Source organism: Aquila chrysaetos, chromosome W (assembly GCF_900496995.4).
Source record: "Aquila chrysaetos chrysaetos chromosome W, bAquChr1.4, whole genome shotgun sequence".
Classification (NCBI taxonomy): domain Eukaryota; kingdom Metazoa; phylum Chordata; class Aves; order Accipitriformes; family Accipitridae; genus Aquila; species Aquila chrysaetos.
Window position 1 is genome coordinate 7,453,992 of NC_054457.1, and position 61,302 is coordinate 7,515,293.

Sequence of the window (61,302 nt, forward strand, 5' to 3'; positions counted from 1 at the left end):
GCTTAAACAATAGTCTAATTGGATAAAGTCTTCTAATCACGCGAATAGTTTCCTCCACCTGCATGCTGTCTTGCACTCTGTCTTCAGTCACATCGCCCTCCTGTTATCAGTCACGTACGCCCGACCTTGTTCTACTTCTTGTGCATTCTTCAGCAAGCTCATAATAATTGTGCCTTTGTGCAGTTAGCAAACTTACAACAACAGATGTGCCTTGTGCAGTTTCCTTCGTCCTCCCACAATTTCTCCCACAAATTCTCCCACAATTCCCCCTCCCTAAGCTCATCTAAACAGTCTCGCTCGCAATAGGCGAGTATAATACATAAGTGTGCATAGTTTGTTTAACTATTCTATCTAACATACTGTTCAAAAGCGCCAAAGCACAAGGAATGATCATACAGACAACGGCCAAAATACACAGACTTCCAATGATGGAGAAACCCCATTTTTTCAACCAGCCAAACCAATCCTCAGGAATACCTGAAATCCCTATCAGTTTTTACAGCATCTTGGAGTTGTCGAATGATCTCGGCTTGTTGTCTGATGGTTTTCAGTGTCTCGGTGTTGTTTGTAAAGCCTAAACAACAAAATTCTGGAAAAAGGGTGTTGTTTTGTTTGCATCGTACCTCAAATTGAGCCAGTAGAAAATCTATGGGTAGAAGTAGTGCTTGTAATTGATTTGTTGTCGTTTCCTGAAGCGCTGTTAATGCGTCGATGGCTCGAGCAGTGGCGTTTCCTTGTTTTAAAACCAAACAGGCTAAAGCTTGAATATTCATTCTGTTTATCCAAGGTCCTACTTGGAGTAACTGATGAGAGTGTCATGTATAAAAAATCAGTGGGTAAACGGACGTTGGGGTCACAAGAGCTGTCCAATTTCGTTACCTGTACAGTTCCTTTTTCTCGACGTGTCACGTTGATTAATTGTGCTTCTGTAGGTGCCCAGGCTTTCAATTGTCCTTTGGAACAGAGTCCTCCTCGCAGTTTTGGGGTTATCGCTTTGTAGGCTGTTAATCCTTATTGGTTCCTTGTACATCTGGTCAGATCCATTTGGCCGGTACCCATCTGGGTCCTGAGTCTGTTTGGACACAGGCGTATCCTCGCCCCCATTGTAAAATGGGTACCGGGCCTTGCCATTCCATCGTGATTGGATCTCAATACCGAACTGGTGCTTCCAGCGTACGGTCAGATAGCAATGCGGTAGAAAAATGTCGCTGTGCCGCGGTGTGATGCTGAGATGGATCTGAGTCGCCTCGTGGCATATGATTTATTACCACGCAGGCCTTGGCTAACAGTTCATTTTGATAGCTTACAGGTACCTTCTCCCCCTCCCTAAGACGGTCTAACTGTGTCTTTAGGGTTTGATGGGCTCGTTCAATGATTGCTTGTCCTGTAGAATTGTAGGGTATTCCGGTTATATGTGAGATGCCCCACTTATTCAGAAATTCGCGAACTCGAGAACTAACATAATTGGGGCCATTATCTGTTTTTATCTCTTGGGGAATCCCTAAGACACTGATGGCGTGACAAAGATGTCGTATGGTGGCTGTGGCGTTACTCTTAGTTTCGGCAGTAGGGCAAATATAGCCGCTGCAAGTATCTATAGTAACGTGTAAATACTTCCGGGGTTTGAAAGGTTCATAGACTGTGATGTCTGTTTGCCAAATTTGATTTGGTAGTAGACCTCGGGGGTTAATTCCCCATGTCCAAGAGTTAGTTTGACGACAGTGTGGACAAGAAGCGACCACTGCTTGAGCATCAGACAGGGGTAGTCGGAATTGTCTTGCTAGTGCTTTAGCTCCTTGATGAAAAAATTCATGAGAAAGTTTGGCTTGTTGTAAAATGGGGATACCTACTGTCTGAATGAGGGTTCCTGCCGCTTTGTCTGCATGAGCATTTCCCCCCGTCAAAGCGCCTGGTATTTGTGTGTGACTGTTAATATGTGCAAAAAATACAAGTTCTTGTCTTTTCTCTAATTGTCGTGGTTTAACCCCACTCAGCAACTAAGCACCACGCAGCCGCTCACTCACTCCCCCCCCACCCAGTGGGATGGGGGAGAAAATTGGGAAAAGAAGCAAATCCACGGGTTGAGATAAGAACGGTTTAATAGAACAGAAAAGAAGAAACGAATAATGATAATGATAACACTAATAAAATGACAACAGCAATAATGAAAGGATTGGAATGTACAAATGATACACAGTGTAATTGCTCACCACCCACCGACCGGCACCCAGCTAGTCCCCGAGCGGCGATTCCCCGCCCCCACTTCCCAGTTCCTATACTGGATGGGACGTCACATGGTATGGAATACCCTGTTGGCCAGTTTGGGTCAGGTGCCCTGGCTGTGTCCTGTGCCAACTTCTTGTGCCCCTCCAGCTTTCTCGCTGGCTGGGCATGAGAAGCTGAAAAATCCTTGACATTAGTCTAAACACTACTAGCAGCAACTGAAAACATCGGTGTTATCAACATTCTTCACATACTGAACTCAAAACATAGCACCGTACCAGCTACTAGGAAGACAGTTAACTCTATTCCAGCTGAAACTAGGACACTAATACTGACAAAAGTTCCCGAGCAGGTCCAGTCCCCCCCGGCAAACTTTGTTTACATTGTTGTGTTTAAGTTATACACATATTCACTATCTGTTACAATATTTAGAGGGATGGTAGGCCAAGTCGTTAAAGCAGTTAACACAGCATGTAATTCTAAAATTTGTACAGATCCTTGGCTTTTCCAAGGTCTGGTATGCCATTGATTGTCCAAAAACCAGGCTATAGCTGCCTGTTGAGTCGTTCCAGAGGCATCTGTAAACACAGTGAGGCCTTGGAGGGGTTTCTCTGAAATGGGTGTTTGTGGTTTGAAGGTTGATGATAATAGACTCTTAATGAGAGGGTCACCCCTAGCCGGGATAATTTGCCCCATAAAATCTGCTAAGGCCGCTTGTAAACACATATCAAACATTAGTAACTGTTCAAAATTACGGGGACTAACAGATGTTGAAATAAATTTAGGATCTCTTCCTGATAACTGCTGCGTTCGTCGTCATCCTCGAGAGATTGCATCTGCCAATGCTACTAAAAATTGTGGTGCAGCTTGTTTGGGATAACTGGTATACAGCCATAACAAAGGACATACCCGTGAATCAATAAATTGATATATTAGTCCGTTTGCTCCTTCTCGTTGCATAGTTATATGCAATTCTAATGGGATTTCTGGGGTATAACGGCTGAGACTCTTGTGAGCTAGTTTAGTAGTTATCTGTTGTAACACAGCCTTTTGTGTGTCTGTCAATGTGCGAGGAGCTGCGGCATCTGGGGTTCCTGCTAAATCTGCTAACAAGGGTTGTAACTCCTTGTGTGTTATGGGAATGAATTGTCTTAACCACTGTAGGTTACCAACCAACACCTGTAGGTCGTGTAAGGTTGACACTTGGTGTTCAATTTGTAGTTTTTGAGGCTGGACTGCTCGTTTCTGAATGAGTGTTCCCAAATATTTCACTGGAACAGTTGTTTGTACTTTTTCAGGTGCTACTTCTAGACCATGCTCCTTAAGAGTTTGAACCAAGTGTTTTAAGATTGTGTTAATGTCTCCCTCCCCGCATAGCAAAATATCATCCATATAATGATAGAGAACCCAATTTTGATGTGTATCTCGAAACTGACGCAACGCGCGAGAAACAAACCACTGACACAGAGTTGGGGAATTTTTCATCCCCTGTGGTAACACCGTCCAATGATAGCGCTGTACTGGTTCTTGATTGTTGATCGTCGGGATCGTCATCGCAAATCTGGGTTGATCGTCCGGATGGAGTGGAATAGAAAAGAAACAATCTTTTATGTCAATTACAGCAACTGACCAGTCTTGGGGTAACATGGACGGCCAGGGCAGGCCTGGTTGCAATGGTCCCATGTCTTCAAGAACAGCATTGACTGCCCTAAGATCATGCAAAAGACGCCAGGCACCTGACTTCTTTTGGATGACAAACACAGGGCAATTCCATGGACTGGTGGTTGGGACTAAATGTCCTTTTTCTACTTCTCGTTGTACTAATATCTGTAATTGAGACAATTTTTCCTGAGGAAGGGGCCACTGGTCAACCCACACCGGCTGTTGGGTCTTCCAATTCATGGCTATGGCTGGCGGGAATTGGCCAGCGGCCCCTACGAAAAATGGGGATCAGTGTTCAATTGTGGATCAGAAACTATGCGAAGCGATAGACCTTGCATAGCATCTCGTCCCAACAGAGGTAAAGGAAGCCCTTTTAACACAAATGGTCTGATCACAGTTGACGGGTGATGATCTCTATCTCCCAATATTTGAATTTGGATGGGTAAAATACTTTTTCGGGTACCTTGACTGCCACCAACCCCAGTCACGGAGACGCTAATCTCTTCCAAGGGCCATATTTTGGGCCAAATTTCTTGGGGAATCACAGTGACATCAGCCCCAGAGTCTAAAAGGGCTCGAATTTGAATGCTCTGTCCCCATTGTTCGCCCACTGGTTGTAAAAGACATCCAATCATAGGATGTGTTGACATATCCAATACTAAATGAGCCATAAAAGTATCTTCTGGAATATACATTGGTATTTCAGTGAGGGGAACTATAGTGGCTTGTATCCTGTCATTTGTTTCATTGTACATTCCCGGAATAATATCAACCCCCCATTTATGAGCCCCATTGCCCACTAGAATGCCACCCACATTCTCTCCTGATCCTCCTCCCTTCAAAGTTATCGTTGTGGGTTGGCCCACCCAAACCCCTGTGGTTGTTCTTAAAGGCCGTCGGTTGTGATCTTCCAGGGCAGGAGCTCGTCCTTTTGCTGTCCAATCGTCAGTGATTCTCGGCATTCTACGGGATATGCTTGACAGGACGGATTGTTCTCCGGCAGCCCCGCCCGCCCCGTGCTGGGACCGCCCCTGTAGTTTCCCTGATGTTCCCCGGCCCGTGTCATGCGACATTGCTTTGCAAGATGCCCTAACTTCCCACAGCGGAAACAACTCCTTTGTTGGTCTGAATTTGGTGTCCTGCCCAGATTGGCTCTAGACACTGAAGGACGCTGGCTTCTAATGTGACCGCTTCCCCCACAACCAAAACAGATGTTTTTCCTCGGGTTGTTATTTGTGCGAAGTACAGCTGTAACTGCTGCAACCACAGGTGCCACTGCGGTTTGAGCTTCTGCTTCTAACACCCGTTTAATCATATCTGCTACTGAAGCTTTTGCTGGCAATTGCGATAAAATTTGCCTTGTCTGGTCATTTGCTTGTGTACGAGCTAATTCTTTCACAAGAACTGGCTTAACCTCGTCCGGTATGTCTGCTACCTCCACTGCCTTTTGCAAACGCTCTAAGAAATCCTGATATGGTTCATTAAGTCTCTGAATAACCTTTGTATACGGGACTCTTTTCTTTTCAAACTTACTGACCTTCATAAATGCATTTCTAGCACACTTTGAAGAAGCTGTTATCACCCGACCTTGCAAACAGGCCTGATTTTGAGGGGATGCATGATCTCCGGTCCCCGTTAACTGCACCATAGAGATCCCTGCTAAATCGTGTCCCGGAGTAAGAGCGTCCAAAACAACCGCTTCTGCTTCCTCTTTAAACGCCTGCTCCCAGAGGCACATCAAAGGTGCCGTAAGTGCTGCACGCGCCAGCTGTCTCGAATCAAAGGGCAGTAATGGCTGAGCATAAATCACATCTAACAGAGCTCGTGTCCTTGGGCTATTCAATCCATCATCTCTACAGCTCGTCTGCCATTCCTTTACTAATTTGTAATCTAATGGTTGCCATCTAGGTCCATCTTGCGTGATTAACAACGGACATGCTAATACTCCCCCTTCACCTGAAGGTTTGAAATCCACACCCTCTAGAACACAATTTTTTGCTATTAACTTCCAATCCGTAAACACCGGAGGTTGTGCCGCACAATCTACAATGCTTTGAGCATGCTGTACTGTCTGTTCAACAGTCGCCACTAAATTTTTAAATTTCGTCAAAACCTCCGTTACGTCAGTGATCTGATTCTGTTTTGCATTCGGTGGACTCTCCTCATCCGAGTCTGGCAATGGAACTGCTTCTGCTTGCAATTTCTTTCTAATGCAACGTTCTTTTTCATCCGAATCTACCTCCCTCATAGACAGCGGAGGTGCACTAGGACCCATGGTCATACTACTCGCTGGCGGGACATACTTAGAGGGCTCCTCTGCCTCATGTGAAAACAATCCTGGCGGGGGAAGGGGTGGATAGCCAAAAAAAGAATCCTCTGGTTGCCCGCGAGAGACTGGAAACGCCAAGGCATCCGGAGCATCCTCCGCTCTTTCCAGTCTCTCTACTTGTTTTCCCAACATCTCCTCACCTCCGACTCCAGTAACACCTTTACTCTCTTTGTCAGCCTGTACCTCTAACAAATCAAGCACCTCTCTACTCGCCTCTCCGCGCAACACCGCTGTAGCCGCCATCCAAACCGCCTTTGCCTCTCTCCCCTTCCTCAATACGGTCAACACTGAACCAAGAGCTGCGAGCTTATCCGCAGCTCCTTTCTTTCCGCTCACTCCTCCACCAACTCCTCGCGTGCAGCCTGCAGCTGCGACACGTCAAATATCTCTCCCGGCTTTACTATGAAGCCCCGTTGTATCATCCACTGGACGAGACTCGTGACTGGAGCCGTATGCCTCCACAGTCCACATCCCTGCCTACCGCCTTTAATACCTTAATAATTGTTCCGATGGATGCCATCGTCACCGGCAGGATTGCCCCGAGGGCTCTCTTCCAATCGCCTGGCCAGACAAAACACTCGCACACTCTGCGTCCGTGTCGGGGTCACCACTTGTCGCACTTTCTCTGCTGCGACAATCTAGGGAAAACGACACATCGCCAGGGACTCGCCCTGGGGAGAAAACGGACCAACACAGATACTGTGGATCAAACGATTTCTCCGTTTATTAACTGCGCAACACTCGGTTATATATGTTTCTAGTATCTACTCACGCATAAGCCATTTGTTGATTGGTTAACATGTGCCGTTCACGCGCTTAAACAATAGTCTAATTGGATAAAGTCTTCTAATCATGCGAATAGTTTCCTCCACCTGCATGCTGTCTTGCACTCTGTCTTCAGTCACATCGCCCTCCTGTTATCAGTCACGTACGCCCGACCTTGTTCTACTTCTTGTGCATTCTTCAGCAAGCTCATAATAATTGTGCCTTTGTGCAGTTAGCAAACTTACAACAACAGATGTGCCTTGTGCAGTTTCCTTCGTCCTCCCACAATTTCTCCCACAAATTCTCCCACACCCATGAATAGTCCTGTCACAGGGCGAACAAGAGCTAAACAGAGCGAAGTTATTCAAGCTCCTCTTCGTCAGGTGTTTGGGACTAAGGGTGTGGCAACTATTAAAGTACCCTTTTCTATTGTGGATTTAAATAATTGGAAAGTAGCAGCTGGGAGCTATTGAGAAAACCCTGATCAAACAGCCCACACTTTTGAAACAATGATTCAGATTCAGGAACCTGATTGGAAAGATATACAAGTAATAATGGATGTACTTTTTGATAGTGCAGAAAAAGATATGATCTGGAGGGCTGCTAGAACCCAGGTTGTGGGAACATATTTAGCTAACGGTCGCAAGAGCATTCCAGACGCCTTTAGAAGGCCTTGAACAGAATAAACAAGAAGACAAAAAAAAGAAAGATACCAATTAGAAGAACACAGGTGCGCATTCCACGATAAAGGGAACTTGGCACAAAGAACCTCAATTCGGCAGTTTATCTTGACCAATTAGACTGAGACAAGTTTCGCATGTTTTAGTTAGTATAACCAATTATGTCTTATGTTTATGCGCGTGTACAGTTTTGATATAACCAATCATTAAGTGTAACTAGGCGTGTGGACACTATATTCTTGCATGCAGCAACCAATCAGAGCTTTTAAGGAACTTAGAGAATAGTATAAGAATAATCAGCTATGACTAATAAACTGGCGACTTTGATCATCATATTGGTGTCCTGTCTTCCGTCCCCGCATGGAATATCTCTACACCAGGTAGAAGCACAAGTAGCTTCTGGAGTATTACAGGGAACGGTGGAACAAAATTTTCCATCTACAGATCCCAGATGGGATCCTAATAATTTGGCTCAGAGAAGACTGCTAGATCAATATCAAAAATGGGTTCTATTCGGAATCAGAAATGCTATGCCTAAGGTGATTAACATGTCTAAATTATATGAAATTAAACAAGATAGAAAAGAGTCTCCCACTGAATTTCTAAGCAGATTAAAAGATGCTGCTAGGAAATATACTACTATGGATCCTGAGTCTGAAGAAGGAAAAGCTCAATTGGCTCCTTTATTTATAGGACAATCTTCTGATGATATCAGAAGGAAATTACAAAAATTACAAGGAGCAGATTCTCGAGATTGGGGGAAATTATTAGAAGTTGCTTGGGTGGCATATAGAAATAGAGATGAATTACAGAGTAAAATGAATGCCAGGTTAATAGCTGCTCGGGAAGTAGGAGCTGGTGTGGGACGAGGCAGAGGAGTTATTCCTCGAGGAAGGGGATGTGGTCGAAGAATGGGACGAGGGAGAGGAACTGGGTTGGGGTCACCAGTGGGATTAAACCAGCCCCTGGGACCGAATCAGTGTGCATACTGTAAACAAGAAGGACACTGGAAAGGGGAGTATCCCCTGAGACCTACAAGGTCACAAGTGATCCCAATCTCGACCGCACAATCTCAGCAAGTTCCCCCTTTCTTGGGAAAGTTGAGTGAAAGTATCTGACAGGGACCGGAGGGGAGTCTCCCAGCAGAACCTCTGGGTACAGCTAACCTGGGAGAACAGAAAATTGAATTTTGAGTTGACACCGGAACCACCTTTTCAGTTTCAAACACCTTAGAGGGGGAATTAAGTTCTGAAGAAATTAGTGGTGTTGGTGCGACAGGTGAACGAGAGACTAGACCCTTCTTTAAACCTTTGACAATGAAATGAGGAAAGCAATGGGTCACTCGTCGGTTTCTATATTTGCCAAATTCTTCTAAACCCCTGTTAGGGAGAGACCTACTTGAGATATTAGAAGCAGAAATTCAATTTAAAAATGGTGAGATTAAAATTCTAATTCCGGAAACTAAACGTATCGAAGCAGTGGCTTTGTTGTTACAGGACGGTCACCGCAAGCAGAGGATCATACCAGTCAAAGTAAATAATGCTGTAATTCCAATCGTCTGAGCTGGGGAAGTTCCTGGTAAATCCAAAAGAGCAGAGCCTGTGAGAATTGATTTAAAGCCAGGATTGAGTCTGGAAAATCCTGAGACTGGGAGAAAAACACAATATACATGGATAGTCTTGCCTCAAGGCTTTAAGAACAGCCCTACCATTTTTTGGAAATCAATTGGCATGAGAATTAGGGATTTGGAAGAAAGAAAATAATCAAGGAATCTTGTTGCAATATGTGGATGGTCTGTTAATTGCAGCTGAGACAGAAGAACAATGCACAAAGTTAACTATTAGCCTTTTGAACTTTTTGGGAATCAGTGGATATTGAGTGTCAAAAGAGTAAGCCCAAATAACCCAGAAAGAAGTAACTTATTTGAGTTTTGAAATCCTAAAGGACGGAGACAATTAGGAACTGAGAGAAAGGAGGCAATTTGTCATCTCCCTGAACCTAAGACTCTAAAAGAATTGTGAGCCTTTCTGGGAATGGTTGGGTGGCATCGCCTGTGGATTGCAAATTATGGCCTGCTGGTCCGACCTTTATATGAGCAGCTCAAAACCTCAAACAATGGATTTATAGATTGGACTGATGCCGGGAAAGCTACTTTCAAAGAACTAAAACAGGCTCTAATGGGGGCGCCAGCCCTAGGCCTGCCAGATCTCACAAAGACATTTGAACTCTTTACTCATGAAAGAAAAGGTATAGCTCTAGGTGTCCTGGTCCAATATCTGGGACCAAGTCAGCAAGCTGTGGCCTACTTCTCAAAGCAATTAGACAATGTGAGTCTGGGATGGCCTGGTTGTCTGAGAGCCGTCGCTGCAACTGTGCTATTGATCCAGGAAGCTCGCAAGTTCACCCTAGGACAGAGAATTACAGTGTATGTTCCCCACATGATGATCACTGTGCTCGAACAGAAAGGGGGGCATTGGTTATCCCCTAGTAGAATGCTGAAATACCAAGTGGTGTTGCTGGAGCAAGATGATGTTTACTTAAAAACTACTACCATCGTTAACCCTGCTGTGTTTTTAACAACTGATCAAGTTGAAGGAGAACCGGAACATGACCGCCTGCAGACAATTGAAGAAGTCTACTCCAGCCGACCGGATCTCCGAGATACACCACTGGAAGAAACGGATTGGGAACTATATACTGATGGAAGCAGTTTCATCCGTGAAGGAAAACGTCTATCAGGATATGCAGTAACCACTACTGAGAAGGTAATTGAATCACGAGCTTTACCTTCAGAAGTGTCTGCCCAAAAGGCTGAATTGATAGCTCTTACTCGAGCACTGGAACTAAGTCAAGGAAAGTGAGTCAACATTTGGACAGACTCAAAGTATGCTTTTGGAGTAGTACATGCGCATGGAGCAATATGGAAAAAAAGAGGACTGTTATCTGCACAAGGAACCACCATTCAGCATGCAGAACAAATACTGAAATTATTAGAAGCCATTCAAAAGCCAACAGCAGTCGTAATAATGCACTGTAAAGCACATCGGTCAGGTAGGACTGTCGCTGAAACAGGTAACCGATTGGCTGATAGAGCTGCTAAAGAGGCTGCAGAAAAAGGCATCCTAGCACTAGTTCCAGAGAAAAGTATAAATTTGCCTAAAGAAGCTCCAAATTATAATGAAAAAGATGAAGAATTAATTATTAAATTGCAGGCTTACAAAAATGAAACAGGATGGGCTGTAACACCGACAGGTCAAATAATAGTCCCACCCGCAATAATGAGAGAAATTGCCTGGGTGGAACATAACAAAGTACATTGAGGAACAGAAAACCTTGTTAAACATTTACAAAAGTGTATTTTGAATAGAGATATGACAAAAATTATTAGAACAATTACAAGTAGATGTGAAATTTGTATACGTAATAATCCCAAAACTGATAATAAAATCATTTTTGGAATTACTAAGCAAGGAAATTCTTCAGGAGAATATTGGCAAATTGATTTTACAGAACTGCCTCGAAAAGAAGGATATTGACATATCCTAGTTCTAGTTGATACCTTTACTGGGTGGCCTGAGGCTTTCCCTTGTCACACCAACAAAGCAAGAGAAGTAGTTATCATCATTGTTATAATCTGTGTTGCTTTTAGCTGTCTTAAATGACCTGTGACACGATCTATGTTCAAGTGAGACTACTAAAAGAATTAGTAGCCTCAAACAGAAAGGGGGGAATTGATAGCATATGTCCATATATTCTGTATGGTATGTCTAAATATTTTGATGGTTTTAATATTTTGTACCAGCCGTGGAAACTGGTTTGCTGCTAGGTGACTGTAAAAGTGAGATTTGGTAAATAATTATTAGAAATCTTGTACTAACACTATGATTAAAACAATAGACAAAAGTACAGCCAAGCAATTAACTAGTAGAGGTAGTTCCTCATAAGGTTTGCAGTTCTTGGCTCTTATGACTAGATGTTCCTGTACGCTAGAGGAGAGCAATGTTGAAACTGACCACATGTGACTGAAGCTACGTTAAGCTTCAAGATCAAAGAACAAGGACAAGAACAAAGACTTCAAGGACAGCCAGCAAGAACTTCAAATGGGTCGGTGGTCATAAAAGCAGCCCTTCGACTCAAATGAATTCTTCATTGTGCATGATCGGATGTAGGCAGTACTAAGATAATCAGTTACAATCATTTTTATGTATATGTATACTAATCTGATTAATATGCAATTAGTTATTCTATATAACCTGTTAGTGCTAAAGCTGTGGCATGCACGCTAGGTGGAACTATCCCCCGTGCATCCAGCACTGCAATAAAGAATGCCTGCTTTCTAAAACTCCAAAACGAGTCTTAGAAAGTTTCTTCAACCGGCTTTTCGGTATCAAAAGTGTGACTCAAATATATCCCGAGACCCCAGAACCGGCTGCTGACACAAATAAACCCCGCGCTGCTTTGTTGTTGGAAATCGATCCGGGGGAGGGGAACGGGACGCTGACTCATCAGTTCTGAACACGTGGGGTTTGCAACGCCGCCCGAAATCCGGGCGAGAGCCTTTAACTCGTGGCAGCCGAACTGGCCTCCTCAACGGTGGTAGCTCTCGCGGATACCCCGCCTGGTCCACACCTGCGGGAGGTAGCGGTGCGAGGCGCGGCGGCCCGGGCACCCCTCGGGACGGCGGAGCAGCGGCCGCCTGGCGGGCCGCACTCCTCCCACTCCCGGCGGCGGGCGGTGCTAGGCCCCGGCGGCGCCAGGCCCCGGTTGCGCCGATGTTGCTATGGCGACGGGCGGTGCGAGGCCGCGAGGCGGCGCTGTGAACCGCTCTGGGTCACGACCATCGTGGTGGTGCGTGTGGGGTTGAAACTGAAAGTGAAGGGCTCGGGCCGCGGCGAAGCGGGACTCAGTCGCTGGCTTCTTCCCATGAGCGCCTGAGCCACCCCGGCCCGAGCATGTCGGATAGTTTCGACCGAGCTCCAGGTGCTGGCCGGGGCCAGGGTCGAGGAGGCGCTGCTCCCCTCAGTGGTGCGGACTTATCGGAGAGTAGTGGTGGGGCCTGCTTCGGGGGTAGTGATTCCTACAGCTTAGGCTCGGCTGAGCAGCAGCAGAAAACAGGCGGCCTCTTCCCGCAGCAGGAACCGTTACGGCCTCCGAAGACGGCGCCGCTGGGCACCGGAAACGCAGGTACTAGCCGCCATGCAGCGGCCCCCTCCCCGCCCTTCCAGAAGCCCCCGATGCCGAAGGTGTCGGGGAGCGGCCCCCTAAAGCCCGCCCCGCTCCCCTCTCTCTTGCGCGCACCGCCCTGCTCCTGCTTCGCTTGCTGATCCAACCCCCCCCCCCCCCCCCCCCCCTCGCTGTCCCACTGAGAGTGGAGCCCTGGGGTTTCCCTTCCCACCTCCCTTCGGCCTGGTCACGGGGATGCGTCCTTTCTCCCATCTCCCGCACCTAGGGGCTGAGAGGTCACCGTGGCCTTGAGGGCCAGCGCTCTCGCATCCCGGGCGCCTGCCTGGCTCCTCTCGGCACCGCATAGAGATGAGCCGCGTAGGGGTGCTGGCAACTGCACTTTTCCTTAGATGAGCGGTCATGTTTCTGGGCTATGGACCTGTGCTCAAGTAATGGTGTGATGTTGTGTCGCAGCCTGCTTGCAACACCTCTCTGTCCGTCCCTCCCTTTCTGTGCCCATACATCTGTATATGTGTGTTTTATCTATTTGTTAATCTGACCACAGATGGTCTTGGTCTTCCCCTTATTGAAGAACTCTTTAACTCTGGTCTAAAGGTTTGCCAAAAAATAAACCCAATCCAACAGTAACATAAAGTGTTGTTTGTTGGTTAGCTTTTTCAGGTAGATATCAGATTCTGTTTTCAATAAATTTAGGAGCTAATCTATAAAGATAGACTTGGAAAATGTGGTTTAAAAAACACCTTCATTGGATTTTTTTGCAAATGGTGTACGAGAACAATGATAGTTAAGTGTCTTTCAGGATTATGTTAAAAATTAGTGATGTCTTCCATTTATTGACCTTCAAAGTCTTGCCTTTGCATCTGAAATCTATGAAAACCCTACAAAACCAGCAAGTATATCATAAGATTTACTAGTTTCTCAGGTTAGCTCTTTTAGAAAACATGTTTTCATGGGGGGGAGAGGGCTCTTCCCCCCCCTTTTTTTTTTTTGGTCACCTTCACATGAACATTGTGTTCACTTTCTGTCATGTAGAAAGGCATCTAGAGTTTGCTAAAGTGAAAACTTTATCCATATTTAAGAAAAAACCAATATATTTGAAGTATACTTGAAAATATATTTATAGTATAAGTAAAAGTATATTTAAAGTCCAAAAAGTGATGTGTTCTGTGTGTACTCTGTGTGAGTACATACTAATTTAGTGATTTCTAAGAAAAACTCTTAACAAACTTTTCAGAACACCTGCAACAGGCAAGAATTCCATCTGGATCACAAGATAAAGTTTCAGTTCCTGATTCTGGACCGGAAATGGCTGGATCTCAGGTGGCTGTGGCTCCTGTGGTAAAGTCAAAGTTGTCTGTTAAAGCACCTGAGTTTTATCCATCAGGATACAACCAGAACTTCAATCAGAACTTCACAGTAAGTGTTTATCTTCTCTTCTTAGTGTATGCCAATTTACTTATATTCAAATTAACAATGTTTTCTTGAGATCTTGTGTATCAGATAACTCGAATGCTGCATTTGCCAAAGAGATTCCAAAAATTTGGATGATAACCTCCAGAGACACAGTCAGAATGTTAAGTGATAATGAGTGAATATTATGCTGTGCTGGGAGCCTTTAGTGTGGGATATTTTGCTAAAGCTTGCTGCAGATAACATTCCTTGTTGATTACACCCAACATCAGAGTAAGCTGTCTTTTTGGTGACTGCCTCTGTTGTAGTTATATCTGCACTGCATTTTAAGTAAAAGCTTAGCTGCACTTTTATTCAGATTTCACAGGCTTTTGAAGCAAGTGTGGGAGAAAGCTTGAACTTTAGCTTTTCTAAGCCCAGGCTTTACTTTTCCTAAATTTACTGTGCCATGGGTATGATTGGCCATGACTGCCTGACTTTATGTACCATCGTGTGTCTTTTAATTCCTTCAGTGATATTGTATCACCAAAGGGCAAAAAAGTAGGGTTGGGCTCATTCCTAGCAGTTAACCTACCCACATATGTAATATGAAATATATTTGCAGCCAGACTAAGGGTAATCTCAGATCAATATTGTAGATTCATCACATAATAAAAGTTGGTGGTACTTATTTTCTGCTCCCCTTGTCTTCCATATTATTGCTACAGTAATTCTACTCCAGGGAAGATCTATGTGAATTCTTGGAATATCCTTTTGTTATGCAAGCAGACAAACTCTGGTACTATATATAAATAGGTGGGAACTATTATTTTTACAAATCCAATCAAATGATAATAAACAATTATACTGAAACAAATACATTTTGAGTAACTTGCAGAAAAATACTTGATTTGAATGTTAAACATGGTGGTTTGGTGTTCTGAAGTTTTTTCCTTACCAGTAGAATTGATGTTATCTGGATGTTACCAGTTTTGCCATCTTACTGAATAAAATAACTGTCTTGTATATTGGCTGTGGGCTTGTATTATCCAACTGTTGACAAATGCCAATATGAATGTGCTTCAGTGAATGGATAATCTAGGGGAAAAAAAACCTACTTTGACCCAGTACATCACATGTTTTCTATAAATAAAGAAAAAATGCCATTTGGAATGGCATGCATGTGCATATGTATAATTACAAAGTTTTGAGGCCAGCAATGTTGCTTTTCAGCTGTTTTGCAAAAACACAGAAGCATGTGGGAGTTCCTGGTTGCTATGTTGTAGGAATATGTTATAAATATAAGTGACTCATCTATTAATGAAAATAACTCTTAAAATGCTAGTAAAACCTAGAAGATTTATTTGAAAGTATGTTGCAGGGACCCTAATCTAATCAGAGTATACTAGGCATAGAATAATGATGTTTCAGACTTTTTAGTCCTTCGTTATTACAAAGTTTGGGGTTTGTTTTTGGTTTTTTGTTTGTTTGTTTTTTACTTTAATGACTGAATTAATTTCATAAACTGGGTCCACCTGCAATAAAAATAAGGAATTTAGCACACTTTACTATTACACAGATTTTCACCATGAGTTTTAAAATTTGAATCAAAACAAAGTTTTGAGAAACTTCTGGTTTTCTGACTTATAAATGAAAGCTAAAAAGTATTAATTCTAATGTTCCCTGGAATTTTTAGATCTGAAAACTTACATTGGTTTTGCTATTTATTAAGCATTTCTTGTTTTAGAAATAATGTACAGTCAAACAAGGAATCAACACATTACTGTAATTACTATGCGTGTCTGTATAACACTTGATTATTAGATTAGTTAATCTCCAGTTAGTTCTGATACTCAAAACTATCAGTTACCTGTGAAGATACTTTAAGGGGTACTGATTCAAAGAAACTAACACAATAGTTTGATTAACTATTGAGTAGGTATTCTTTATTGGCAGCGCTGGGTGCAGGGGGGGATTGCTCCACCTATCGTGCACACCTTCGGGTCTAATTGTGCAGGTTAAGTACAGGTTCTACATACATATTCACTAGATTTCCGAGAAATGTTATACATATTCATTAGTTTTCCGGGAAACTACTAGCATATGCAAATATCCTTTACGCAGGCGCATTGAAGGTCTCTGGTGGTCTTCAGGAGTCCTCTGGTGGTCTTCCATAGTCTTCCTCACTTGTCCGCTATTTGACCCTCCTCAGGTGCTTCTGCGCAGTATGGTCCTTTACATGTTTTGATACATCACTGCTTGTTAGTGCTAAGCTAAATTATCTACAAGGACGGGAACAAAGGCAGGAGTTCTTATCTTTTCCGGCCCTATCTATTCAAGCAAGGCCTCTACTTGTGCCTTCTTAGCAAGATCGTAAATTCATCAAACATTCAATTAAGTTTTGTGATCGCTCATGGTTCCTTCTTGCTCATCATTCCCAAGTACCAGTCTCTGACAGGCTTAATCCTTGACAAACACCAGTCCTTGGTATGTAAAGTTACAGAGAGACAATCATTAAGCAATAAGCAGTTCATTCTCTATATCAGTACAGCATCCAAGGCATACTAGAATTTTCAGAAAAACTTTACCAGGACTTTGGGGAGGAAAGACCTCCATGGGATTCTCTGTTTGCATATAGCTGTCCATCCCATAGGAAGTTGTGGATGTCTGCAGCAGAATTGGTGACTAGATTTAGGTTTGGATTGCCTGTAGAAAATGTCAGACTTGTTCTCTGGCATGGGTATATGAGAATAATATGGCTGTCACTCCATCAGAAGGGCATAATGTTCTCACTTCATAGTTTTTAGGAGTGAGATTTGTATTATCTTAGGTGGAATCATCCCCCTGCCCCTTTTTTTTTTTTTTTTTTCCTCACCTAATTTAAAGGAGGCTAAGCAGCCTCAGTGGTGGGTTTTATACTTTTAGCCAAGCATGAAGGTGCCACTTAACCTCATGCAACATGAATGGGTGATTTTGTACATGCAATAGTCTTTGTGCTTAATTTTGCAATAACTTTATTGTTGAGTACGTATAATCTGAAGGGGAAAAAAAAAAAAAAAAAAAAAAAAAGCTTGTTCCTAAAAAGTCTGAAGAAATCAAATCAATGATAAATTATTGGTGACTAAGTTCCTAAGTGGAAATGTTGTGAATACTTCTTGGGTATAGGAAAGTGGTAATTAGCACAGGTACTGAAACAGACCCTGAGAGCAGATTTGGATCATGGATCTTTTCTATAGACTTTCTGGTTTTTATCTTTATGTAAATCAGAGGGATTTTAGTACCTACTTAGCCTTTGCATTGTTATGTCTTTAAACTCATGAAGTGACTCTTAGTAGAAGAGAGGCAAATCTATTACCTTTAAGTTAGTGACTATTGTGTTTTGTTGTGAATAATCCAGGATCCAGTCCTATAGCTATCAAACATAAAGGAGAAGGATTAGACAGTGTTGGCCTGACTGAGAAAACATTGAAATGAATGGAAAATTTCTAGTTGACTTTCATGGCTTTGAATCATAAATTTGTAATGAATGTGTAAACTTATAGCCTCCTGTTAGCCAACTATTGTTTAAAAATAACCAAGAGGAATTTGCTTTACTTTCCCTTAGTTGATACAGTATGTGGTGCTGGTCTTCTCTGTTAAATCTTAAAATCTGCCAATGAGAAACATGAGTGGTTTATGTGTAGAAGTTACTGGACTAAATCTAATTAGTTTTTAAAGTATTGAGTGTTACTAATTTAGCAATATACAACATATAATAATGTTTGAATTATTAATTTCTCTCCCATTTGTTCTGTTCCCTGGCATAGTTACTAAAACCTAGACCACCTTTGGAGTTGCCTATTTGGTATAGGTAGATTAATGTGGTGCTGAGTTTAGTTTCTGTGTTTAGCCTTTTAATTACAAAATGGGAAGAAGAGTATGAATACAGGGACACCAATATACCAAATGGGATTGGAGCCCCTTCCAGAACAAGGACACTTTCCTCCAAGATTGAATTTTTATCAGTTGAGGATGAGAGGAAGATACCTTCCTCTCTGCTAAATGAGGATCCCATAACAACCTGATGGCTGTCAGAAAGAGCAGCTTCTCTTACTAGCTACAGCAATTGCATCCCTTGCAACCTGGCTGGAGAGTTTTCAGACAGGTTGTTTGAAGAGATGCTAGTTCAGCTGTATGTGACTAAGCTGCAGTTGTTGCAAAATAATGTCATAGTTCTGTGGAACAAAATAGTTTAACTTTATTGTACAGAGCTTTTACTGGGCTATTTGAAATTGCCTAGTAAAAGTTGATTTCCTTTAGAGAAATAGAATATTTAGCAAGTTACACAGAGGCCTGTTAGCTTTTATTCTTTGGCTTCATAAGCTCCAAACCGTTAGAATCGTAGAATAATTTAGGTTGGAAAGGACCTCTGAAGTTCCTCTGGTCCAATCCCCAACTCAAAGCAAAACCAACTTGGATCAGGTTGTTGAAAGCTTTATCCTTATCAGTAGTAACAATTTGCCACCATTTCCTTAAACTCGTATTTTTTTTCCTATTTCTGGTAGGCCACATTAAGTAACTTTGTCTTCAGTATTATTTACTGGGCAAATATTCTACTTTAATTAAACATCATATGAAATCTTTCTAGTTTTTCTAATGTTATATTGATGTGTCCCTTATTAGCTTAAGTTGTATACCCTTACAACGTGGGTCTTTGAAGAATTTTGGAAAATCTGCATTTTCCCCACACACATTCTTCACAGGTGGTGAAATTAATGTCAGTACTTGATTTTCAGCAATGCGTATCTGTCTGTCTCCACAGTTTGTATCCAGGGCTTTTATCTTTCACAGATCCATGTTGCTTCACAGTACAAGAGAGACTGAGGCATTTTGAAGATAAAGTAAAGGATATCCCCTCATTAAGGGAGGGATGGTGGGGAGAGGGAGAATATAATTATAAACCTTATCAATGTATTTATGTCCACTAAGTAAAGAAAAATTGGTTTATCATTTTTAGCTCAATTTTTCATTACAGTAGATATATTTTAAATCTTTTTCATGTTAAATAGTAGATCAGTTGAGAATTCTGATATCCTGTATGTTACCCTTATTTCTTGAATCACTAATTATAAGTCAGTTCTTTAGCAATCCCTCTTCAGGCTCCTGCTTGCACTTCTGAGATCTCATATGTGATACTTTTCACAATCTTTTGTATAGTGTGACAAAGTGAATTATTTGTACTGTGTTATTACTAGTTACATCACAAAGTATGTTGCTTCCTATGCCATACTAGCATTGTAATCATCCAGCATTGACTTTAGAGACTGTTATGTACATTCATTTTTGAATGGACAAAATTAGCAGCCTTCTGTTCCATCAGCAGGTGCATAAACATTGATAAAGTGGTATTGTTCTAGCTCCTCCTTTCTTTAGGGACCAGGTGTGTTTTACTGTCTGTTTTTTAACTTTAGTAACTGCAAATTAATGCAATACCATTTGAATAGTTTCATTTCATGCCTTGTAGTCTTTCATCCATTGCCAAGAGATGCAAATTTGCTGATTTTAAAAGATCAGTTTTCCTGGCTGTATTTTATACATGGGAACACTACACTGTATTGTATTTCTGTAATTTCTCCCTCTCCTGCATATTTTGGAGCACTTTTGTGCTCTATGTAAGCTCAAAATATTTTGTTTCCAATTTTCAATTATTTTTCCTTCTACAGTTCATGTATCTGCAGCACAGTCTGCACATCAGGAAAGGGTGTTGAGCCTCAGTTTGGTAGTTTTATTCTTAACAGGTATACTTACTTGTTAGTTTGTTAGTTAATCTTACACTCAACTTGGCAAACTGATTTCTTTTTTAATCTGTCTTTTTGTCCTTGTTTTGGCTGGGAGAGAGTGAATTTTCTTCTTAGTAGCTGGTACAGTGTGTTTTGGATTTAGTGTGAGAAGAATGTTGATAACACACTGATGTTTTCAGTTGTTGCTAAGTAGTGCTTAGTCTAAGTGAAGGATTTTTCAGTTTCCCATGCTCTGCCAGCAAGCAGGTGTACAAGAAGCTGGGAGGGAACGTAGCCAGGACAGCTGACCCAAACTAGCCAAAGGGGTATTCCATACCATAGAACATCATGCCCAGTATATAAACTGGGGGGTGTTGGCCGGGAGAGGCAGATCACTGCTCAGGCATCAGTCAGTGGGTGGTGAACAATTGCATTGTGCATCACTTGGTTTCTTTCTTGGGGTTTATTTTTTTCTTTGAATTTTATTATATTCCTTTTCATTACCATTATTATTATATTTTTTTATTATTATTATTATTGTTAGTATTACATTTTATTTTACTTTAGTTATTAAATCGTTCTTATCTCAACCCACGAGTTTTACCTTTTTTTTCCCCTGATTCTCTCCCCCATCCCACTGGGTGGGGGGGAGTGAGCGAGTGGCTGCGTGGTGCCTAGTTGCTGGCTGGGCTTAAACCGTGACACATTTGACGTGTTTTGCTGGGAGACCCTAATCTCTATAAAAACATGTTACCTAGTTCTTAAGGTGATAGGACTACTGGAGCTTTCTGATGCATTGAGGTCTATGCTCCTTAAAAATGTTTAAGTGAACCATGTAATAAAGATCACTATCAAGTATGCAGAGTGTCAGGAGTTACTCAAGACTAAGGGCTATATGGTTACTTCTGGAGATAGTAAGTGTAACAACTTTATTTTAGGTTCCTTTTAAATAGCTGGTATATTCTTTTACTGCTATAGGATTCTTCCTTTGAAGATGGATATGATGGCTATCTGACTTTGGCAGAATATGTACAAGACTTCCTAAATCACCTCACCGAGCAACCAGGTTGTTTTGAAACTGAAATAGAGCAGTTTGCTGAAACACTGAATGGCTGGGTCACTGCAGATGAAACTTTGCAAGAACTTGTTGAACTCATATATCAGCAGGTAGCCTGTGTATTCTGTCTTATAACATGGATGTTATGCCTCTGTTACCTAGTGTCCAAGATATGCATATTAGTAGTATTTGTTATATCATTGTACCTACATAGTATTTTAATGGTTTGAATTTTTCTTTTTAGACTGAAACGTATAGGGAAAGATTTTTCTCAATAAACTGAAATGATAGCTCAAGTGTGGGATACTTAGGTAGTTGATAAATTTCCCCTATTTACTCTGTTTCCTTTGCTGTGTATTTGAATCTTCCAGGTCACATACTAGAGTTGAAATTACAGCAGTTAATTAAAGGATTTATATTTGAATTGCTGGATTTATATAGTAGAGACTGAAGAAACTCTTAAGCAATGTCAGTTGTACATTTTTATTCTATCCTACAAAAAAATTCTTCATAATACTTGGATATTTTTCATTCCTTGGTATTTAAAAAAAAATAAATTTATACCTACTGTACACGTCACCCTTTGGAAAATGCTCTTTTACTGACAGGCTTTGTTATTCATTTGAAATTATACCTATTTCAGAACAGCATAATTGGAAAAAAGGAAAGCTAGTCTGCTGGTAACTAGGTCCAGTCCCATTGATGGGCATGGAAATGAAGACAGAGACCTTGAACTGAACTCTGTACTAATTGGGGGAGCCATTGGAAAGAACAGCTTAATCTGTGTTGCTAAGCAAATGAGCTGCTGTTATGGTCTTCTGGGCTTGCTGCAGAGAATGAAGTCACACTTGTGCTTGCTATTTATTACATTGGGTCTCTCTTGCTTTCCTGAGTTGCTTTCAAATTCTACCTTGAAGAATGTAAACTTTATTTACCTTTTAAGTGCAGATACTTGCAGAATTTTTTTACTGTGAAATAATCTGGGGTATGTAGAAGCTGTGTGAATGGTTGGTCATTGTACAGAACTGTAGAGTATTAAGTTTCTTATTATAATACAGAATTGATGCACATTTAATTCAGAACAGTTTAGTTAGACGTTAAGATTACCTGTGCTGTGTTTGGCAGCAGCATTTTCCCATCCTTTATTTGGACACATGGAGAATAGTTAATAAAAGATGAAAATATTCCATATAACTTCATTGGAAGAAAAAAAGATGAATTTATCCTATTTATAACTTCATATATGTTAAATAAATTGACTCTCATTTAATGGAAGTCTTTTTAATGTTGCCTCTTCTTCTCTCCCCCTATTTAAAACAAGTCCAATGTTAGGGTTGGCTGTGCCTTCCTTAACTGAGAAGCATTGAGTGTTATCAGTCTGAAATATAACAGTTTTATGTGAAAAATAAAACTTAGCTCAGTGCAAAATGCTGTTCTAGTATCCAAAAGCATATGATTTTAGCTTTGTTGTATGTCAGGGATATGATAGTGTTTGAGTGTCAGTCAACTATGCTTATTAATTCTTCTGTCTTGAGCTTCTGCTCAAGTATTTGTTTCCTCATCCTGGTTTATCACAAAACTTCAATTAAAATTGCTGAAGTGTGTTTATAAGCATCTGCTTCAGTGATGTTTGAGCAGATTTACAGATGTTAGATTTGTGAAGGAAAAAGGCTAAAATGAAAGAAACTCAAGTCCTGTACAGTCTTTCCTTCATCTGGGTATTGGGTATCTTAGCCTGTCTATAAGAATTAATTATCTACTACTTCCCCCGTTCTTCCTAATCCATTTATGTCTCAACAGAGTGAAGTGCCAGTTCTCTTGTTTTCGAAAAGCTGAACACTCTGACTTCATGGCTTAAGAATCTTGACTGTTGTCTAGTTAATACAGTGGATTGTTGCTGTTACAGCAACTAAAATTTCTCAAGATACGTATTGGTAGACTAGCCTTCATGCTTAGATTGTGACTTTTTTTGAGTTGGAAATAAGATGGGATTACCAAGCAACAATAATTCGGGGAAGGCATTATTGCACTATAATGATTGGTTATTAAGATGATATGAGGTGGTTTTCTTTGGTCTCTGTGTGCTATGCCAGGTCATAATACCCCAAATTGAATTGTTTCAGTATATGATGCAACCACAAATACAGACCAGCTAATTGGGAAGATAATGGTTTAGAAAAACACAGATGAGGTTTGAAGAAGTTGTGGGTTTTGGTTGTGTGGTGTTTTGGTGGATTTTTTGTAGGTTTGTTTTGTTTTGTTTTGTGGTGGTTTTTAGTGGGCTTGTTTTGTTTTGTTTTAGGAAAGAGAAGTGTAATTTAAGTGATGTATTTTGCCTTATTAAAAGGGGGGCACCTCTTCTAGTCCAAGCAACTGATTGAACCAAAGCACCAAAAAGCTCATTAGCTATTTCACATGCCTCTTTACTGGAAACTGAAGTCGATTTGGCTATCTTAATAATTTAAATTTGTTGTATCTTCCAAAGATACCTCAGTTCTTTCCAGCAACATTATGCACATAGTACAGTTACATTGAGTGTATATTTTCCTCTGCCTGTAGAAGGTAACTAGCTATAATGCATTGACATGCTAACAGCAAGATGCTTTTTTCAAACATGTTAGAAGCAGAAGCATGCAAGCACATCTATAGCACTGATAGATGATCAAGATGTAAAAGGAATGTTCAAAGATGATAAAGCCAAAGGATAAGTTTAATGAATTCTTAGTATCCCTGGGGTTTTTTTGGCAGAGCTGATCGAGTTACTTAGACCAGAGCCTCTTTTCACTGAAGTTGTATTTGAGAAATAATCTCAAATTCAAGTCTTATTAGAAGAGAGTTCAAAACAAATGAACAGTAATAAATTGCCAAAATAAAGGGATGTTCTGCTTTAAGTTCTAACAGAGGTTGAACGTAGACACTAATGAATTCCCAATTACTTTTTCCACCTCTTGGAATTTTCAAGTATCAGATTTAAAGCAAAATATTTTTTCAGAGAGTGTGTAACTTATGTTGTGGAATTTCATTGCCACCACCTGTTTTTAGATGATAAAAGTATAAATGTTCAACGGTAACAGTATTTGCTTTAGAAAAAAGGACCCATCAAGAGCTATTAACTGTAATGATACAGTTTTAATATCTCAATCAGGAGTTTGCTATTCTGCAGTTTGTTGGAGCATGTACAAGAGAAAGTATTTATCCTTACTTGCCATGTTCTTGTGCTCTTTCCCTGGGCATTTGCTATTGCCAAAAATAGATTCTGGGATAAAAAGCACTTAGACTGAATGAAGGTGATTTATTTATTTATTTATTTATTTTGTTTTAATGCACTCATTGCTCCTTGAGAGAGTGCATGTCCTTGAAAAAGTGTCTTAATGTCCACTGTTGATTTTTTTTTTTTCTTTTTTTTGGTATAAACAGTTTGTAAGTGACTTTCAGACACTCTTTGGTGTAGGTCACAATGGAGAAGTAGAATTGAGGTCACATGGCATAATGGTGGTTGTTTTCTTAAAGCCACAAAATCACAGTGTAATGAACTTTTAAGTGCTGAAATGCATATAGCAAAGTGTTGATGAGATTACAAAAATTAACATGAGAAATAGTAATTATTAATCTTCTGCTCTTCAACTGTCTAGTCAACTGTTGTTAAACACAGTTTTCCAAAAAGCTTTTAAAGATATTTCCTGATAACCTAATCACAGCTTTTATGACTAATTTATTTTTCCACTTTTATTTTGGAAGGCCACATCTGTCCCAAATTTTTCCTACATGGGAGCACGGTTGTGTAACTATCTATCTCACCATCTAACCATTAGTCCGCAAAGTGGGAACTTCCGACAGTTGTTACTTCAAAGGTCAGTATCAGCATGTCATTTTAAGCCCCTTACTTTCTCAGGTTGTGTCTTCCTCTTTTGTATGTAACTCTTAACATAGCATGCAAAGAGGTATATATTTAAAATAGAAGTTTAGATTGAGGATTATTAAAGCGTAGGTATGTACTGGATATCGAATACATACATTTTAAAATATCTTTATATTTTTTAATATGGAAATAGGACTCAATTTGGGGTTCTGTAGGCTCTTTTGAACCAAGTATATTAGGCTGATACTGAATTACAGGGTAAATTTGAAAGCTAGTCAACTTTAAAAGTATACTAAATGCACATATATGTACTGTACTTGTCCTTTGACTCTTGCCAGGACTTATTTCATTGTGTTTTTTCTTTAATTACTTTTCTGGCTGGAGTTGCTGTGTAAGGTTTATTCATTGATTGGCTAACTGACTTTACACCTATGAAGTAGATGCATAAAATCCAGAAGGATAAATTTCTTCAATTTTCAGTTACTACAGAATTTGGGGGCTTAAGGTTTAATAATGATTAGACTTCATAGTTGACAAAGATGCAACATTTTTTAAATGGATGTATTTTCTTTTTAAATCTTACTGTATGACATTTGAAGGAGTAGTACACTACTTCAGAATTCTTTAGAAATTAGCCTTTTTTCTTTAAGGACTTTTGGCTTTCTAAGCTTCAAACTTGCTTCTTATTTTAAAATAAGTTTCACTTAGTCTACCTATGTTTAGGAGCAAAAGCATGATAAACTTAAAAGATAATCAAAATGCATTGCTGTTAATCGGGAGCAGTACCTTATGGAGAAGCTGAATTTCTGAGCCTTTTTGCCTTCAAAATTATCACTTTTATTTTGTGTGGTTTTGTTTTTTTTTAACTATGTTTGTTACTTGAACAATACCATGAAGGAAATCCCTGTTAATGTTGGATTATCTGATTCCTGGTTTTAAAGCCAACTGTTACAGGTGCATGACTAACCAAATCCAACAGGTGTTAAAACTCAGATTTATTCTTCAGCAAAAGTTAGTTAGAAGTCCGGTAACACTTTATAAAACCACAGGCTCAATGATGTAAAGAGAATTAATACTACACGGCCAACTCAAGAATCCCCAAGATGTAAAGTGATGGCTCAAAACGCGCGTATCACTCACCTAAAAGCTGAGGGCTCTCTCCCTCGAGGAGTTACCTCGGACGGTGCCCCGGCCCGAGGGGGAGTCCCCGACTGCAGACCCGCTGCTCCGAGGAGGACTGCCAACGTGTCCTCCGGCGGGACCCCGTTTATACCCCTGTTGAATCTGACCTGTGGTCATTTAATTCTATTGGCTAGGAGGGTCACCTCGGTGTACCTGGCGCATCTCGACTGGCCAGTTCAAATTTCAACCTGCAGCCTCCAGGGTTTCCTTCCCCTTCTCCCTTCCTGGAGAAGTTTTGTTTCCTGCTGGCAGGATCGGGGGGCGGGATGTACTGCCACACCAACCCAATAGATAACATTCCTTTTAGCACCCTGAAGCCATAAATTTAAAGTTGCTTATGTTTTTATTGCTAATATGGATGGAACTGGGGGGGAAGGAAGAGGGAGATAAACAAGCTAACAATATGAATACAGAGAACTCCTGTTTCTCAGCCCAAGTTTCTACTTCAAATTTTTTATTTTAACTCCTTAGATTTTTCAGTTTCTCAGGTATTTCTTAATCTATTACATAACCATTGAGAATACATTGGAGGTTGTCTTGCTTTCCTTTTTATTTCAAATATTTTTTAATTTGTTTTTGAACTGCTATGTAAATGTGTATATTTTTGACACCGTTGTTGAATACTAGAAAATTACCTCACTGCCATGTTATCTTAATCCTCAGCATTTGCATTTAAATTATGCATCACTGTCACTTAAAATGGTGGGATAAAGTATTTATCGAATAAGTGTAAAGGCATCTAAGACAATGTGGGCAGCACCCTGAAAGGGGGAAAATGTCTTTCAGAGTATACCTACTTTTTATTTCTGTTGATGTTTGGCTGCCTACGTTAAACTTCCTGGACCTATATTCTATTATATAAACTGTGTAACTGTCTTTTAGATGTTGCAATTTGCTCTATTTCATTTTGCTGTCTCAGATATCTCGGTGCTTGAAAACACAATCATGTAGTCATATGTATTCATCTAGAGGACAAAAATCCATGTTGTCTTTGCGAAGTCCTCTCGCTTCCTTCACAAATCATACTTCCTAGCATTCAGCATTTAACAGTTTTAATGGAGTGAATAAGTTCTTAGCATTCTACTAAATAAGTAACATTACATATGTTGGGATGTCTACAGATTATATGATTTTTGTTTTAATGTTTTCAGGTGTCGAACAGAATATGAAAACAGAGATGAAGCTGCCAAAGGAGATGAGACTACTCGAAAACAATTTCATGCCTTTGTGTTGTTCTTAGCTGAACTTTACCTTAACCTAGAGGTAAGAAGAAAGTTGTGTCAGATGGTTCTTCATTAATTTTTGTTGTGTTTAGGTAAACACTAAAATGGAATATCATTTGAGGTGTGTGGTTTTTGGTTTTTTTGGTTTTTTGTTTTTTTTTTTAAAGGGAGAGGGGAATAAAGTAGAAGAACTTTAGAACAGTTTCATTATAATGTGTGTCCAAGAAACAGACAAACAAAAAAAGACAAGATCATCAGAAGAGAAATGTATAAAGATAAAAAAAAAGTGTAAGAATTCATAAAAAGAACCAACCATAAACCACCTTTGGAATGAAGCTTTTGGTATTTTCTTTTGTCTGGTAAAACCACCAGATTACTACACTTAACCAACATAGGAAATGTTACAACCTAGCAGAAGCAGGTCAGGATCAATAACCCATCAAATGCTTGAGGAAGTATGGGAATCTTCAAAATGAGCAAATAAAAATGCAGACCTTTAAAGAGATTTCTTCTGAAGGTTGAGTCCTTGACTTATGCATGAAGCATGAAATCTTGTATTTAGATCAGGTTTTTGTATCTGATATGTACAGAAAAGTGTGTGTACACATAAAAATTCTTTGACTCTTATACCTGTGAGTTCAGTAAGTTCACTGACTGCTGTAGTGTCCTTAAAAATATATTTTTCACTGGATTATTTCAAAGATTTGATTTAAGCAGGCACTATAAAAATGTTCTGCTGGCATGAGGAAAGAAAACTCTCTGACTCTTCCATTTTTGTTCATAAGTGGGCCTTGAAATCTAACTTGCTAGAAGTAAAAAGGAAGCTTTCCAAAGGGTTTGGGGGAGGAGGAGTTGCCCAGTTTGGAGTATACTGTTTATTTTTAAACCATTTTCTATAATTTTTAAATATATAAAGAGTGCCTTCTAGAAGAAGCAAGCTACTCTACAGCTGTAGAGAATGTATAACATAGGATGGGAAAGAGCATAGGATTCTGAGAATTTGGGATGATGTGGACCTCTTGCCAGGCATTTTGCAGCTTTTCTTAGCAATTTATTAGCAAGGAAACAAAATGCTAGACAAGCATTGTTATGTATATGTCAGAATAGTAAGGATACTACTCAAAGTCTGTGTTCTATAATAGTTACGGTATTTGGCATATTCTTCCAACTGAAGAGTTCAACTATGTTAATCACAAACCAAATCATACAGCATTCGAGAGAGAAAATGTGACTAAATTAATTTCTAAAACTTAAGTCTTTTAAATATGGTTTGGTTTTGTTTTTTTAAATATATTTTGCAGATTAAAGGAACAAAGGGACAGGTAACGCGAGCAGAAATTCTTCAAGAAGGCCTTCGGCAATTACTAAATGTGCTCTTCTCTAATCCTGTGGATAATAATTTGATGTGTGCAGTGAAACTGCTGAAGGTGAGACAGTAGTTTTAAAAGAAGAAAAAAAAAAAAAAAAAGTTGGGTTTTTTTTTTTAAATATATCATCATAGTCCTGAATGAAAGAGGGAAGCTCATGAGCACTACTTGTTTATATAATTATATGTAGATCATAATATATTTTAAATGCAAATACTAAGATACTTTTTTTTTTTCTTCTTGAGTTTTTTTCATCTGGGATAAGTAAAAATAGAGTACATGACAGCTGACAGTGAACTGGTGGGGGGGAGAAAAAAATCAAGTGAAAGCCTATTTTTTTTTTGTGCCATAGGCTAGAATGGATTCCTGGGCCACAGATTCAAGATTCAGGCTAACAGAGGTAGCCACATCACACAATTCCTTCTGTAGGTCGGTGCTATAGTATGTGGTTAACAGCTCTAATTAAATGAAGTAATATGGAGAGGTTTCTAATTATGGGTAATTAGAAATTCAGAATTTATTAGGTAAAAGGAGGTGAAGGGAGTGTTTTGTCTCTTAATCAGTATGAACATTATCAGAGTTAAGCAACTGTCTGTCGTTCTTGGATGTCCAGCTCATATGCTTCCATGCCCTGCAAATGCTTTAATTGGATGCCTCAAAAGAGAAATGAGCAATGCATAAAGTCAGTGGGTTGTGCTTCTGGAACACATAAAGTGTAGGTGACAGTGTCTTATGAAAGTATTTCTTGTCAGAAAGATGAGAATTTTTGCATATCTAAATGAAGTGCTTGAAGATTGGGAAGAGAAAGTGGAGAGGCTTTGCCCTACTAGACAAGGAAAGGTATGCAGGGAGCATTCATTATGTTTCTTTTTGAGACAATGGATGTACCTTCATACCCTTTGGGAGCAGTGGAGGAAACAACTGCAAATGAGGAAATATTTATGGGGTTTTATGCATTACATCATTAGTGGAACAAGCTGTACTTTTTTTTTTTTTTTTTTGTAGTACCATTATGAAATTGAGCAAACAAAAAAAAAAAGTAACATACTACTCTAAAAGTAAAATGCAAGGCCATTTGTGTACATATAAGAGCAGTAGAACTGAAGCCAAGGTGCAAAGGAGTAAGCAGTCCCTTTAGCTCTCTTTTTGCCACTTCTGGTGTGGGAGAAAACTGTAACCAACTTGAATGAACGTGGGGTTTTGGGTACGTTCTCTGTTCTGAAGAACACTCAGCAGTTAGGGTTTATCGCTTGAGGTTTGTTTCTTCTTTTTGTGGCAAAATGTTCTTCATATCAGTTATTTCCTACTGTATTGTCTGCATCATTACTACTGTAGAAATATATGTCCATTCCAGAATAAAAGACAGTTTTGTGGGGTTTTTGTTTTGGGTTTTTTTGTGGGTGTGTTTTTTGTTAAGGTTTGGTTGGTTGGTTGGTTTTTTTTAATGCAAGTGTTTTCTGATGTCTCAAAGACACTCCAACATTTGTAGATAATCTGTAGCTAGACAGGGCTACCTCATGAAACCTTAGTTTCACTACTGAAGCAATAAATGTCTCCTGTTGTCCTTTCCATTTAATATAGTGATAGATACAGGGTTTTCACCTATTTGCTTTGCAATATATTTATTTTTAATTAAACCTTCTTGGTGCCGTTATCTAATTACCTAGTATCAAGGCAGGACCACAGTAGAAAACTGGGAATGTGAAACAAGTGCTGACCAAGATGCTTGCTTTTATCTTTGCGTTTTATTCCTTTGTATCATCAGATGCCATTCCAAGCATTTTTGGATCAGGTAATATTTATGCTGAGTTGTCGTGGTTTAACCCCAGCTAGCAAATAAGCACCACGCAGCCGCTCACTCACTCCCCCCACCCAGTGGGATGGGGGAGAGAATCAGGAAAAGAAGTAAAACTCGTGGGTTGAGATAAGAACGGTTTAATAGAACAGAAAAGAAGAAACTAATAATGATAACACTAATAAAACAACAATAGTAATAATAAAATGATTGGAATATACAAGTGATGCACAATGCAATTGCTCGCCACCCGCTGACTGATGCCCAGTTAGTCCCCGAGCAGCGATCCCCCCGCCCCCACTCCCCCCAGTTTATATACTAGACATGATGTCACATGGTATGGAATATCCCTTTGGCCAGTTTGGGTCAGCTGTCCTGGCTGTGTCCCCTCCCAACTTGTGCCCCTCCAGCCTTCTCGCTGGCTGGGCATGAGAAGCTGAAAAATCCTTGACTTTAGTCTAAACACTACTTAGCAACAACTGAAAACATCAGTGTTATCAACATTCTTCTCATACCAAACTCAAAAACAGCACTGTACCAGCTGCTAGGAAGACAATTAACTTTATCCCAGCTGAAACCAGGACATGAGTAGATCAGGAATTGCTATTAACTCTCACCTTAGTGGCAAACTAGTTTTTCCTAGTTTAACTCTTATCTCTTACTGTTCAATTATTGGGCAATGAAGTACCTATTCTTAACAGAAAAGGCTTTCATCCACAGCAGTTCTAGACTGTCTGCTGCTAAAGCGCTCTCAGCAGCAGCTTCAGTTTCACAGATTTTATGTATTTAAAACTCAGGCTGGCTTGGTCAGATAATTCTTGGCTCCTCTTATATACACCCAGATGAAGTTCTCTGGCATGTCTGATGCTAGGTATGTTGACTGAAGTCTTTTTAAAGCTTACTTAAACTATTGTTATTCTCGGGTAAGCCTGTGGCATTATTTGCAAAAATATGGTCTCTTTTTTTCATAGCACATACTTAAAGCAATTAAGATCTAATAAATGCTGTTAGTCTTTTCAAACAGGATTCAGAATGTTGCAATATTTCTGTGTCAACTTGACCCAAGTAACAGTATGGTTAAATGCAATCTCCGTGTCCCACTGATGCACAACTTCAGAAAGATGAAGAAGTGTGATGATTTTTCACAAGAAATCACTGCAATATTAAAAAAAAATAAATGGTTACATGTATACATTTTGTTGTAATGTGACTGTTTCACAGTGTAATTAAATCGCTGGAGAGTTGTTTCAAAATCGTGTTTCAAGACTGAAAGGAGGGAAGTGGCTATGAACTTCTAGGCAACATAAACGTTGGACAGAGTTACCATACTGTCTGTAGTCTAAAATAAACTATTTACAAGGTCTATTAATCTGTTTAGCAAAAAGATGTAGGAGATTGGGACCTTCAACCCTCAGGTAGTCACACAATGCATCTAAATGTTAGGGATTGTTACAGAATCTCTTCTGTTGACAGTTTCTTGAAGTTTTATAATTTGCTTTTAAAAAAAAATAAAAAAATTATTAATCCCTTGTCTTTAGTTGACAGGCTCAGTTTTAGAAGATGCCTGGAAAGAAAAAGGAAAGAATGATATGGAGGAAATGATTCAGAGAATTGAAAATGTTGTGTTGGATGCAAACTGTAGCAGGTGAGAAGATAAATTTATGTGCAGTGTTCTGTTTTTATACGAAACAGAACACCTTAAAAATCTTCAAGAATAATGAACAGGCCAAAACATTACCTTAAAAATTTTCATTTATGAAAAGTAAAGTGATGTTTGGGTCACTTCCCATGTAACAAAAAGTAATTTTCAATTGGGGGTGCGTGTGTTTGTTTAATTTTTGGTTTTGTTTATCTTTTACTAGAGATGCATCTTCCACTTAATGAGATGGTGGTGTGTGGTAGTTTGTTTAACCCTTTAGGTGTTGAAATCTCCCTTAAGTGCTTTAGGCTCTAAAAGCATGTATAAATAGAATAGTGGCAATATTTCATAGTTTATACTTTTAAAATCTGAATTTAACAGCATTAAATATAGTATACAAATCACTATAAATGTAAGGGCAAAATGGAATATGCTTTTTTTTTTTTTTTTTTTTTTTCCTCTGGAAAATGTACCTTTTTGGCAGGTTCTTACTACAGGCTGGAAAAGAATGAGTGGTTGGCTAATGTATTCTGCTTCTCAATTTGCAATCAACTGCGTGCATGAGGTTATCTTATTCTGCTGTATTTCATCCTCATTCTTGCAAGCTTACTAAAAACCTATAGAGGGTTCAAACACTGTGACCTGATCTCTTCCCATATGGAGGGAGGACAGCAGGTAGCTGGTAGCATCTGTTGGTTGTAATTTAGCTGCCTCCCAGGGAGGATGAGGAAAATCTTGCTTAAGGAACCAGAGAAAATAGATAGCACAAGCCCAAGGCTTCAAAGACACAGAAGCATGAACCTCTTTTAATAGAGGAAACAACTGAAGGTATTTTTAATTTATTTTTTTTTTTCCTTAATGAGACTCACTGAACTTTTCTCCATGGACTTGCTTAAAAGAAGAAAGCAATTTCTCTTATTTTAGGGATTAAATGGGTGGTGGCATCTAATGTATTGGAGACATTACTTTTCACTGTTGACTACAGAATTTCAATGTGATTTAGAGGGCTAAAGTTAGGAGCATAAATTAGATTATTAAAATACAATTTGAAGATCACCCCCTGTTTTCCTCAGTACTATCCTTTTATAAGAAAAGGATTTGTTCCTCAACTTGTGCTGCAGGTTTGGTATCTTGATTTAAAAACTATAGCAATTTCTATTTCATATGGACACCTTACTTTACCACAGAGGAAGCGGAGAGAGTGTTTTATAATTGAGAGGGATACACAGAGCATCTAGACTTGCAGGGAAAAAAAACCCTAACTCAAAATTATCTGCAGACTGGACCAAATTTTGTCCTTTTTGGAGCTTTTTTTGAGATTTAGCTATCTAGTATATGCAAGATATAGCCCAATTATTGCTTAGCACAAAACACACTAACTTTTGTGGAGCTTCTGTTTATTTCAGAGATGTAAAGCATATGCTTCTGAAACTAGTAGAACTACGATCAAGTAACTGGGGTAGAGTTCATGGAACTTCTCCACATACAGAAGCTACCCCTGAAAATGACCCAAACTATTTTATGGTAAGAATGTACTGACACTTCAGTTCCTTAATTAAATGTGAATTTAACTTGATTCATAGACAGTCACATTGCTGAAAGCTACAAACAGCTGCCTCTCTGAACACATATAACTTACTGTATAACTTTATTCTTAGAATGAACCAACGTTTTACACTTCTGATGGCGTTCCTTTCACTGCAGCAGATCCAGGTACATCACAAGCTTAGTATACCTGTCTTCTCAATCTTCTTTAAAAAGTTGTAATTAAGTTTATGTCCTGTTGAAGTACATAAAAAGTTGTTCTTAAAATATCTGAGACTCGTACAACTTAAAAGACGAAATTACGTCTGAATTCCTGGCTTTGTATAACACGTGCCTTATTCTGTATTAAAAGAAGGTAAATGTTTGAGACGGAGAATGTGCATTTGAGTTCATATAGTTCAGAAGAATTTGCACCATAGTCCTCAGCACTTGGTCTCTCCAGGAAGCCAGAAATCTTCAAGTCATCTTTTGTTTGTCCATTGTTAGTAGCAAAAGGGTTTGTTTCTTCCTTGGTTTCTTTGTTTTCTATAATCTGAGTGCAACATGGCATGACATCATTTGAGGGTAAAGACATCTGTGACTACCTTACAGTTCTCTGGGAAGATAGGTATCATTCTTAGAGGTTGATTGATGTCCTGAGAAAACACTGTAGCAGGAGTTTTTTCTAGAATATGTTTTATGCCATTTATGGCTTCATTAAATAGGCTATTTTCAAACTGTATAGATGTATGTTAATTTAGAGGACTAGTCTTATATATTACTTGGTCTCATTTTTACTATGCCAGATTACCAAGAAAAATACCAAGAGCTGCTTGAAAGAGAGGATTTGTTTCCAGATTATGAAGAAAATGGAACAGATTTATCGGGACCTGGAGATCAGTATGTTTTCTTTTTGAGTGATAGTTGTTGGGTTTTTTTAACACTAGTGCTATGTATTTATTCAAGTGTAAGTTGGTTTGTAATCAATCACATAAGTTTGAAACAAACTTTATATTTATCCAACTGAGTAGGGCAATTACATTTCAGATATTTTTGCACACGTGCAAACATTCTCTCTTCTGCACTTAAAAAAAATAAATTTGCAAGCAAAATGAAGCACCAGACCTTCAAGTGTTGGTAGTGAGGTAACCTGAATGAATTTGACTGATGTGCATACACATCCTAGCTAGAGATAATTACAAAATTTTCAGTGTCTTTGAGGGAGGCGGTTAAGTTTCTCTCCTCAGGATAAGTAGTATTCTCTCAATTAAATGGCTATTCAGTATTCCTGTAGAACAAGAAAAGCAACCTAATGGCAAAAGGGGAAGCAATAGATGGGAATATAATCTGACTTTCTGATACTGGTTTATAAGAATTTGATAGTAAACCAGTGAAAGAAATACAGTTTAAAAAAAATTGCTCTGAGCTTTGTACTCATCTGGTTGAAGGAGGACTTTCAGGTCATGATTTAATACCCAAAAACATTTTCAGTGTTGTGTTTATGTGTGATAAAAGTGCTGGTCTGGATTGATATTTTTGTTAGTAAATTAGAAAACTTCTAGATGGCACCTAGTTGAGGGGAGTTGCAGGAACTTTGGAAGATAAATTAGAGATGTCATCAGAAATCAACAAGCTCATACTGTGGAAAAAAACTACCCTCATGAACTGCTGTGCTTAGAACAAATTAAATGCAAAATGGAGACAGACAGCAGTTAAACACAGCAAATCTGAAGAGTGACATGTAGAAGATTGTGAGTCAACCTTCATGCAAGGTGACTGTGGAACCTTCTTTGTTGGAGGCTTAAGAAAAGCTTAGACAAATCTATCCTGATCCTCTGTCAGCTATTTCTCATGACTGACATCAGGGAGAAGGGTTCTATGTTGAGTTCCTTCTCAAGTCTATACTTCTACAGGAAAGGAGGAACAAATAAAATGTGTAGACTGTTTCTTTAATGCGCATGCCAATTCCCTTGTTTGGAACTAAGGCACAGAAGATGATAAACTGGGCACCTGAAACTAATGCACACTTTTTGAGAGTCAATAGCTGCTGACTTTTTTTAAGACTGTTTAGAATTATATACACTATCATGTTCAAGCTACAACTCCGTTGTCCTAGTTTATGGTGATGAACACTCCAGTTGGACCTAGAGAAAACAAGGAACACTCAAGTTACTTCCTAATAACTGTGAGGAGAAAGCAAGCTGTTAAGTGACCTCCATCACTTCCCAGCTTTATTTTGAAACTCTGTGGTAGTCTCCATTCTGCGCAATATTGATTATCATTAATGGGATCCAGTCTTTTCTCTGACCTAAATGAGACAGATCATTTCTGAAAGACTGGTTACCATGTAATAGAAGGTAATATAATGCAGATGCAAAAGGGAGGTGAACTAAGGTTGCCTTCTTTCATCTATCAACAAATAGGAATACAGGTTTTCTATATAAATATATTTTTCTGACTAGTGTGCAACCAAGACGGCTGATGCAGTATTTGAACTAGGATGTTAACCAACCAAAAATATGCTAATATGATGTTAATTATGTTTTTTGTAAATACATCAGTGCAAATGCATTATTAAATTTTTGAAAGCTTGTATTGCATTTTTCTATCATCTTGGAAACTATTTCTGTCTCAACCTGTGGACAGCATAAGATGATCTAAAATGGTGACAAACGCCGTAGCAATTTGTACATATCTGTGCTGCTTTGAGGTTTCTGTTTGTTTTCCTAGTACCCATAATTTTTTCTTCTTCATCCCCTTTTACTAAATGTCATAGTTAACTACTATTTATAAAGCTCTGTTTTATTCTTGACATCTACATAAATATTTCACCTATTTACTGTTTCTGAAAATCTGTACATAAATCTGATTTTTTTTTTTTTTTTTTAGGTATTTTCATGACCTTGATGACAAGATGGATCCAGAAATTGAAGAAGCATATGAAAAATTCTGTCTAGAATCAGAACATAAGAGAAAACAGTGAGATGTTACACATTAATGTTAGTTTATTAAACCAGTTTAGGTATGGTTAGAATACAGGGGGACACAAAACATTTGTACCAAAATAAGGAAGTTTAGTTTCTCCAAGTACTAACTAAAGTTATACAATTTCCATTTTGTTAAACAGCATCTGCCAAAAATTGTAAACTTATGCCCTGTAACTTAAAATGTTGTGTATATATCATAGTTTATTTTATGGACAGGTATATGAACAATGTTTTGGCTGCAATAAAATTGATTTTAAAAGTATAATAGAAATTAAAATTTAATGGGGAACTGTCCCAAAAAATTTCCGGAGGGGGGGGGAGAATAACTTGATCTAAATTTAATTGCTTGCTTGGTTTAGTATACATTAGGACTTATCCTTTTTACCATATACAAGATCTGGTATTTAATTTTATTTTTTTTTTTAAACTAAAGGAGCATATGATCCAAATATGGATTTTTTTTTAATTTTTTTTTTTCTGTAGATCACAATCATGAAATCATGAGAAGTGGTTTGTGAAGGGTTTGTTTTGTGTGTGTGTGTGTGTGTGTGGTGTTTTGTTTTTTTTCCTTTTCCTTCCTCTTTGTGGCAGTGTGCTTCCCCCCCCCCAACCTGACCTGCATTTCCCGTAACCCTGCTCAAGTGATAACCACCAGTGGCAGTCGTATCCGGCTCAAAGTGGATTCAGGGGACACAGATAACAACACAATAGACAAGGGCTAATTTGAGCAATGCACCCACCTAACCACAATGCTGGTCAATGTCTGACTCAAGCCAAATTTGGAAGAAACTAACACCTGTAGTCAGTATGCAAATATGACTGAGTCAATTATCTTACTCCATAAATAGTGGACAGCCCAGGGCCTGTTGAGCTCTCCTCCGTGGCAGTGGGATACATGCCAGGATCTTCCCTTGAGTTGGGATGCCTCTCGAGGTTGAGAGATTCCTTGCTGCAACAGGTTCTCAGTAAGTGATTAATAGCATGCTAAATTTTGAAAGCTAAGTGATATAAAGGATTGATTGTGCATATATAATCCTTTAGACTTAAACCGTTGACCAAGTCTGGGACTAGGAGTGGATCTAGGAGACTCCTCTCTGAGAAGGAGTTTAGAACGCAAGAGGATCCATTCTGAACCTCGTGACTCAACGGGAGGATTTCCCCAACAGTTTTGTCTGACCCTGTCCTCTGTGCAGTAAATATCAAGTGAACCTTGCCATCGAATCTTGTTAAACCACTGTCGCATTTACTATCAAACTTTGTTAAATCGCTGTTTTATATCAATAAACATATTGCTACTTCTCATGAGTGAAGTGCGTCACTCCATCTGCGACACTTCTAAAACACACGAGTGAGGTCTGGACTCTTTCCTGGAATAAACATGTTATATGTTGATATGTGAAAAAGCCAGCAGTATTTTGGAAGTTGGGTGCTTTCAAGACCTTTGGTTCAGGTAAGCTTATTTTCAACTTTTACAAGCAAAAACTATCCTTTAATTTGCTGTGTTCTTCAAGACTACATGAATATAGTTATGTTTTAACCCATGCTTCTCCAAGAGTATGTGCAGTGCTTGATATATTTTTTTAAGGTATCTAACATGTCTAACCTTCCAGCAATCCTTGTAACTTTCTCCATTCTTCTAGTTATTTTATATAGTTTGTTTTAATTTTGTATTTTGAGTAAATTCATGTATTTCATAAATGTTAACATTCTGAAGCCAACTGCTCTCTTTTGACTCCATATAATCATGTTAGTCTTCCTAGGATACACCATTGTTGTTGCCAAACTCAGTTGTACTTCTTCCTCTTACCTGTTATTGGTTAGACTGAGTAGAGCCCCTTACCAAAACCAAATGGGAAATATTTCCCAAAAGGTAGCTACTATAAAGAACACATTGCAAATATGCATGTGTGATGGGTTGACCCTGGCTGGTTGCCAGGTGCCCACCAAAGCCGTTCTATCACTCCCCCTCCTCAACTGGACAGGGGAGAGAAAATATAACAAAGAGCTTGTGGGTCGAGATAAGGACAGGAGAGATCACTCACCAATTACCGTCATGGGCAAAACAGACTCAACTTGGGGAAAAATGAACTCACTTTATTACAAATCAACCAGAGCAGAGTAATGAGAAATAAAACCAAATCTCAGAACACCTTCCCTCCACCCCTCCCTTCTTCCCGGGCACAACTTCACTCCCGGCTTCTCTACCAACCCCCCCAGCGGCACAGGGGGACGGGGAATGGGGGTTACGGTCAGTTCATCACACGTTATTTTCTGCCGCTTCATCCTCCTCAGGGGGAGGACTCGTCACACTCTTCCCCTGCTCCAGCGTGGGGTCCCACCCACAGGAGACAGTCCTCCATGAACTTCTCCAATGTGGGCCCTTCCCACGGGCTGCAGTTCTTCACAAACTGCTCCAGCATGGGTCCTTTCCACGGCGTGCAGTCCTTCAGGAGCACACTGCTCCAGCGTGGGTCCCCCACGGGGTCACAAGTCCTGCCAGAAAACCTGCTCCGTGGGCTCCTCTCTCCACAGATCCGCAGGTCCTGCCAGGAGCCTGCTCCAGCGCGGGGTTCCCACGGGGTCACAGCCTCCTTCGGGAACCCACCTGCTCCGGTGTGGGGTCCTCCACGGTCTGTAGGTGGATATCTGCTCCACTGTGGACCTCCATGGACTGCAGGGGGACAGCCTGCCTCACCATGGTCTTCACCATGGGCTGCAGGGGAATCTCTGCTCCGGCGCCTGGAGCACCTCCTCCTCCTCCTTCTTCACTGTCCTTGGTGTCCGCAGGGTTGTTTCTCTTACATGTTCTCACTCCTCTCTCCGGCTGCCGTATTCTGCCTGTCCCAACTTTTTTTTCCTTCTTAAAAATGTTATCCCAGAGGCACTACCACTATTGCTGATTGGCTCGGTCTTGGCTGGCGGCGGGTCCGTCTTAGAGCCGGCTGGTATTGGCTCTCTCTTGAACACAGGGGAAGCTTCCAGCAGCTTCTCACAGAAGCCACCCCTGTAACCCTCCCCACTACCAAAACCTTGCCACACAAAACCAATACAGCATGTAAATAATTCTGTTATTCATTTGGTGAAATAACTTGTGTGTCTGCTAATACAGTGAGCACTGACTGTTTTCTGGATGTTTACTTAACATACTCATTTAGGTTGGAGTTTTGGAAAAGAAAATTGAACTAGCTTTGTTTCCTTTGGTATAAATTTCCACTATCTTGTCTTTTTTGCTTTAAAAAAAAAGATTTTTTTTTTAATTAATTCAAATATGCATTATAGTAAGGTAATAGTGTCTTCAAGGGACTCTGCCTTATGTGTTTAGTTTTGCATCTTTTGATCTTTTGTACAGTCTTTTTTCCTGAAAAGTAGCTGTCAGACTCCAGATGTATGCTCTGTCAGCTTGTGGAGACAGTAGGTCTTGGATGTAGATAAGAAATAGGCTAAATCATCCCATACAAAAAATTTTGGGAAACTAGGAATTGTGTATTTAAGGCAATTCAGATCAAGGTTTGCAGAATAAACTTTTTTCTTCCACCAGAAATACTGAAAAATCAAAGTGGGACTTTTGCTCAAAAGAGCGGAGAAGTTTGTGGTGTTTGCGCATATGAAGGCTTGTAAGAGCTTTAAGCCTGTATTGCAGTAAGGAAAAATTGGTTTTAACTCTGTCCTACTGAGTAAGGAAGACAGGATTATCTTTGCCTTAAATGTTTAACAATCTGTCCTACTTGTCTTAAATCTCACAGGAGTCTAATACCAAATTAGTGATGGTGGAATGAGATGTGAGAGCACAAGAAAGCAGCAGGTTTTGTGCTGTCACAATCATCATTCACTGCTTCTCTGCCCACTTTTAACTGCTAGTAGCTCTGTGTATGATAGAGGTGAGTCTTGAGAGGTTTAAAGATGATTTCACCTGAATTTTAATATTTACAAATCTTAAGTGCACTGTGTAAAAGTGTTTTTCATCTACAAGTTTCTGAACAATACCTTACAGATAAACAACCCTTTAAAAAAATTATTTTCTTTGTGGCATAATGGTAAGCCAGTGAAGGCACAGAAGCATGAAAAGTAAACTTTAGGGGAGAAGTGAAGCAAACTTCTTTAGCACTGGTTCTGAAAAGAAACATCCTTTGCATTCAAATTCTGGCACATGACCAAGCTTCACACATCAGAAAAAGTATGCACAATATTTGCCACTCTTGATAAATCAATTGTGATTTAAGGAAAATGTTTAGTATTTGAAAATCACACTTTGCTTAAAGTTGTTTCAAACTGGGCTGCAAGAGGTGCTGCTTTGCATGCGGTTTGCTTTTGAATGAGAGTTACATATTCAGAAATTGTCAACTTTCTCAGTAATTTCTTTTCAAATCTGCTAAGAACTTCTTGCTATTGGCCTGGGTTTTTTTTATTTATTTATTAGGAAAACAGATGGTCACTGGGTTTTTGAATGTTGGTTTATTTCTCTCTGGGCCATTATTTCGTTATGTTCTGCCTTTTCTTCCTACTGCACAGAACTCATTCAATTAGTGACAGTTCAAGTTTGCAACTTCTCTCTGACTCAATGTCGTGGTTTAACCCCAGCCAGCAACTAAGCACCACGCAGCCGCTCACTCATTCCCCCCCCACCCAGTGGGATGGGGGAGAAAATCGGGAAAAGAAGCAAAACCCATGGGTTGAGATAAGAACGGTTTAATAGAACAGAAAAGAAGAAACGAATAATGATAATGATAACACTAATAAAATGATTGGAATGTACAAATGATGCGCAGTGCAATTGCTCACCACCTGCCGATCGACACTCAGCTAGTCCCCGAGCGGCGATTCCCCGCCCCCACTCCCCCCAGTTCCTATACTGGATGGGACGTCACATGGTATGGAATACCCTGTTGGCCACTTTGGGTCAGGTGCCCTGGCTGTGTCCTGTGCCAACTTCTTGTGCCCCTCCAGCTTTCTCGCTGGCTGGGCATGAGAAGCTGAAAAATCCTTGACTTGAGACTAAACACTACTTAGCAACAACTGAAAACATCAGTGTTATCAACATTCTTCTCATACTAAACTCAAAACATAGCACTGTACCAGCTACTAGGAAGACAGTTAACTCTATCCCAGCTGAAACCAGAACACTCAATTATAGTTCCAATTGTCCAGTTTATGCCTGTGGATCCTAGTAGTTGATACAGGAACAGAAAATGACATTCCAGCCAAAAGCCAAGGAAGATACTGCACTGTTGGCACTCTGAATTGCTGATTTGCCACCTCTACTTCAGCCTACTTGACCTACTTCTACAGTTCCTATGCTTAGGATTCTGACCATACTAGTGAAGTTGCCAGCAAAATCTAATGCATCTTCCATAAATAATAAAAAGCAACAAAGTAGAGAAGTACTATTATTTGTATTTTTGATGGATAAAATACAAATACTTCAAAACTCAGCCAGGACTAGAATGTGCATTTCTGAACCCTAGTCTAGCCCTATAAACATTATACTTGCTTGCTTTAAAACCAAGTATCTCTATACTGCTAGATTTACATGCAATAAAAGTTATAAAAGGAGGATTCATAATCCAAATATATACTTTGAAACTTGCTTCAGGCAAGTACTATTGTCATGAAAAGGAGTGGTTTGGACCACTAAAAGAATCACCTTCAAGGGTATTAGCAAAAATGATTTAATAGGAATTTATAAAAGCACGACTTCACAGAATTCGATGACAAGGTTCACTCTTTTACTTAATACATGGATGAAATGTACAAAGGAAAATTAAGTTAGAATCAAACTAAAATTATGTATACAGAGACCGAAGACGCAATAGGGTAAAAGGGAAACATACAAAGAAAAATCAAGTTAGAATTGATTTCTTATGGATTTCTTGTGACTTGTACAGAGATCGGGAGTGTAAAAAGGTAGGGGAGACCCTCCCGTTGAGTGACGAGGTTCAGAGAAGACCCCCCTGCTTTCTTAAACTCCTGTCAGTCGAGGTGCAGCTGAATCAGCTCCTAGTCCCAGACTTGGTCAACGGTTGTGTCGTGGTTTCAGCCCAGCCGGTAACAAAGGACCACGCAGCCGCTCGCTCACTCCTCCCGCCCCCTCCGGTGGGATAGGGGGGAGACGGAGGAGAGAAAAGAAAAAAAACTGGAACCTCGAGGGTTGGGATAAGGGCAGTTTACTGGGACAACGCAAAAAAAAGTTACAACAACAACGACGGTACTAATGAAAGAGTATACAGAAAAGAGTGATGCACAGTGCAACTGCTCACCACCCGGGACCCGACGCTCCGCCACTTCCCCCACCGAAAGTCGAGAGCAGGAGCCCCCTCCCCCCGGCCCACTCCCCATGTATATACTGAGCATGATGGCACATGGTATGGAATAGCTCCTTGGCTAGTTCAGGTCAGCTGCCCCGGCTATGCCCCCCCCACCTCCCAGGTTCCTGTAAAAATTAACTCTATCCCAGCTGAACCCAGGACATTATCCACCCCTTATTCTATACCATTTACATCATGCCCGGATCCTACATTTTCCAATCAACCGCTACCACTTTCCTTGTCTTATATATAGATATATATGTATATGGACACCCCCCCCCCCACACACACACACATACAAATAGTATTCCCTTAGTCAATGGGTTATCCCTCCAATGTGTCCATCAATTTTATTTAGTCCATGACTTTGAGGCTCCATCTGTTGTAACACTTCTTCAGGATAAGAGAGATGGTGTGAGGTGTTGGGTTGTTGTATGCTGTCTCTGGAACTTCTGGCTGGTACATTTGGTGCAACCCACACCCTTGGTCTGCAGGTCGAAGATGTTGATCTTGAGGAAATTGCTGGGCGCCAGTTCAAGTTCTATCACTGTTGTTCTTGGCTCAGTTTCAAAGTCCATTCTTCAGTCATTTGGGTAATTCTTACAGTAATACCCTTGATATGGCATATAGCCATTATAGATACAATGACATACATTGGCAGGTTATTTAGCAGTTAAATATCATACAGCCTAGTTCACTGGCTATTCTCTCCCAAAATCAAATCTCCCTGAGGTACACATCGAACTTCCCCATCCTTCTGCATCACCCACCAGGTGTACCCAGGTCCCTGAGCAAAAACCACCCCTTGGATGGGTTTGTCTCTGCGTGAGGGAGGACTAACCCAGACTGTCTTTCCTAACATACTCCTCATGTGCACTACAGGGACTTTATCCCCTTCTACAGTATGTGGAAGTCTTGGTTGGGCGGGGCCCGCCCGATTGGTGGATCCTCTAGTATTAACTAACCAGGTGGCTTTTGTTAAATGTGTATCCCAATGTTTGAAAGTTCCACCCCCCATTGCTCTCAATGTAGTTTTCAGCAGTCCATTGTATCGTTCGATTTTTCCGGAGGCTGGTGCGTGATAAGGGATGTGATATACCCACTCAATGCCATGCTCTTTGGCCCAGGTGTCTATGAGGTTGTTTCGGAAGTGAGTCCCGTTGTCTGACTCGATTCTTTCTGGGGTACCGTGTTGCCATAAGACTTTCTCTTCAAGGCCCAGGATAGTGTTCTGGGCAGTGGCGTGGGACACAGGATATGTTTCCAGCCATCCAGTGGTTGCTTCCACCATTGTAAGCACATGGCACTTGCCTTGGCGGGTTCGTGGGAGTGTGATATAGTCAATCTGCCAGGCCTCCCACTGTTTATATTTCAGCCATCGCCCTCCATACGACAGGGGTTTCAGTCGCTTGGCTTGCTTAATTGCAGCACATGTTTCACATTCATGGATAACCTGTGCGATAGTGTCCATGGTTAAGTCCACCCCTCAATCGCGAGCCCATCTATATGTTGCATCTCTTCCCTGATGGCCTGAGGTATCATGGGCCCACTGAGCCATAAATAGCTCACCCCTACGTTGCCAGTCCAGGTCCACCTGAGACACTTCAATCTTGGTGGCCTGATCTGCCTGCTGGTTGTTTTGATGTTCTTCAGTGGCCCGACTCTTGGGTACATGAGCATCTACGTGGCGTACTTTTACCACTAGCTTCTCTATCCGAACAGCAATATCTTGCCACAGTGCGGCAGCCCAGATGAGTTTACCTCTGCGCTGCCAATTGCTCTTCTTCCATTGCTGTAGCCACCCCCACAGGGCATTTGCCACCATCCATGAGTCATTACAGAGATAGAGCACTGGCCACTTCTCTCTTTCAGCAATGTCTAACGCTAGCTGGATGGCTTTCACCTCTGCAAACTGGCTCGATTCACCTTCTCCTTCAGCAGTTTCTGCGACTTGTCGTGTAGGACTCCATACAGCAGCCTTCCACCTCCGATGTTTTCCCACAATGCGACAGGACCCATCAGTGAACAGAGCATATTGCCTCTCATTTTCTGGCAGTTTATTATACAGCGGGGCCTCTTCAGCCCGTGTCACCTCCTCCTCTGGCGACATTCCAAAATCTTTGCCTTCTGGCCAGTCCATGATCACTTCCACAATTCCTGGGCGACTGGGGTTTCCTATGCGAGCCCGTTGTGTGATCAGTGCGGCCCACTTACTCCACGTGGCATCAGTTGCATGATGTGTAGAGGAGACCCTCCCTTTGAACATCCAGCCCAGCACTAGCAGTCGGGGTGCTAAGAGCAGCTGTGTTTCAGTACCAACTACTTCTGAGGCGGCTCGAACTCCTTCATATGCTGCCAATATCTCTTTTTCAGTTGGAGTATAGCGAGCCTCGGATCCTCTGTATCCCCGACTCCAAAACCCCAGGGGTCGACCTCGGGTCTCCCCAGGTGCTTTCTGCCAGAGGCTCCAGGTAGGGCCATTCTCCCCAGCTGCAGTGTAGAGCACATTTATAACATCTTGTCCTGCCCGGACTGGCCCAAGAGCTACTGCATGAACAATCTCCCGCTTAATTTGTTCAAAAGCTTGTCGTTGCTCAGGCCCCCATTTAAAATCATTCTTCTTCCGGGTAACTTGGTAGAGAGGACTTACAATTTGACTGTAATTTGGAATATGCATTCTCCAAAAGCCCACAACACCTAAGAAAGCTTGTGTTTCCTTTTTATTAGTCGGTGGGGACATAGCTGCTATTTTGTTGATCACATCCATAGGGATCTGACGACGCCCGTCTTGCCATTTTACTCCTAAGAACTGGATCTCCTGTGCAGGTCCCTTGACCTTACTTTCTTTTATGGCAAAACCAGCCGTCAAAAGGATTTGGATTATTTTCTTCCCTTTCTCAAAAACTTCTTCTGCCGTGTTGCCCCATACGATGATGTCATCAATGTATTGCAGGTGCTCTGGAGCTTCACCTTTTTCCAGTGCAGCCTGGATCAGTCCATGGCAAATAGTGGGGCTGTGTTTCCACCCCTGGGGCAGTCGATTCCAGGTGTACTGGACACCCCTCCAAGTAAAGGCAAACTGTGGCCTGCACTCCGCTGCCAAAGGGATGGAAAAAAATGCATTAGCAATGTCAATTGTGGCATACCACTTAGCTGCCTTTGATTCCAGTTCATATTGAAGCTCTAACATATCTGGCACAGCAGCGCTCAGCGGTGGCGTGACTTCATTCAGCCCACGATAGTCTACTGTTAGTCTCCATTCCCCATTAGATTTCCGCACGGGCCATATGGGACTATTAAAGGGTGAGTGAGTCTTGCTGATCACTCCTTGACTCTCCAATTGGCAAATCAGCTTATGGATGGGGATCAGGGAATCTCGGTTGGTGCGATATTGCCGCCGGTGCACCGTCGTGGTAGCAATTGGCACCTGTTGTTCTTCAACCTTCAGCAACCCCACAACCGAAGGGTCTTGAGAGAGACCAGGCAGGGTAGACAGCTGTTCAATCTCCTCCGTCTCCAATGCAGCTATACCAAAAGCCCAACGGTACCCTTTTGGGTCCTTGAAATATCCCCTCCTGAGATAATCTATACCAAGGATGCACGGGGCCTCTGGGCCAGTTGCAATGGGGTGTTTATGCCACTCATTCCCGGTTAGACTCACTTCAGCTTCCAATACGGTTAGCTCTTGGGATCCCCCTGTCACACCAGAGATACAGTTGGGTTCTGCCCCTTTATAACTTGATGGCATTAGGGTGCATTGTGCACCAGTGTCCACTAGAGCCTTATATTCCTGTGGGTCTGATGTGCCAGGCCATCGAATCCACACTGTCCAGTAGACTCGATTGTCCCTCTCCTCCACCTGGCTGGAGGCAGGGCCCCTCTAATCCTGGTTAGAATATTCGTTACTCACTTTTCGCACACGTGAATCAGAAGTCCCTTCAAGAGGATCAGAAATGTGATCAGCCCATCTACTGCATCTGGGGGACTCCTCACAGGAAACTGGAGCAGCAGTTTTCCAAGAAGAATCCTCTTTCCTGGTTGCTTTTTCTCGCAACTCCCGTACCCGTGCATCCAGGACTGAGGTAGGTTTTCCATCCCACTTCCTCATGTCCTCTCCATGGTCACGCAGGTAAAACCACAGGTTAGCCCGTCGTGTGTACTTTCTCTCTCCTCTCTCTTGGGCAGAGGAATGCTTACTCCCAATAGCTGCGATGCGGGCCTGTACAGGTGGGGAGGAAGACATATCCACTTTGAATTGCTGGAACTCTCGGGACAATTCCTCTACAGCCGAGACACAGGCCCGTAGGGAGGAAGAGAGACTTCCTTCGTATTGCCGGAGTTGGACAACCAATTCATCCACCGTTTGTCCATTGCCTTCTTTCCAGGACATTACTGCCAATGAGTTGGCATAGGTTGGTGGTGCACTTTGTAGAAACTTCCGCCACATGGGTTGTGTGCATTGGACATCATCTGGGTCTATGGGTGACTGCGCATTTTCTGGATCATTATAAATCACCTCCAGCACGGCTAATTCCCTCAGGTACTGGATACCTCTCTCCATGGTGGTCCACTTGCCTTGGTGACATGTAACTTCATCCTTGAAGGGGTATCTTTCCTTTACACCTAACAGAAGTCGCCTCCAGAGGCTGAGGACTTGTGTTTTTCTCCCAATCGCCTTGTCGATGCCCCCTTCCCTAGACAGAGATCCCAACTGCTTGGCTTCCTTACCCTCTAATTCCACACTACTAGCCCCATTATCCCAGCATTGGAGCAGCCAGGTGACAATGTGCTCACCTGGGTGGCGGCTAAAATCTTTTTGCATATCATGCAACTCACTCAGGGATAGAGATCAGGTGATTATTTCAGGTTCTGCCTCTTCCCCCTGTTCTCGCAATGACCCCGGTTCACCTTCATCTCTCACTAAGCGAACTGATTTCTTTGTGTGTTTCTTTTTCTGTACAGGGGCGACTGATACTGGCACAGGTTGGTTCTCTGGTTTAGCTGCAGTACCTGTCACCGGGGTAGGGGTAGCCGCGCTGCCTGTTGCCGGGGTAGGGGTAGCCACGGTGCCTGCTGCCCTGTTTTCCATCTTTTCCCCCTTTTCTCCCTGAGGGTGCTGCATAATATCAAGCAGTGTTTGGTAGATACTGGCCAGGGCCCAGCACAGTGCAGTGAGTTGTGCGTCTTTGGAATAGCCACAGCATTTTTCTTTCAAATATTCTACCACTTCATGAGGGTTCTGTAGTTGTTCAGGAGTGAACTTCCAAGCCACTGGAGGTGAGAAGTTCTCTAGATACCTGCCCATATCCTCCCACATGCCGTGCCACCCATGAATATCCAGCTTTGGGGCAGATCTCTGGGTGGTACTCTTAAAGAGCCTTTTTGTAGCCCTAAACAAGACCTGAAACATATTCAGGAGGCATAGCACTAACAGCACAGTGGCTTGTGCATCCCAAGGATATTCAAAGTTCTCAAAAGCTGTTGTAATTAGTCGGAAGGAGAAAAGGGAGGCAAACGGACGGGGGGAAGTATCCCCCCCCAACTCCCCCATGGATTGGCTGTAATTACCAATAAAATCCGATAGAAGGTGCCCAAAGTATGGAAATGATATCACTGCCTCATACAGATACCAGCTTAACCTCATGACCAGTGATGTAATCATTTCACAAGTCGACATTGCCCAGTACAGCAAAATGATAATCCCAATCACTCTCCCAGAGGTGAGAAACGTAACTACAGGCAATACATAGAGCATATAAGGACTTACAAAACGCCACCATGTAAACAAATTAATCAACATTGTGACTAACATCTATTTATCTAATATAAGGAATGCGTATGACAAATTTGTTTCAACACGCTCTAGTCAGATCTGTCGTTATCTCAACCCTTCGTGCCCCACGTTGGGCGCCAAAAAGGACTGTCGTGGTTTCAGCCCAGCCGGTAACAAAGGACCACGCAGCCGCTCGCTCACTCCTCCCGCCCCCTCCAGTGGGATAGGGGGGAGACGGAGGAGAGAAAAGAAAAAAAAACTGGAACCTCGAGGGTTGGGATAAGGGCAGTTTACTGGGACAACGCAAAAAAGTTACAACAACAACGACGGTACTAATGAAAGAGTATACAGAAAAGAGTGATGCACAGTGCAACTGCTCACCACCCGGGACCCGACGCTCCGCCACTTCCCCCACCGAAAGTTGAGAGAGAGCAGGAGCCCCCTCCCCCCGGCCCACTCCCCATGTATATACTGAGCATGATGGTACATGGTATGGAATAGCTCCTTGGCTAGTTCAGGTCAGCTGCCCCGGCTATGCCCCCCCACCTCCCAGGTTCCTGTAAAAATTAACTCTATCCCAGCTGAACCCAGGACAGGTTGATATCTAAAGAGATTATGAGTATAATAGCAGCCTGAGATTCATTCACAGTCGAATAAAGTTCATGACAGTAATTTAAGCGTAGCTTTTGAAAAGTAATATTTGTAATATACTTGCTATAGAATATTCAGGTTTTATCTAATAGCTGATTCACCCTTTCCAATAGTTAAGATGATTATTCTCACTCACAAGTTTATCAACTCGGATTCCTAGTTTTTCTCCTGTCTCCCTCTCAAAGACCAATGACAACTTTAACACCTCTTTCCAATTTCAAAGCTGCATATTCTACATCAGAAATTTGTTTGGGAGCAGGGACTTCCCTAGCTTCTTGCTGAGCACAAGATAAAGAGGCTCCTAAAACCGCACAAATATGACACCTTTACCTTTTCTCATTCTAATCCTTTGTGTAGCCTGACACTGCTCAGTGCGTTGTACCACTTTCTCTTCATCCTTCCAAAACTTTTGAGCCCACTCCTTCCCAGGCTGGGAAGGGGCACATTTATATTTTTGCAGCAGTTTATCCATGGCAATCCTGTCCATGATGCCAATTCTGTTCTGTTGCATTAAAGGGTAAAGAAGTTTGGCAGAAAATAAACCCCCTTGTGTTCCAGCTTGTCCTCAGATATCAGAGGGGCTGGGGGCAGCTAGGCTTAGATTCTGAGTGATGCCCAATTTGATGCTATAAGTCTGGTCGTGTTCAATATATTGAACTAACTCGATCACGGCTGCACAAATAGTGCAATGTACTTTCAGTCTAGTCACGTTCAATGAACTAACACGACCAGACTTAAGAAGTTTGGTTGTGTTCAATGAGAACTCTCACGGCTAGATTAATGAATAGTACAGTTTATTAAAGCAACAGGAGTACAGATTCTTTTGGATTGCTGGTGATAAATACACTGTCTGCAAAGCATGTGCAAGTACCAAGAATATGAATAAGACAGCCGACTACAAACGCGTTAAATTATGGAATAACATTATAGAGATTTCTAAGTTTCCCAGGGAAGCACTCGGTATAACTAAGGGTTTGAATTTTACCCAATAGGTGTCCCTATGGGGGGGAAGAGAGGTTCAGCCCGTCGACTGATCCCAGAAGTCAGCGATGTTCTCCTGACTTGTCTATGATGGTGTCTTCCCTAACATTCCTCCTCTCTTAAGCCCTTTTATACTATTTTCTTATTTTTAGGTGGAGCTTGAGTGATTCTATTCATACATACCTTTATTATGATTGGTATAAAATCTTCTTGCTTTGCTTTTAAAGGTATATGCTAGAGAAAATTCAGAGCGCATGCTCAGTGAGAGGTGGTCGCACCTTGAAGGAGGGTAGCCTTTGGGATGGAGGTGTGGTTTGGTATTATAATGAGCAAGGTTCACCCAGAGGACATGATTTAGCGTGTCACTACTCGAGAACTGGGCGCTTATGATATAAATCAGAAGTAAGGCAACAGCGTTGATGGAACCCCATTGTTTCACCTCCTTGCTTCAGTGGATTCAATGCAGGGACCTACCGTTCTTGTTCCTATCGTTCCAGTTCCCTATCCCTGCGATGATATCACAGAGCCTGGCTGCAGTGTCTCCACTCTGCTCCACCCTCCGTGTTGTTTCTCTCAGAGTCAGCATACCAAGCTCCCCTGGTGTTGCTAACATCTAAGGTTGCAGGTTATGTTGCTTAGGGAATTATTATGGAACAGATTTTGTGTGTATCCACCGCATTCTACCCTGGAGGTTTACCTTCCCTTAAGAGGGGGACATATCAATAAGTCATCAATAAGTCACCTCCAGCAATTATTCCACAACTATGCAGAATAATAGTCATTAAAAAGGGTATTACAAATAGAACCAGATTTCTTTTGATGCATGGCTGTGTCTGCAGCCACTTGACTGAATGTTGACCTACCCTCTACTTTGCTGAGAAAGCAGTTGTAGAGAATTTAAATTTGTACTGAATGTACTTCTTCCATGATTACTTACTGATCTAAGAAACCTGTACTTCTGTAGGTAAGGAATGATTGTTACAGCTAGATGAGACCATATGATCTAGTGTGGCCTGTATAGCAAAGGATCTTGAATTATGTTTGCTTAGTGCTTTAAGCAGGAATTGATAATAAATTGTCACTTTAACTGTAAACTGTCAGTCCATTTAAAACAGGTTTGATTAAACTGTAAATATTAGGGGGGAGAGTTTATATATCTTCCAAAAAGGCAACTAGGCTTAATTTTTAAAATTGGCCTTTGGGAAATTAATCTTTCAATCTATTCAACTAGGGCTTCTGAGACCCTATTCTAAGTTATATGGATCTCTGTTAGATTTCCCTGCTCTATGAATGCATATGTAAAGCAGCAGTCACAAGATAATTATTTATCTGTAATTTGTTTTAGGGATATATTGTAGATTGGCAATCTGCCTTCTCAGTTCTGTCCCATAAGCTGTGTCCTAGTTTTCCAGATATGCTAATGTGGGGAGGTATTGAATGAATGCTATCTTACACAGCTGCTTGCATGCTGCAGAGGGGAGGGCAGGAGGAATGTGCTTATGCTTCTGCAGAAGTTTTCTAGATAGCTGTGCTCTGTGTCAGTGCATGTGCTGAAAGATGTATATCTTAAAGAAGCACAGTTACAGGCAAGTAGTTCTTTTCTATAGTCTAGGCCTTTATATACTGATAACTTTCATTTCTGGAGCAGCAAAAAAGAGACATCCCTGTTTCCAGCAGATAGTGATAAAAGCTAAAGAAAAGTTAAAAAGACACAGTGTGTATTTTCATCTAACTTGTTTTACAGGTGTGTATATAAATCAGGTCGCATTTTCGACCTGTTCTCTGCTAGCAGGAAGATAAGGTTAACTCACCAAACAAACATATGCGCGGGAGGGAGCTCAGCGGGCCACCTTGCCCTGCCCCGCCCCAGGCTTCCTGCCTCGCGGGCCCCAGGCGCCTTCTGTTGATTCCCCTTTGTCCTGCGTAGCCCCTTATGGGGAGATGGACGTGGAAAGCCTGATAGTGCTGTACAGGGATGACTTGGTGGAGGTACACTACGCGGGAGGGTCCCTCTTGTTGCTTGTCGTCTTGTTGCTTCGAATACCTGTATGAAGCAGCACTCCCTGTCTCTGCTCGCCCCCTCCAGCTGGTGGAGGCCACCCGCCGGTGGGTCACCTTCGTCATCAGTGCCTACAGGGTACGTGGTAGGTTGGCGTTCTCAGGCCCTTTGCCCCGCGGAAGGGAAGATGGGGTCAGGAGGAGTGTGGCTTGTGTTGCTGTCTCCATCAGAGGCAAGCAGGTTTTAGAAAGCAGTCTTAATGAAGAGTACTTGAACTGCCATTCAGGAGTAAATGAATCGCTGCTTAGGAAGTAGCATCTCTAGCCTGCCATGTTCTTGTGAAGCATGTAACAGGCCCGTTACGCAGAAATGGGGAGTTGCACAGAAGTCCTGATACCTGTGCTCCATAGGAAAGGGGGGGGGAGAAAACCCAAGCAAACCACAACAAAATTGTTGTTGCTGTTATGGATGCACGACTAACCAAATCCAACAGGTGTTAAAACTCAGATTTATTCTTCAGCAAAAGTTAATTAGAAGTCCGGTAACATTTTATAAAACCACAGGCTCAGTGATGTAAAGAGAATTAATACTACACGGCCAACTCAAGAATCCCCAAGATTTAAAGTGATGGCTCAAAACGCGCATATCACTCACCTAAAAGCTGAGGGCTCTCTCCCTCGAGGAGTTACCTCGGGCGGTGCCCCGGCCCGAGGGGGAGTCCCCGACTGCAGACCCGCTGCTCCGAGGAGGACTGCCAACGTGTCCTCCGGCGGGACCCCGTTTATACCCCTGTCGAATCTGACCTGTGGTCATTTAATTCTATTGGCCAGGAGGGTCACCTCGGTGTACCTGGCGCATCTCGACTGGCCAGTTCAAATTTCAACCTGCAGCCTCCAGGGTTTCCTTCCCCTTCTCCCTTCCTGGAGAAGTTTTGTTTCCTGCTGGCAGGATGGGGGTGGGGGGTGGGAATGTACTGCCACAGTTGCTCCTGTATAAAATGGAGGAGATTTCTTAGACTCTGCTCCAGAAAAGAAGAGGATGAAATCTGCTACAATGTTTTCACTGCATAGAAAAACTCATGATATTATGGGGTTGTTTTGTTTTGTTTTTCTTCACACCTAATTAGGAACAGCTTCTATGAGCTCTAGATTTCTGGAACAAGTTTTCTTCTCACCTGTACTTACCTTCATGTATTATATCCCTAGAAAGAAAAAAGGTGAGTTTTACATATGTAATACTTTTGTAAAGTAAACTTCCCTAGCGGTCTGACAAAGTGGACTTACATAATTTAACATGCATGTGTATGAGTACAGGCCTTGAAGATCTAGAGTGCAGTTTGGCTAATGTGTTTGTCAACTTGATTAGAATACAGCCATTTTAAATTAGGTCTAAATGTTCCTTAGTCCTCTATTTATGCATATCCTTTGCAGCCAAACACTAAAGACTTTGCTTACCGTTCTTAGTAAGGCTAAAACCTAGGATTTTGCACATTTGATAGAATGAGCAATTGTATATATCGACACTTTGCTGTACTTGAAACCTTTCAGGGAAGACTGAGTGAAATGCGACAGTATTTTCTGAGAGGCTGTCAGGTTCAGAATCCCACTGTTTCCCCCTGTTAAGTACCTGTGTGAATCTGTTATGGGGGCTTGAGAGGATTGGGGCAGAGTGTCACTCTGTGGGAATGGCTACCCCAAGTCAGACTGAAGGTCCATCTAGCCCCCATTTACTGTTTCTAGCTTTACTCATCAGCATCCCTCTGGTGTTGCTGCTGAATGCATGTGAGTGTGTGCACTGTGGTGGGAGTCTTTAGAAGCCTGATATATATTGGGCGAGTTTTAAGTTTTAAAACTTTGAGTGACGTTTCATTAGCAACACACTTCATGTTAATGTTTAGTTGTTAAAAACATTGTCAAACAGTATCACTACATATTTACAGCAGTCGGTCCTTAACAGTCACACCATATGTTCACTGCAAGCATACAGCACCACAGAGCTGATGCACTGTCCTTAGCACTAGCCTTTTTTTTTGTTGTTGTTGTTGTTTGGTTTATCAGCTGCTGCTTTTCTTAAAGCAAAAGCAATCTTTCTGTAGCTCTTAAGATTGTTGTACTTCAGTGACCAGTAATTTACTATCAGTTTATTGTTCAGTGGCCTCTATTTTCAACCAGTGTCCACGTTTTCAAGGCCTTTGCTATTTCCCACACTTCAGCAGTCCATTATAACAAGATAACAGTTATCAAGCTCCAGTTTATTCAGCATGTTCTCATAACAAGTTGGTAATGAGCCCAACGGGCCAGCATGAGGCTTTGCACAGTTAGCATAAGGCATAGTGTAAGACCTGTGGCCTGTTGTTAAGGGAGAGGCTGCTGCCCAAGCATTCACACACCACCCCAGTCTTTAACTGCTAGGACCAGAGTCCCTTTGCAGTAGACAACTCCAGTGAGCCGAGGGGTGCCCCTTCTGACTCCTCATGCACACCTGCAATTTGGCGCTTCCTCTTCCCTCAGGCTTGAACCTAGGTTTCCAGAAGCAGAGTCTCCAACATGATGTACATCAGACGAATTTATTGAGTGGTACAGTGGTATACGACAGCTCAATCTGGGTGCCTCTGGAGAGGGACCCTGAACAAAGAAATCTCTGGGAAATTATACCCTTACAATCTAAGTTCCCCTCCCCTCACACAATGGTTGGTCCAATAGTAATATTTGGGTTCGGGGTCATCTTGTTCCTCATTGGATCCTTTTTCTGTCTCCAGGCGGGCCGTTCCTTTTCTTATCTTGAGGATGCAGCTTCTGCCAACAGATGTGGCTACCTTATTTTTCACAGGATGCACCTTCTTGGGGCCTCCCTTCATGTAACTAAGTACAAGTTCAGCACAAGTTCACCACTCGTGGCCTAAGACTTTAGCAAGTCTTTCTATTAATGCTATACAATGAATTTTGTTTGAGCTAGGAAGTGACTATACAATGGATTCTGTTTAAGCTACTATAACACTGTTACTAGCTGTGACAATACTACTTTCACCGGGCCACTGAGTACAAAAATGCTTCTACAGTTATACTGTATTACTTTGTTTTGAATTCGAGCATAAGCAATCTAGTACTATGGTTTGCTTAGGCTCTACTTTGGCCACACTAACCATCCACGTCTCTAGGCAGCTTGACGAGGAGGATCCTGTCAGTGGTGTGGCCTGTGTAGAACTGCATATAGTATTCAAAATTCAGGTTAACCACAAATACATCCAGCAGTATAGTTCTATCTTCTGTTTTGTTCTTGTTCCTTTCCTAGAAATTTCTAACATTTGATATACTGCTTAAACTATTACTGAACATAGAATATGTTTTCATGGAACTGTCAATCATAACACCAAGATCTCATTCCTAGGTGATGGTAGTCAGCTCAGAGCCCGTCCTTTTATATGTAAACTTAGGATTGCCTTTTCCCATTTATATCACATTAAATTTAATCTCCACTGAAATTTTATCTGCAGCCTTATTGTCTGCTCACTTGATTTTTTTTGTTTTGTTTGGGTTTTTTTAAGGGTCCTTTTGCAATTCTTTATGGTAAATTTTCATCTTTAGTGCCCCAAATACCTTCAGCAGACTTTCTTACCTTACTAATACACTAATGCTGTCATATTTCATTTTTATTGGACTCCAGGCTTTTCCAGTGTTGGGCCAAAGTATGATCCTGACTGCAACATATTTGATTAAAGGTCAGTCAAATGAGACAAAACTGATTAAATTGAGATAAAACAAATTATGAGGAGCGTGAATAATCTTTGGATAATTTTTTTTTCCCCCACACCTTATTTGAGAGGGTTTGCACTTCTGTGTTTATCCAGTGCTATACCTGGAGTCTTCAATTGAAAGCACACAAAGGATATTTTCTGTGCAGTGATCAGGCATAAGTACAATACAAAAGAAAACATCTCCTTTTGGGGCAGAACTTTTTCAGATGACTAGAAAAGCATTCTCAATCTTGACAGAATTTCTCTAGTTTCAGGATGTGACAACTTACCACACTCTGCTGGGCCCTGACCAGTATCTACCAAACGTTGCTCGATATTATGCAGCACCTTCAGGGGGAAGAGAGGGAAAACAGACCAACAGGCACTGTGGCCACTCTAACCCCCACAACAGGCACTGCAGCTGAACCAGAGAACCAACCTGTGTCAGTATCAGTCACCCCCATACAGAAGAAGAAATATACAAAAAAATCAGTTCACTTAGTGAAGGGTGAAGAGGAACCAGAGTCATCACAAGAACAGGAGGAAGAGGCAGAACCAGAGGTAATCACCCGATCCCCATCCCTGAGTGAGCTGCAGGATATGCAAAAAGATTTCAGCTGTTGTCCAGGTGAGCACATTATCATCTGGCTGCTCTGATGCTGGGACAATGGGGCTAGTAGCCTGGAATTGGAGGGTAGGGAAGCCAAGCAGCTGGGATCCCTTTCCAGGGAAGGGGACACTGACAAGGCAATTGGAAAAGGGACACAAGCCCTCAGCCTCTGGAGGTGACTCCTGCCAAGCATGAAGGAAAGGTACCCCTTCAAGGAAGTTGTTATATGTCAACCAGGCAAGTGGACCACCATGGAGACAGGTATCCAATATCTGAGGGAATTAGCCATGCTAGAGATGATTTATTGAGACCTGGACAATGCACAATTACCCAAAGATCCAGACAAAATCCAATGTACACGACCCATGTGGCAGAAGTTTGTACGGAGCGCACCATTGTCGTATGCCAACCCATTGGCAGTACTGACCTGGAAAGACGAAGAGGCACCGACGGTGGATGAAATGGCTCGCCAACTCTGGCAATACAAAGAAAATCTCTCCTCCTCCCTACAAGCCCGTGCTTCAGGTGTGGAAAAAAAAAACCTGAGATGTCTGAAAAACTGATCGAAAAGTCGTATTCCCCACCTCTATGGACCAATATCTCAGCTATTAGGAGTGAGCGTTCCTCTGCTCAAGAGAGAGAATATAGAAGGTACACATCACAGGGTACCCTGTGGTTTTACCTGTGTGACCACAGAGAGGACATGAGGAAGTGGGATGGAAAACCTACCTCGGTCCTAGATGCACGGGTACGTGAGTGGCGAGGAACAACCACCACAAAAGGGGATTCTCCCAGGAAAAATGCCCCTCCAGCTTCCAGACAGAGTAGAAGGTCTGATCTTACTTCTGATCCTCTTGAAGGGACTTCTGAGCCAATTTTACGAGAAGAGAATACTGGATACTCTGGCCTGAATTAGAGGGGCCCTGCCTCCAGCCAGGTGGAGGAAAGGGATAACTGGGTCTATTGGACTGTGTGGATTCGATGGCCCGGCATGTCGGACCCACAGGAGTACAAGGCTCTAGTAGACACTGGTGCACAGTGCACTCTAATGCCATCAAGTTATAAAGGGGCAGAACCCATCTGTATCTCTGGTGTGACAGGGGGATCCCAAGAGTTAACTGTATTGGAGGCTGAAGTAAGCCTAACTGGGAATGAGTGGCAGGAACACCCCATTGTGACTGGCCCAGAGGCTCCGTGCATCCTTGGCATAGACTACCTCAGGAGAGGGTATTTTAAGGACCCGAAGGGGTATCGATGGGCTTTTGGTATAGCTGCCTTGGAGACGGAGGGCACTGAACAGCTGTCTACCCTGCCTGGTCTCTCTCAAGACCCTTCGGTTGTGGGGTTGCTGAGGGTTGAAGAACAACAGGTGCCAATTGCTACCACAATGGTGCACCGGCAGCAATATCGCACGAACTGAGACTCCCTGATTCCCATCCACAAGTTGATTCGTCGACTGGAAAGCCAAGGAGTGACCAGTAAAACTCGCTCACCCTTTAACAGTCCCATATGGCCAGTCTGAAAGTCTAATGCAGAGTGCAGACTAACAGTAGACTATCGTGGCCTGAATGAAGTCATGCTCCTGTGCCAGACATGCTAGAACTTCAATACAAACTGGAGTCAAAGGCAGCCAAGTGGTATGCCACAATTGACATTGCTAATGTGTTTTTCTCAATTCCTCTGGCAGCAGAGTGCAGGCCACAGTTTGCTTTCACTTGGAAGGGCGTCCAGTATACCTGGAACCGACTGCCCCAGGGGTGGAAACACAGCCCCACCACTTGCCATGGACTGATCCAGGCTGCACTGGAGAAGGGTGAAGCTCCAGAGCACCTGCAATACATTGATGACATCATCGTATGGGGCGACACGGCAGAAGAAGTTTTTGAGAAAGGGAAGAAAATAATCCAAATCCTTCTGAAAGCTGGTTTTGCCATAAAAGAAAGTAAGGTCAAGGGACCTGCACAGGAAATCCAGTTTTTAGGAATAAAATGGTAAGATAGATGTCATCAGATCCCAATGGATGTGAGCAACAAAATAGCAGCTATGTCTCCACCAACTAGCAAAAAGGAAACACAGGCTTTCTTAGGTGTTGTGCGTTTTTGGAGAATGCATATTCCAAATTACAGTCTGATTGTAAGCCCTCTCTATCAAGTGACCCGGAAGAAGAATGATTTTAAATGAGGCCCTGAGCAACAACAAGCCTTTGAACAAATTAAATGGGAGATTGTTCATGCAGTAGCCCTTGGGCAGAAAGCACCCGGGGAGACCCGAGGCCGACCCCTGGGGTTTTGGAGTCGGGGATACAGAGGATCCGAGGCTTGCTAGACTCCAACTGAAAAAGAGATATTGGCAGCATATGAAGGAGTTTGAGCTGCCTCAGAAGTGGTTGGTACTGAAACACAGCTCCTCTTAGCACCCCGACTGCCGGTGCTGGGCTGGATGTTCAAAGGGAGGATCTCCTCTATACGTCATGCAACCGATGCCACGTGGAGTAAGTGGGTCGCACGGATCACACAACAAGCTTGCATAGGAAACCCCGATCACCCAGGAATTTTGGAAGTGATCATGGACTGGCCAGAAGGCAAAGATTTTGGAATGTCGCCAGAGGAGGAGGTGACACGGGCTGAAGAGGCCCCGCTGTATAATAAACTGCCAGAAAATGAGAGGCAATATGCTCTGTTCACTGATGGGTCCTGTCTCATTATGGGAAAACATCGGAGGTGGAAGGCTGCTGTATGGAGTCCTATACGACAAGTCGCAGAAACTGCTGAAGGAGAAGGTGAATTGAGTCAGTTTGCAGAGGTGAAAGCCATCCAGCTAGCGTTAGACATTGCTGAAAAAGTGGCCAGTGCTCTATCTCTATACTGACTCATGGATGGTGGCAAATGCCCTATGGGGGTGGCTACAGCAATGGAAGCAGAGCAACTGGCAGCGCAAAGGTAAACCCATTTGGGCTGCCACACTGTGGCAAGATATTACGTCCCGGCTAGAGAATCTGGTTGTAAAACTTTGTCATGTAGATGCCCATGTACTCAAGAGTTAGGCCACTGAAGACCATCAAAACAACCAGCAGGTGGACCAGGCTGCCAAGAGTGAAGTGGCTGAGGTGGATCTGGACTGGCAACATAAGGGTGAGCTATTTATGGCTTGGTGGGCCCATGACACCTCAGGCCATCAGGGAAGAGATGCAACATATAGATGGGCTCGTGATCAAGGGGTGGACTTGACCATGGACTCTATTGCACAGGTTATCCATGAATGTGAAACATGTGCTGCACTCAAGCAAGCCAACCAGCTAAAACCCCTGTGGTATGGAGGGCAATGGCTGAAATATAAATATGGGGAGGCCTGGCAGATCGACTATATCACACTCCCACAAACTCGCCAAGGGAAGTGCCATGTGCTTACAATGGTGGAAGCAACCACTGGGTGGCTGGAAACATATCCCGTGCCCCATGCCACCGCCTGGAAACACTATCCTGGGCCTTGAAGAGAAAGTTTTATGGCAACACGGCACCCCAGAAAGAATGGAGCCAGAGAATGGGACTCATTTCCGAAACAACCTCATAGACACCTGGGCCAAAGAGCATGGCATTGAGTGGGTGTATCACATCCCCTATCATGCACCAGCCTCCGGGAAGATCGAACAATACAATGGACTGTTAAAGACTACATTGAGAGCAATGGGGGGTGGGACCTTCAAACATTGGGATACACATTTAGCAAAAGCCACCTGGTTAGTCAACACCAGAGGATCTGCCAATCGGGGTGGCCCTGCCCAATCAGAACTTTTACGTACTGTAGAAAGGCATAAAGTCCCTGTAGTGCACATAAAAAACATGCTAGGGAAGACAGTCTGGGTTACGCCTGCCTCAGGCAAAGGCAAATCCATTCGTGGGATTGCTTTTGCTCAAGGACCTGGGTGCACTTGGTGGGTGATGTGGAATGATGCGGAAGTCCGATGTGTGCCTCAAGGGGATTTGACTTTAGGTGAGAATAGCCAGTGAATTAAGTTGTATGATGTTAGTTGCTATATAACCCTGCCGCTGTATCTCATCACTACTATAAATGTTATATGCTATATCAATGGTATTACAGTAAGAATCACTTAGATCAAGCAAGAATGAACTTTGATAAAACTGAGCAAAATGCAGTAGTGGTGGGACCAGAACTGCCTTCAGCATGCAACAATCCAACATTTCACACCATCCTCCTGCTGCGTCCAATGTCACCCACTCACCACACCGCACTGAAGCCCGATCCTGCTGTGCCGACTGAGAGGACTTCGCACCATCCCTCCTGCCCAGAAACACCGTTATAATAGATGGAGCCCAAAGTCATGGACTAAATGAACTCAACAGACATTTATAGGGATGGCCATAGACTAAGGGAATGAGAGAGAGATATATACACACACACACACAGATATATATCTCAAAAGACAGAATGGTGATGGCGATTAACTGGGATGTATTGGAAAGTGTGGGACCTGAGCATGACGTAAATGGTATAGAATAAAGGGTGGATACTGTCCTGGTTTCGGCCGAGATGATAGAGTTAATTTTCTTCCTAGTAGCTGGTATAATGTTGTATTTTGGATTTAGTATGAGAATAATGTTGATAACACAC

General features: G+C 41.8%; 1 protein-coding gene and 2 long non-coding RNA genes across 5 annotated transcripts; 1 reads left to right on the forward strand and 2 right to left on the reverse strand.

Moving 5' to 3' along the window:
- Positions 1–3,773: 3,773 nt before the first annotated feature.
- Positions 3,774–19,112, reverse strand: LOC121232831. Its single transcript, XR_005931720.1, has 3 exons — positions 18,960–19,112; positions 18,043–18,048; positions 3,774–3,784 (listed from the first exon to the last, which is right to left on the reverse strand). It is a non-coding gene; the product is annotated as an uncharacterized LOC121232831 (long non-coding RNA).
- LOC121232383 (polyadenylate-binding protein-interacting protein 1-like) lies at positions 12,485–37,045 on the forward strand. Of its 3 annotated transcripts, XM_041121273.1 has the most exons (11): positions 12,487–12,843; positions 14,078–14,259; positions 20,970–21,158; positions 24,787–24,899; positions 27,241–27,352; positions 28,614–28,739; positions 32,013–32,119; positions 33,520–33,637; positions 33,772–33,826; positions 34,444–34,537; positions 36,527–37,045. In XM_041121273.1, the coding sequence occupies exons 1-11, from the start codon at positions 12,612–12,614 to the stop codon at positions 36,618–36,620; spliced, it is 1,422 nt and encodes a 473-aa protein (XP_040977207.1). In that variant the 5' UTR covers positions 12,487–12,611; the 3' UTR covers positions 36,621–37,045. The 3 variants fall into 3 exon arrangements, with proteins under 3 accessions (XP_040977209.1, XP_040977208.1, XP_040977207.1); XM_041121275.1 differs by lacking the exon at positions 20,970–21,158 and having other exon boundaries at positions 12,485–12,843; XM_041121274.1 differs by lacking the exon at positions 33,772–33,826 and having other exon boundaries at positions 12,486–12,843.
- LOC121232830 lies at positions 29,947–31,997 on the reverse strand. Its single transcript, XR_005931719.1, has 2 exons — positions 31,059–31,997; positions 29,947–30,483 (listed from the first exon to the last, which is right to left on the reverse strand). It is a non-coding gene; the product is annotated as an uncharacterized LOC121232830 (long non-coding RNA).
- Positions 37,046–61,302: the final 24,257 nt, after the last annotated feature.

Coding starts and splice junctions, on each gene's coding strand:
- LOC121232383 (XM_041121273.1), top strand. CDS start 12,612: ATGTCGGATAGTTTCGACCGAGCTCCAGGTGCTGGCCGGGGCCAGGGT. Junction 14,260..20,969: donor ACTTCAATCAGAACTTCACA/GTAAGTGTTTAT, acceptor TTACTGCTATAG/GATTCTTCCTTTGAAGATGG. Junction 24,900..27,240: donor CGACAGTTGTTACTTCAAAG/GTCAGTATCAGC, acceptor TAATGTTTTCAG/GTGTCGAACAGAATATGAAA.